This window comes from Bombus bifarius, unplaced genomic scaffold, assembly GCF_011952205.1.
Source record: "Bombus bifarius isolate JDL3187 unplaced genomic scaffold, Bbif_JDL3187 scf7180000008176, whole genome shotgun sequence".
Classification (NCBI taxonomy): Eukaryota; Metazoa; Arthropoda; class Insecta; order Hymenoptera; family Apidae; genus Bombus; species Bombus bifarius.
Genome location: NW_022884493.1, coordinates 2,010,962 through 2,083,050, shown reverse-complemented (window position 1 = coordinate 2,083,050; position 72,089 = coordinate 2,010,962). Strand labels below are relative to the sequence as shown.

Below are 72,089 nucleotides of genomic sequence, written 5' to 3'. Positions count from 1 at the left end.
TTCCTGTCACGTCGTCTGGATCTTATCACGGTCGATGGCACCAACTGATGATACTAGCGATCTAGCAAATAGGCCTGCGATTTAACACACTCCAACTGAGCAAGTGAGGGCCCGGGGAGGGACCGCTGAACAGGATTACAAAGGCAAGGCCCCAACTGAACAGTGGGGTCCACCCCCGCGGGTTCGCCACTTGAACAGAATTACGGAGGACGTGAAAAGCAGGTCTCTGCCCGAGTACCGAAGTACCAATCGGACAGTATTGCGGATCGCAGGCATCACCAGACCGATGACAACTCCCGTGATTCGAGGCAAACGACGAGCAGTCGTCGAGCAGTCACCAGGACAGAGGTGTGCTTGGGGCGACTTACGAATCCAAAGAGTTGGCCAGTGCACGTTGACCCGCACGTACCCGGAATACGCGAGAGCGAGTACGTCACGCTACGGTTAGAAAGAACTGAGCGACCGTGAACCGATAAATCGTGGGAACAATTTTTTCAATGTGGTAAGCGAGGAGATCACGAGAGACGAGATTTTTATTTTTCGTTCCAAGATAGATAAGTATCTTTGTACAGAATGAGCTCACAATGCACATGACATAGGCATCTATCTTATGATTAATTAAGGCTAAAACGCTCGCATCCCACGGTGTCCCGCGATGTCCCACGATGTCCCACGATGTCCCACGGCGCCCCCGCGGGGGGGGTCTTAGTCCGGTCTAGATCACCAAAACTATTTTGGATGATCAAGACCAGACTATATTGAAGTAGTTTTTAGCTTGATATCGTTTCTCAAATAATAATACTAATATTCAAAATAGTACTTGGTGTATTATTATTTGCGAAACGATACCAATTACCGGGACCCACCACGAGGAGGTAACTACGCTCGGGTCCCATTTACATAAACAGATTTTAAGCATTGGAAGCAGAGATGTAAAATTATTTTATAATAAAGCGACATTGTAGCGGCGATATTGTTTTGCCGATTTAATACGTTATCCATTTTTATCATTTTAATAGTTTCTGCAAACTAAGATTAAATTCACACTTCTCTAATACTAGTTTACGACTATCCATTAGTTTGAACAAAATTCTCTTAGAGGCTTTTAGCGATCCAAACTGGACTGTTGCGTAGTTCTTGGCTTGGTATCGTTTTCCAAAGATTAATCAGCTTATTAGTTTTTGGAAAAGGATGCCAATTACCAGGTCTCACCACGAGGAGGTGACTACGCACGAGACCCGCCCATGAGTGATTCAACATTATGCATCGGTCTCGACATTCAACCTATTGGTAAGAATGTCGAGTTCTGACTCTACATCATGGGCCTGCGTAAAGAGATAGTTATTTCGTAGCATAACCGCGAAACACCTATCTCCTACGCAGCAGTTACACGAATCTTTACAAACGTAAAACAACATACATAACACACCATCTATCTCCCACACAACGACTACATCGATCAGTACAATAATTCGCAACCCTACTGACCGCATTCGGTATCAAAGACACATTTGTCTAATTTGGAACGAAAGAAACAATATGAGGCTACTACGGAAAGGGAGCCCCAACAATCAGACGATGGAAGAAAACCCGCGGCGCGCCCGGAACGAACGAAATCACGATCTCTCGAAAGAACTGACAAACCTACGTAACGTACCCCCGTGCACCGGATAACCCTAAGGTTCAGCGGAAAGCCCAAGCATTGACCTTCGCCCGATTCCTGTCACGTCGTCTGGATCTTATCACGGTCGATGGCACCAACTGATGATACTAGCGATCTAGCAAATAGGCCTGCGATTTAACACACTCCAACTGAGCAAGTGAGGGCCCGGGGAGGGACCGCTGAACAGGATTACAAAGGCAAGGCCCCAACTGAACAGTGGGGTCCACCCCCGCGGGTTCGCCACTTGAACGGAATTACGGAGGACGTGAAAAGCAGGTCTCTGCCCGAGTACCGAAGTACCAATCGGACAGTATTGCGGATCGCAGGCATCACCAGACCGATGACAACTCCCGTGATTCGAGGCAAACGACGAGCAGTCGTCGAGCAGTCACCAGGACAGAGGTTTCCTTGAGGCGACTTGCGAATCCAAGGAGTTGTCCAGTGTACGTTGACCCGCACGTACCCGGAATACGCGAGAGCGAGTACGTCACGCTACGGTTAGAAAGAACTGAGCGACCGTGAACCGATAAATCGTGGGAACAATTTTTTCAATGTGGTAAGCGAGGAGATCACGAGAGACGAGATTTTTATTTTTCGTTCCAAGATAGATAAGTATCTTTGTACAGAATGAGCTCACAATGCACATGACATAGGCATCTATCTTATGATTAATTAAGGCTAAAACGCTCGCATCCCACGGTGTCCCGCGATGTCCCACGATGTCCCACGATGTCCCACGGCGCCCCCGCGGGGGGGTCTTAGTCCGGTCTAGATCACCAAAACTATTTTGGATGATCAAGACCAGACTATATTGAAGTAGTTTTTAGCTTGATATCGTTTCTCAAATAATAATACTAATATTCAAAATAGTTCTTGGTGTATTATTATTTGGGAAACGATACCAATTAGCGGGACCCACCACGAGGAGGTAACTACGCTCGGGTCCCATTTACATAAACAGTTTTTAAGCATTGGAAGCAGAGATGTAAAATTATTTTATAATAAAGCGATACTGTAGCGGCGATATTGTTTTGCCGATTTAATACGATATCCATTTTTATCATTTCAATAGTTTCTGCAAACTAAGACTAAATTCGCACTTCTTTAATACTAGTTTCGACTATCACTTAGTTTGAACAGAATTCTCTTAGAGGCTTTTGGTGTTCCAAACGGGACTGGTGCGTAGTTCTTAGCTTGGCATCGTTTTCCAAAGATTAATCAGCTGATTAATTTTTGGAAAAGGATGCCAATTACCAGGTCTCACCACGAGGAGGTGACTACGCACGAGACCCGCCCATGAGTTATTCAACATTATGCATCGGTCTCGACATTCAACCTACTGGCAAGAATGTCGAGTTCCCACTCTACTTCATGGGCCTGCGTAAAGAGATAGTTGTTTCGTAGCCTAACTGCGAAACACATATCTCCAACGCAGCGCTTACATGAATCTTTACAAACGTAGAACAAAGCCTACGTAACGCAACATCCATCTCCCACACAACGATTACATCGATCAGTACAAATATCCTACAATAATTCGCATCCCTACTGGCATCATTCGGTATCAAACACACATTTATCCAACTTGGAATGAAAGGAAGAAAATGTAGCTACTGACACTGTATATACCATTTCGTGTCTCGCAGAAGACACATACGAGTCGCTGTACTAAACTAGTTATCGTTCTATTTGTGCGACACTGTAAGATATTGAAGATACTGAAAAGTTATAAACTCTAACGTGATCTAAATAAGTATCCCTTAAAAATGGGTAAACAAGAAAATGCCCGATGAATCAGATGATAAAGGAAAAAATCGCGCCGCGCCCGAAACGAACGAGATCGCGATCTCTCGAAAGAACTAACAAACCTACGCGACGTACCCCCGTACACGAGATAACCCCGAGGTTCAGCGGAAAGCCCAAGAATTGACCGTAACTCGATTCCTGTTTCGCCGTTCGAAACTTACACGAGTCGCGGTCGATGGCGCCGACCGATGATGCTAGTGATCCACGGGTAATTCAGCCGTGGATCCAGCACATAGGCCAGCAACTTAACACACTCCAACTGAACATGTGGAACCCGGGGATGGACCGCTGATCAGGATTACGAAGGCAAGAGGCCTCAACTGAACAGTGGGGTCCACTCACGGGGAGGGACCGCTGAACAGGATTACGAAGGCATTGACCTCAACTGAACAGTGGGGTCCAGTCCCGCGGGCCCGAACAGAATTACGGAGGACGTGAAATTGCAGGTCCCTGACCGAGTACCAAAGTACCAATCGGACAGGACTGCAGATCCACGACTGAATCCCCAACAGATTCGCAAGCATCACCGGCGCGACGACAACTCCCGCGATCCGATGCGAACGTCGAGCAGTCGTCGAGCAGTCACCCAGACAGAGGTTTCCTTGAGGCGACTTGCGAATCCAAGGAGTTGTCCAGTGTACGTTGACCCGCACGTACCCGGAATACGCACGAGCGAGTACGTCACGCTACGGTTTGAAAGAACTGAGTGATCGCGAACCGATAAATCGCGAGTACAATAAGTACTGTGTGGTAAGCGAGTGAAGGGAGACGAGATTTTTCTTTTTCTTTTTCGTTCTAAGGTGGATAAATGTCGTTGTACAGAATGAGCTCACAATGCACTTAACATAGGTATCTACCTTATGATTAATTAAGGCTAAACCGCTCGCATCCCACGGTGTCCCGCGATGTCCCACGATGTCCCACAATGTCCCACGGCGCCCCCGCGGGGGGGTCTTAGTCCGGTCTAGATCACCAAAACTATTTTGGATGATCATGTCCAGACTATATTGAAGTAGTTTTTAGCTTGATATCGTTTCTCAAATAATAATACTAATATTCAAAATAGTACTTGGTGTATTATTATTTGCGAAACGATACCAATTACCGGGACCCACCACGAGGAGGTAACTACGCTCGGGTCCCATTTACATAAACAGATTTTAAGCATTGGAAGCAGAGATGTAAAATTATTTTATAATAAAGCGACATTGTAGCGGCGATATTGTTTTGCCGATTTAATACGTTATCCATTTTTATCATTTTGATAGTTTCTGCAAACTAAGATTAAATTCACACTTCTCTAATACTAGTTTACGACTATCCATTAGTTTGAACAAAATTCTCTTAGAGGCTTTTAGCGATCCAAACTGGACTGTTGCGTAGTTCTTGGCTTGGTATCGTTTTCCAAAGATTAATCAGCTTATTAGTTTTTGGAAAAGGATGCCAATTACCAGGTCTCACCACGAGGAGGTGACTACGCACGAGACCCGCCCATGAGTGATTCAACATTATGCATCGGTCTCGACATTCAACCTATTGGTAAGAATGTCGAGTTCTGACTCTACATCATGGGCCTGCGTAAAGAGATAGTTATTTCGTAGCATAACCGCGAAACACCTATCTCCTACGCAGCAGTTACACGAATCTTTACAAACGTAAAACAACATACATAACACACCATCTATCTCCCACACAACGACTACATCGATCAGTACAATAATTCGCAACCCTACTGACCGCATTCGGTATCAAAGACACATTTGTCTAATTTGGAACGAAAGAAACAATATGAGGCTACTACGGAAAGGGAGCCCCAACAATCAGACGATGGAAGAAAACCCGCGGCGCGCCCGGAACGAACGAAATCACGATCTCTCGAAAGAACTGACATACCTACGTAACGTACCCCCGTGCACCGGATAACCCTAAGGTTCAGCGGAAAGCCCAAGCATTGACCTTCGCCCGATTCCTGTCACGTCGTCTGGATCTTATCACGGTCGATGGCACCAACTGATGATACTAGCGATCTAGCAAATAGGCCTGCGATTTAACACACTCCAACTGAGCAAGTGAGGGCCCGGAGAGGGACCGCTGAACAGGATTACAAAGGCAAGGCCCCAACTGAACAGTGGGGTCCACCCCCGCGGGTTCGCCACTTGAACAGAATTACGGAGGACGTGAAAAGCAGGTCTCTGCCCGAGTACCGAAGTACCAATCGGACAGTATTGCGGATCGCAGGCATCACCAGACCGATGACAACTCCCGTGATTCGAGGCAAACGACGAGCAGTCGTCGAGCAGTCACCAGGACAGAGGTGTGCTTGGGGCGACTTACGAATCCAAAGAGTTGGCCAGTGCACGTTGACCCGCACGTACCCGGAATACGCGAGAGCGAGTACGTCACGCTACGGTTAGAAAGAACTGAGCGACCGTGAACCGATAAATCGTGGGAACAATTTTTTCAATGTGGTAAGCGAGGAGATCACGAGAGACGAGATTTTTATTTTTCGTTCCAAGATAGATAAGTATCTTTGTACAGAATGAGCTCACAATGCACATGACATAGGCATCTATCTTATGATTAATTAAGGCTAAAACGCTCGCATCCCACGGTGTCCCGCGATGTCCCACGATGTCCCACGATGTCCCACGGCGCCCCCGCGGGGGGGTCTTAGTCCGGTCTAGATCACCAAAACTATTTTGGATGATCAAGACCAGACTATATTGAAGTAGTTTTTAGCTTGATATCGTTTCTCAAATAATAATACTAATATTCAAAATAGTTCTTGGTGTATTATTATTTGGGAAACGATACCAATTACCGGGACCCACCACGAGGAGGTAACTACGCTCGGGTCCCATTTACATAAACAGTTTTTAAGCATTGGAAGCAGAGATGTAAAATTATTTTATAATAAAGCGATACTGTAGCGGCGATATTGTTTTGCCGATTTAATACGATATCCATTTTTATCATTTCAATAGTTTCTGCAAACTAAGACTAAATTCGCACTTCTTTAATACTAGTTTCGACTATCACTTAGTTTGAACAGAATTCTCTTAGAGGCTTTTGGTGTTCCAAACGGGACTGGTGCGTAGTTCTTAGCTTGGCATCGTTTTCCAAAGATTAATCAGCTGATTAATTTTTGGAAAAGGATGCCAATTACCAGGTCTCACCACGAGGAGGTGACTACGCACGAGACCCGCCCATGAGTTATTCAACATTATGCATCGGTCTCGACATTCAACCTACTGGCAAGAATGTCGAGTTCCCACTCTACTTCATGGGCCTGCGTAAAGAGATAGTTGTTTCGTAGCCTAACTGCGAAACACATATCTCCAACGCAGCGCTTACATGAATCTTTACAAACGTAGAACAAAGCCTACGTAACGCAACATCCATCTCCCACACAACGATTACATCGATCAGTACAAATATCCTACAATAATTCGCATCCCTACTGGCATCATTCGGTATCAAACACACATTTATCCAACTTGGAATGAAAGGAAGAAAATGTAGCTACTGACACTGTATATACCATTTCGTGTCTCGCAGAAGACACATACGAGTCGCTGTACTAAACTAGTTATCGTTCTATTTGTGCGACACTGTAAGATATTGAAGATACTGAAAAGTTATAAACTCTAACGTGATCTAAATAAGTATCCCTTAAAAATGGGTAAACAAGAAAATGCCCGATGAATCAGATGATAAAGGAAAAAATCGCGCCGCGCCCGAAACGAACGAGATCGCGATCTCTCGAAAGAACTAACAAACCTACGCGACGTACCCCCGTACACGAGATAACCCCGAGGTTCAGCGGAAAGCCCAAGAATTGACCGTAACTCGATTCCTGTTTCGCCGTTCGAAACTTACACGAGTCGCGGTCGATGGCGCCGACCGATGATGCTAGTGATCCACGGGTAATTCAGCCGTGGATCCAGCACATAGGCCAGCAACTTAACACACTCCAACTGAACATGTGGAACCCGGGGATGGACCGCTGATCAGGATTACGAAGGCAAGAGGCCTCAACTGAACAGTGGGGTCCACTCACGGGGAGGGACCGCTGAACAGGATTACGAAGGCATTGACCTCAACTGAACAGTGGGGTCCAGTCCCGCGGGCCCGAACAGAATTACGGAGGACGTGAAATTGCAGGTCCCTGACCGAGTACCAAAGTACCAATCGGACAGGACTGCAGATCCACGACTGAATCCCCAACAGATTCGCAAGCATCACCGGCGCGACGACAACTCCCGCGATCCGATGCGAACGTCGAGCAGTCGTCGAGCAGTCACCCAGACAGAGGTTTCCTTGAGGCGACTTGCGAATCCAAGGAGTTGTCCAGTGTACGTTGACCCGCACGTACCCGGAATACGCACGAGCGAGTACGTCACGCTACGGTTTGAAAGAACTGAGTGATCGCGAACCGATAAATCGCGAGTACAATAAGTACTGTGTGGTAAGCGAGTGAAGGGAAACGAGATTTTTCTTTTTCTTTTTCGTTCTAAGATGGATAAATGTCGTTGTACAGAATGAGCTCACAATGCACTTGACATATGTATCTATCTTACGATTAATTAAGACAAAAACGTGCGCATCCCACGATGTCCCACGATGTCCCACGATGTCCCACGGCGTCCCACGGCGTCCCAAGGCGTCCCACGGCGTCCAATGTTCTCCAACGGTGTCCAACGGTGTCCAACGGTGTCCATCGGCGTCCAACGTTGTCCAACGGTGTCCAACGGTGTCCAACGGTGTCCAACGGTGTCCAACGGTGTCCAACGGTGTCCAACGGTGTCCAACGGTGTCCAACGGTGTCCAACGGTGTCCAACGGTGTCCAACGGTGTCCAACGGTGTCCAACGGTGTCCAACGGTGTCCAACGGTGTCCAACGGTGTCCATCGATGTCCAACGGTGTCCAGCGGTGTCCAACGATGTCCAACGGTGTCCCACGGTGTCCAACGTTGTCCCACGGTGTCCAACGTTGTCCCACGGCGTCCCACGTTGCAGTCCAGTGTAGATCATCCAAAATTCTTTTCGCGGCATTTGGTGACCCACACTGGACCGACGATGTCCCACGTTGCAGTCCAGTGTAGATCATCCAAAATTCTTTTCGCGGCATTTGGTGACCCACACTGGACCAACGACAATGAAAGTTGAAGTCCAGTGTAGATCATCCAAAATTCTTTTCGCGGCATTTGGTGACCCACACTGGACCGACGATGTCCCACGTTGCAGTCCAGTCTAGATCATCCAAAATTCTTTTCGCGGCATTTGGTGACCCACACTGGACCGACGACGTCCCACGGTGTCCAACGATGTCCCACGGTGCAGTCCAGTCTAGATCATCCAAAATTCTCTTAGAGGCTTTTGGTGATCCAAACTGGACTGTTGCGTAGTTCTTAGCTTGGCATCGTTTTCCAAAGATTAATCAACTGATTAATTTTCGGAAAAGGATGCCAATTACCAGGTCTCACCACGAGGAGGTGACTACGCACGAGACCCGCCCATGGGTATATGTAGCACTACACATCGATCTCGACATTCAACCTGTTGGCAGAATGTAGAGTTTTGACTCTACTTAACCATGGGCCTGCGTATGGAAATAGTTGTTTCGTAGCCTAACTGCGAAACACATATCCCCGACGCAGCGCTTACATGAATCTTTACAGACGTAGAACAAAGCCTACGTAACGCAACATCCATCTCCCACACAACGATTACATCGATCAGTACAAATATCGTACAATAATTCGCATCCCTACTGGCATCATTCGGTATCAAACACACATTTATCTAACTTGGAATGAAAGGAAGAAAACGTAGATACTGACACTGTATATACCATTTCGTGTCTCGCAGAAGGGACATACGAGTCGCTGTACTAAACAAGTTATCGTTCTATTTTTGCGACACTGTAAGATATTGAAGATACTGAAAATTTATAAACTCTAACGTGATCTCAATAAGTATCCCTTAAAAAACGGGAAAACAAGAAAATGCCCGATGAATCAGATGATAAAGGAAAAAATCGCGCCGCACCCGAAACGAACGAGATCGCGATCTCTCGAAAGAACTGACAAACCTACGTAACGTACCCCCGTGCACCGGATAACCCTAAGGTTCAGCGGAAAGCCCAAGCATTGACCTTCGCCCGATTCCTGTCACGTCGTCTGGATCTTATCACGGTCGATGGCACCAACTGATGATACTAGCGATCTAGCAAATAGGCCTGCGATTTAACACACTCCAACTGAGCAAGTGAGGGCCCGGGGAGGGACCGCTGAACAGGATTACAAAGGCAAGGCCCCAACTGAACAGTGGGGTCCACCCCCGCGGGTTGGCCACTTGAACAGAATTACGGAGGACGTGAAAAGCAGGTCTCTGCCCGAGTACCAAAGTACCAATCGGGCAGTATTGCGGATCGCAGGCATCACCAGACCGATGACAACTCCCGTGATTCGAGGCAAACGACGAGCAGTCGTCGAGTAGTCATCAAGACAGAGGTGTGCTTGGGGCGACTTACGAATCCAAAGAGTTGGCCAGTGCACGTTGACCCGCACGTGCCCGGAATACGCGAGAGCGAGTACGTCACGCTACGGTTAGAAAGAACTGAGCGACCGTGAACCGATAAATCGTGGGAACAATTTTTTCAATGTGGTAAGCGAGGAGATCACGAGAGACGAGATTTTTATTTTTCGTTCCAAGATAGATAAGTATCTTTGTACAGAATGAGCTCACAATGCACATGACATACGCATCTATCTTATGATTAATTAAGGCTAAAACGCTCGCATCCCACGGTGTTCCGCGATGTCCCACGATGTCCCACGATGTCCCACGGCGCCCACACGGGGGGGTCTTAGTCCGGTCTAGATCACCAAAACTATTTTGGATGATCAAGACCAGACTATATTGAAGTAGTTTTTAGCTTGGTATCGTTTCTCAAATATTAATACTAATATTCAAAATAGTTCTTGGTGTATTATTATTTGGGAAACGATACCAATTACCGGGACCCACCACGAGGAGGTAACTACGCTCGGGTCCCATTTACATAAACAGTTTTTAAGCATTGGAAGCAGAGATGTAAAATTATTTTATAATAAAGCGATACTGTAGCGGCGATATTGTTTTGCCGATTTAATACGATATCCATTTTTATCATTTCAACAGTTTCTGCAAACTAAGACTAAATTCGCACTTCTTTAATACTAGTTTCGACTATCACTTAGTTTGAACAGAATTCTCTTAGAGGCTTTTGGTGTTCCAAACGGGACTGGTGCGTAGTTCTTAGCTTGGCATCGTTTTCCAAAGATTAATCAGCTGATTAATTTTTGGAAAAGGATGCCAATTACCAGGTCTTACCACGAGGAGGTGACTACGCACGAGACCCGAACATGAGTTATTCAACATTATGCATCGGTCTCGACATTCAACCTACTGGCAAGAATGTCGAGTTCCCACTCTACTTCATGGGCCTGCGTAAAGAGATAGTTGTTTCGTAGCCTAACTGCGAAACACATATCTCCAACGCAGCGCTTACATGAATCTTTACAAACGTAGAACAAAGCCTACGTAACGCAACATCCATCTCCCACACAACGATTACATCGATCAGTACAAATATCCTACAATAATTCGCATCCCTACTGGCATCATTCGGTATCAAACACACATTTATCCAACTTGGAATGAAAGGAAGAAAATGTAGCTACTGACACTGTATATACCATTTCGTGTCTCGCAGAAGACACATACGAGTCGCTGTACTAAACTAGTTATCGTACTATTTGTGCGACACTGTAAGATATTGAAGATACTGAAAAGTTATAAACTCTAACGTGATCTAAATAAGTATCCCTTAAAAATGGGTAAACAAGAAAATGCCCGATGAATCAGATGATAAAGGAAAAAATCGCGCCGCGCCCGAAACGAACGAGATCGCGATCTCTCGAAAGAACTGACAAACCTACGTAACGTACCCCCGTGCACCGGATAACCCTAAGGTTCAGCGGAAAGCCCAAGCATTGACCTTCGCCCGATTCCTGTCACGTCGTCTGGATCTTATCACGGTCGATGGCACCAACTGATGATACTAGCGATCTAGCAAATAGGCCTGCGATTTAACACACTCCAACTGAGCAAGTGAGGGCCCGGGGAGGGACCGCTGAACAGGATTACAAAGGCAAGGCCCCAACTGAACAGTGGGGTCCACCCCCGCGGGTTGGCCACTTGAACAGAATTACGGAGGACGTGAAGCACCAAAGTACCAATCGGACAGTATTGCGGATCGCAGGCATCACCAGACCGATGACAACTCCCGTGATTCGAGGCAAACGACGAGCAGTCGTCGAGTAGTCATCAAGACAGAGGTGTGCTTGGGGCGACTTACGAATCCAAAGAGTTGGCCAGTGCACGTTGACCCGCACGTACCCGGAATACGCGAGAGCGAGTACGTCACGCTACGGTTAGAAAGAACTGAGCGACCGTGAACCGATAAATCGTGGGAACAATTTTTTCAATGTGGTAAGCGAGGAGATCACGAGAGACGAGATTTTTATTTTTCGTTCCAAGATAGATAAGTATCTTTGTACAGAATGAGCTCACAATGCACATGACATAGGCATCTATCTTATGATTAATTAAGGCTAAAACGCTCGCATCCCACGGTGTCCCGCGATGTCCCACGATGTCCCACGATGTCCCACGGCGCCCCCGCGGGGGGGGTCTTAGTCCGGTCTAGATCACCAAAACTATTTTGGATGATCAAGACCAGACTATATTTAATTAGTTTTTAGCTTGATATCGTTTCTCAAATAATAATACTAATATTCAAAATAGTTCTTGGTGTATTATTATTTGGGAAACGATACCAATTACCGGGACCCACCACGAGGAGGTAACTACGCTCGGGTCCCATTTACATAAACAGATTTTAAGCATTGGAAGCAGAGATGTAAAATTATTTTATAATAAAGCGACATTGTAGCGGCGATATTGTTTTGCCGATTTAATACGTTATCCATTTTTATCATTTTAATAGTTTCTGCAAACTAAGATTAAATTCACACTTCTCTAATACTAGTTTACGACTATCCATTAGATTGAACAAAATTCTCTTAGAGGCTTTTAGCGATCCAAATTGGACTGTTGCGTAGTTCTTAGCTTGGCATCGTTTTCCAAAGATTAATCAGCTGATTAATTTTTGGAAAAGGATGCCAATTACCAGGTCTCACCACGAGGAGGTGACTACGCACGAGACCCGCCCATGAGTTATTCAACATTATGCATCGGTCTCGACATTCAACCTACTGGCAAGAATGCCGAGTTCCCACTCTACTTCATGGGCCTGCGTAAAGAGATAGTTGTTTCGTAGCCTAACTGCGAAACACATATCTCCAACGCAGCGCTTACATGAATCTTTACAAACGTAGAACAAAGCCTACGTAACGCAACATCCATCTCCCACACAACGATTACATCGATCAGTACAAATATCCTACAATAATTCGCATCCCTACTGGCATCATTCGGTATCAAACACACATTTATCCAACTTGGAATGAAAGGAAGAAAATGTAGCTACTGACACTGTATATACCATTTCGTGTCTCGCAGAAGACACATACGAGTCGCTGTACTAAACTAGTTATCGTTCTATTTGTGCGACACTGTAAGATATTGAAGATACTGAAAAGTTATAAACTCTAACGTGATCTAAATAAGTATCCCTTAAAAATGGGTAAACAAGAAAATGCCCGATGAATCAGATGATAAAGGAAAAAATCGCGCCGCGCCCGAAACGAACGAGATCGCGATCTCTCGAAAGAACTAACAAACCTACGCGACGTACCCCCGTACACGAGATAACCCCGAGGTTCAGCGGAAAGCCCAAGAATTGACCGTAACTCGATTCCTGTTTCGCCGTTCGAAACTTACACGAGTCGCGGTCGATGGCGCCGACCGATGATGCTAGTGATCCACGGGTAATTCAGCCGTGGATCCAGCACATAGGCCAGCAACTTAACACACTCCAACTGAACATGTGGAACCCGGGGATGGACCGCTGATCAGGATTACGAAGGCAAGAGGCCTCAACTGAACAGTGGGGTCCACTCACGGGGAGGGACCGCTGAACAGGATTACGAAGGCATTGACCTCAACTGAACAGTGGGGTCCAGTCCCGCGGGCCCGAACAGAATTACGGAGGACGTGAAATTGCAGGTCCCTGACCGAGTACCAAAGTACCAATCGGACAGGACTGCAGATCCACGACTGAATCCCCAACAGATTCGCAAGCATCACCGGCGCGACGACAACTCCCGCGATCCGATGCGAACGTCGAGCAGTCGTCGAGCAGTCACCCAGACAGAGGTTTCCTTGAGGCGACTTGCGAATCCAAGGAGTTGTCCAGTGTACGTTGACCCGCACGTACCCGGAATACGCACGAGCGAGTACGTCACGCTACGGTTTGAAAGAACTGAGTGATCGCGAACCGATAAATCGCGAGTACAATAAGTACTGTGTGGTAAGCGAGTGAAGGGAGACGAGATTTTTCTTTTTCTTTTTCGTTCTAAGGTGGATAAATGTCGTTGTACAGAATGAGCTCACAATGCACTTAACATAGGTATCTACCTTATGATTAATTAAGGCTAAACCGCTCGCATCCCACGGTGTCCCGCGATGTCCCACGATGTCCCACAATGTCCCACGGCGCCCCCGCGGGGGGGTCTTAGTCCGGTCTAGATCACCAAAACTATTTTGGATGATCAAGACCAGACTATATTGAAGTAGTTTTTAGCTTGATATCGTTTCTCAAATAATAATACTAATATTCAAAATAGTACTTGGTGTATTATTATTTGCGAAACGATACCAATTACCGGGACCCACCACGAGGAGGTAACTACGCTCGGGTCCCATTTACATAAACAGATTTTAAGCATTGGAAGCAGAGATGTAAAATTATTTTATAATAAAGCGACATTGTAGCGGCGATATTGTTTTGCCGATTTAATACGTTATCCATTTTTATCATTTTAATAGTTTCTGCAAACTAAGATTAAATTCACACTTCTCTAATACTAGTTTACGACTATCCATTAGTTTGAACAAAATTCTCTTAGAGGCTTTTAGCGATCCAAACTGGACTGTTGCGTAGTTCTTGGCTTGGTATCGTTTTCCAAAGATTAATCAGCTTATTAGTTTTTGGAAAAGGATGCCAATTACCAGGTCTCACCACGAGGAGGTGACTACGCACGAGACCCGCCCATGAGTGATTCAACATTATGCATCGGTCTCGACATTCAACCTATTGGTAAGAATGTCGAGTTCTGACTCTACATCATGGGCCTGCGTAAAGAGATAGTTATTTCGTAGCATAACCGCGAAACACCTATCTCCTACGCAGCAGTTACACGAATCTTTACAAACGTAAAACAACATACATAACACACCATCTATCTCCCACACAACGACTACATCGATCAGTACAATAATTCGCAACCCTACTGACCGCATTCGGTATCAAAGACACATTTGTCTAATTTGGAACGAAAGAAACAATATGAGGCTACTACGGAAAGGGAGCCCCAACAATCAGACGATGGAAGAAAACCCGCGGCGCGCCCGGAACGAACGAAATCACGATCTCTCGAAAGAACTGACAAACCTACGTAACGTACCCCCGTGCACCGGATAACCCTAAGGTTCAGCGGAAAGCCCAAGCATTGACCTTCGCCCGATTCCTGTCACGTCGTCTGGATCTTATCACGGTCGATGGCACCAACTGATGATACTAGCGATCTAGCAAATAGGCCTGCGATTTAACACACTCCAACTGAGCAAGTGAGGGCCCGGGGAGGGACCGCTGAACAGGATTACAAAGGCAAGGCCCCAACTGAACAGTGGGGTCCACCCCCGCGGGTTCGCCACTTGAACAGAATTACGGAGGACGTGAAAAGCAGGTCTCTGCCCGAGTACCGAAGTACCAATCGGACAGTATTGCGGATCGCAGGCATCACCAGACCGATGACAACTCCCGTGATTCGAGGCAAACGACGAGCAGTCGTCGAGCAGTCACCAGGACAGAGGTGTGCTTGGGGCGACTTACGAATCCAAAGAGTTGGCCAGTGCACGTTGACCCGCACGTACCCGGAATACGCGAGAGCGAGTACGTCACGCTACGGTTAGAAAGAACTGAGCGACCGTGAACCGATAAATCGTGGGAACAATTTTTTCAATGTGGTAAGCGAGGAGATCACGAGAGACGAGATTTTTATTTTTCGTTCCAAGATAGATAAGTATCTTTGTACAGAATGAGCTCACAATGCACATGACATAGGCATCTATCTTATGATTAATTAAGGCTAAAACGCTCGCATCCCACGGTCTCCCGCGATGTCCCACGATGTCCCACGATGTCCCACGTCGCCCCCGCGGGGGGGTCTTAGTCCGGTCTAGATCACCAAAACTATTTTGGATGATCAAGACCAGACTATATTGAAGTAGTTTTTAGCTTGATATCGTTTCTTAAATAATAATACTAATATTCAAAATAGTACTTGGTGTATTATTATTTGGGAAACGATACCAATTACCGGGACCCACCACGAGGAGGTAACTACGCTCGGGTCCCATTTACATAAACAGATTTTAAGCATTGGAAGCAGAGATGTAAAATTATTTTATAATAAAGCGACATTGTAGCGGCGATATTGTTTTGCCGATTTAATACGTTATACATTTTTATCATTTTAATAGTTTCTGCAAACTAAGATTAAATTCACACTTCTCTAATACTAGTTTACGACTATCCATTAGTTTGAACAAAATTCTCTTAGAGGCTTTTAGCGACCCAAACTGGACTGTTGCGTAGTTCTTGGCTTGGTATCGTTTTCCAAAGATTAATCAGCTTATTAGTTTTTGGAAAAGGATGCCAATTACCAGGTCTCACCACGAGGAGGTGACTACGCACGAGACCCGCCCATGAGTTATTCAACATTATGCATCGGTCTCCACATTCAACCTACTGGCAAGAATGTCGAGTTCCCACTCTACTTCATGGGCCTGCGTAAAGAGATAGTTGTTTCGTAGCCTAACTGCGAAACACATATCTCCAACGCAGCGCTTACATGAATCTTTACAAACGTAGAACAAAGCCTACGTAACGCAACATCCATCTCCCACACAACGATTACATCGATCAGTACAAATATCCTACAATAATTCGCATCAATACTGGCATCATTCGGTATCAAACACACATTTATCCAACTTGGAATGAAAGGAAGAAAATGTAGCTACTGACACTGTATATACCATTTCGTGTCTCGCAGAAGACACATACGAGTCGCTGTACTAAACTAGTTATCGTTCTATTTGTGCGACACTGTAAGATATTGAAGATACTGAAAAGTTATAAACTCTAACGTGATCTAAATAAGTATCCCTTAAAAATGGGTAAACAAGAAAATGCCCGATGAATCAGATGATAAAGGAAAAAATCGCGCCGCGCCCGAAACGAACGAGATCGCGATCTCTCGAAAGAACTAACAAACCTACGCGACGTACCCCCGTACACGAGATAACCCCGAGGTTCAGCGGAAAGCCCAAGAATTGACCGTAACTCGATTCCTGTTTCGCCGTTCGAAACTTACACGAGTCGCGGTCGATGGCGCCGACCGATGATGCTAGTGATCCACGGGTAATTCAGCCGTGGATCCAGCACATAGGCCAGCAACTTAACACACTCCAACTGAACATGTGGAACCCGGGGATGGACCGCTGATCAGGATTACGAAGGCAAGAGGCCTCAACTGAACAGTGGGGTCCACTCACGGGGAGGGACCGCTGAACAGGATTACGAAGGCATTGACCTCAACTGAACAGTGGGGTCCAGTCCCGCGGGCCCGAACAGAATTACGGAGGACGTGAAATTGCAGGTCCCTGACCGAGTACCAAAGTACCAATCGGACAGGACTGCGGATCCACGACTGAATCCCCAACAGATTCGCAAGCATCACAGGCGCGACAACTCCCGCGATCCGATGCGAACGTCGAGCAGTCGTCGAGCAGTCACCCAGACAGAGGTTTCCTTGGGGCGACTTACGAATCCAAGGAGTTGTCCAGTGTAAGTTGACCCGCACGTACCCGGAATACGCACGAGCGAGTACGTCACGCTACGGTTTGAAAGAACTGAGCGACCGTGAACCGATAAATCGCGGAAACAATTTTTCCAGTGTGGTAAGCGAGGGGATCATGAGAGACGAGATTTTTATTTTTCGTTCCAAGATAGATAAGTATCTTTGTACAGAATGAGCTCACAATGCACATAACATAGGTATCTACCTTACGATTAATTAAGACTAAGACGCACGCATCCCACGGTGTCCCACGGTGTCCCACGATGTCCCACGGCGCCCCCGCGGGGGGGTCTTAATCCGGTCTAGATCACCAAAACTATTTTGGATGATCTAGACCAGACTATGTTCAAGTAGTTTTTAGCTTGATATCGTTTCTCAAATAATAATACTAATATTCAAAATAGTACTTGGTGTATTATTATTTGGGAAACGATACCAATTACCGGGACCCACCACGAGGAGGTAACTACGCTCGGGTCCCATTTACATAAACAGTTTTTAAGCATTGGAAGCAGAGATGTAAAATTATTTTATAATAAAGCGACATTGTAGCGGCGATATTGTTTTGCCCGGAGTTTATTTGTTCTTTCATTACTTGTAATCTAACGGTCTCGATACTCCGAGGCAAAACAACAACATGATTTGAAATGTCCTCTGACTCATGTGCAGCTACAGATAAGATGTGGTTGCCTTCGGTTAAATTGCACTCGCTTCCTTGATTCCATGAATATGGTGTGTTGTTTCCTTGGTTTTGAGCAGACATAGAAAATTACATCTTAAAATTACACTCTGTGTTACCACTGGTTTTATACGAAATAGTGAAATGAGAAATTGAATACTGTATTTAAAATTAAAAAATAATGCTATATAGAAATAAAATAGCACTTCGAAGACTTGATAGATTCTGTTAATAAAATGAAACAAAATAAATCATTAATTCACTCACTACGAATTGATGGTATTGATTTAAATCAATGAATGTAGAGTTACAATCGATTAACGGTACAACTGCTATGAATTAAGAGCGTAATTACTTTGAATTAATGGCAGAATGTGGTTATAAATTATTGGTATAACTGTTAAGAATTAATGGAGTAATTGTTTTAGATTAATGGCTTAAATGTTGTAAATTAATGGCTCAGGTGATATAAATTAATGGTTTACATGTTGTAAATTAATGGCTAAATGTATAAAATAACAGTTTAAAAGTTACAAATTAATGGCCTAGACGTTCAAAATTAATAGCTTAAATGTTATAAATTAATAGTTTAATGTTGCAAATTAATAGCTTAAATGTTATAAATTAATAGTTTAAAAGTTACAAATTAATGTCTTAAATGTTATAAATTAATAGCATAAATGTATACAATAACAGTTTAAATGTTGTAAATTAATGGCTTAGATGTTGTAAATTAATAGCCTAAATGATATAAATTAATAGTTTAAATATTGTAAATTAGTAGCTTGGATGTTGTAGATTAATAGCTTAAATGTAATAAATTAATAGCATAAATGTTATAAATTAATAGTTTTGGCGTTATAAATTAATTCCTTAAATGTTATAAATTAATGGCTTAAATGTTATAAATTAATAACTTAAGTGTTGTAAATTAATGGTTTAGACGTTGTAAATTGCTAGTTGCAATGTTGTTATTTGATATTTTTTGTTTTATTTACCTTATATTTAAATTCTTCTTCGATGTTCACTCTCCGGAATTTCAGGCACAAAAGAGCTCGCGCGCGACTTCCGTGTTCCTTATATACCTTGACAAGATGCCGGTTTGTTAATCAAACGGTAACGATATTTTCACATAGCAGGAGACGGTTTTTCCATTATAACAAAATCAAATTGAACGATTTCTTAATTTTTATCGTAAATTGGCATCTTTAAAGATTTAATACGATATCCATTTTTATCATTTTAATAGTTTCTGCAAACTAAGACTGAATTCACACTTCTTTAATACTAGTTTTCGACTATCGATTAGTTTGAACAAAAAGGAGAAAAAAAGCCTAACGGCAGTCGATAACGTTACTGTGAAATTAGTTAAGGTATTAAATAATCAGACGGATAACATTCATATCAAGCGTTATATTGTATTATCGATATTCGTTCATTTACTCGTGCTACTTAAAAACTAAAATGTTCTTTTTTCTTGAATAACACCTACATCACTGTTTGCGATATTTAAAATTCTTATTTAATGCTTATTGAAAAGTCAGGTATCTGTTTAATTCTTCTCAAGTTAAACGAGTAAATTTACTCGTTATAATTGTAACATAAAATGGCTTTATTTCTTCAATACCGCCTGCATCGCTGTACGTGATACAGTTATTAATTATGTAGCGAACAATATGATCTAATTGGCTGTAATCACGGTTAGGTATTTATTATTGATTCCTTGAAGAATGGTGTGATTCTTATAAATTAATGTTTTACATGTTGTCAATTAATGTTCAGTTGCTATAAATTAATAGTTTAATCGTTGCTAATTATTTGCTTAAATGTTATAAATTAATGGCTTGGACGTTATAAATTAATAGCTTAAATGTTAGAAATTGGTAGTTTAAATGTCATAAATTAATAGTTTGAGTGTTATAAATTAATGGCTTAAATGTTACAAATTAATGACCCAGATGATATAGATTAATAGTTTAAATGTTAGAAATTAATGGCTTAAATATTAGAAATTAATAGTTTAAATGTTAGAAATGAATGGCTCAAATGTATAAAATAACAGTTTAAATGTTGTAAATTAATAGCTTAAATGTTATAAATTAATAGCATAAATGTATAAAATAACAGTTCAAATGTTGTAAATTAATGGCTTAGATGTTGTAAATTAATAGCTTAAATCTTATATATTAATAGCATAAATGTTATAAATTAATTGCTTAAATGTTATAAATTAATAGTTTATATGTTATAAATTAATAGCATAAATGTTATAAATTAATAGCTTAAGTGTTGTAAATTAATGGCTTAGACGTTATAAATTATTGGTTGCAATGTTGTTATTTGATTCTTTCTTTATTTACCTTATATTTAAATTCTTCCTCGATGTTCACTCTCCGGAATTTCAGGCACAAAAGAGCTCGCGCGCGACTTCCGTGTTCCTTATATACCTTGACAAGATGCCGGTTTGTTAATCAAACGGTAACGATATTTTCACATAGCAGGGGACGGTTTTTCCATTATAACAAAATCAAATTGAACGATTTCTTAATTTTTATCGTAAATTGGCGCCTTTAACGATTTAATACGATATCCATTTTTATCATTTTAATAGTTTCTACAAGCTAAGACTAAATTCATACCTCCTTGATACTAGTTTTCGACTATCGATTGGTTTGGACAAAAAGGAGAAACAAAGCCTAACGGCAATCGATAACGTTACTGTGAAATAAGTTGAGCTATTAAATAATCAGACGGATAAAATTGATATTAAGCGTTATATTATATTATCGATATTCGTTCATTTACTCGTGCTAATTAAAAAATAAAATGTTCTTGTTTCTTGAATAACACCTACATCACTGCTTGCGATATTTAAAATTCTTATTTAATGCTTATTTAAAAGTCATGTACCTTTTTAATTCCTCTCAAGTTAAACGAGTAAATTTACTCGTCATAGTTGTAACATAAAATGGCTTTATTTCTTCAATGCCGCCTGCATCGCCGTACGTGATACAGTTATTAATTATGTAGCGAATAATATGAACTCATTGGCTGTAATCGCGGTTAGGTATTTCTTCGTTAAATCTATCGATGTATTAGGCTATTAGTGGGAGACTTATTGATTCCTCGAAGAAATATCAAATTCTATGAAAGTTAACTAAATGATTTTATTCAATTAGTATTCGTCAATGTTTGTCATATTCAGCAAGCTTCTTTTATAATAGATTATGCCACTGTATATTATGTTTGCCTATAGCTTTTTTTTTCTAATTCATTGATTTTATTATTAGTCTCGTTGGTTTTTCCCGTGAGTATCTGTTGTACGTACATCTCCATTATGCTCAGGTTTTTAACATCATCGGATAACTATCTTCTTTATAAAATAGTTCGTACAACCGTAAACTCGTACTGTTTTTAAAATCATCCGGTAAGTAATCATTACAGGAGTGAACTTGTCGAAGATTTCATAGGTGTGAATTTTCGTAGGAAGGTATAAAGTGATTCGATTTATTGTAGCTGGTCTTTTTTTTAATAAAAATTTATTTCATGTTGTTCCTGGCAAATGACATGGCGCGATTAATAACTATGATACACGTTCAGTATGGACTCCAGCTTGCTGCGATTAGGCCACTGAGAAATTAAACGAAAGACGAAGAAAGAGTAACGATCATTCTCGAATCTGGCGAAAGTCTGACGAAAGTCATCTTTATCTTCATCTCAAATTGACTAGTTTCCATTCTCATTCTAAGACGAGTATCGCAGAGAGGTTCGAAAAATGATTTTTCGTTGGAAAGTCAGATTTTATTCAATTTTCATTTCTCCAATTTCTACGGAGATTTTCGTTCTTTCAGAATTTTCTTCTTATTTAACGAGTGCCTTGACGAAGGATTTCTACAGTACCAGCCATAATAGAGAGAACTCGTTTGAAACAGTTTATCGCTAGAAAGCAAACACATCATTGGGCTTTTGCACGCTTAGACTTGATATAACAGATTTTAGCTTATTTTTTTGTAATAATAAGTTACAGGTACTTGGATAGATCTCTTTCTCAATCGAAGTCCTTTAATGTCTCGATGAAAGAAATTTTATATTTTAACGTTTCAATATTTTAATGATGCAATAGTATAATATTTTAATAAGAAGGGAGAAATGGTTCGTATACGATTCTATATTTTTAATCGGCAAAAATGAAGTTGAAAGGGTAGAAAAGCTATTGAAAAAAATTTGGATATCATCGAAGCATCTGCAGGTCGATCTTAATTCGATCTATCGAACGATGGCCCGCGCTCGGTTCGATCGTAACGTCGATTAACATTTATGAACGGCTGGAGCTGCTAGTAACTTCAAAATACAATTTCTTTTGCCAAGAGGAAACATTGAATTATAGGCTCGCCCTACCAACTCAAGATCAACTTCAATTGACGACTAATTAGACTCTTTGAAAAGTTTCACATCCCTCACGATCACGACAGACATTGCGCGCGACGATTAATTCGTTTCGAAGTTTTTCTTTATACAGAACCAAACACGCGACCGATGAATTCACGGTAGGAAACGGTAACAAGGAGGGCTCGCCGCAGGAAATCCCCGACTCTAAACCCGCGAGCAAGGAGGTTGGAGCGGAGGAAGCGATGGAAGCCATGAACTTAGGGGATTAAGAAGATGCTCATCCTCCAGACCAATCTGGGACGGTCAAGACGGGCACAAGACCTGCTCTTTCAAACCATCCTGGAGAGCACGATGGCCCTAGCGGTGGTGGCCGAGCCATACAGAGTCCTGGACGCTCCGGACTGGGCCGGAGATACGGATGGCTGTCACCTGGACATCAGCGCCGGGGGCGTCCGCCCACGGGGATCCACTGGAACGCGGCAACGGATACGTAGCGGTCGAATGGGCAGGAATGGTGGTAATGGACGTGTATGTGTCACCCAACAGCGTATCGATTATTAATTTAATTTTCATGGAAATTTGATAACGTTTAATATATCTTAACAAAGACAGCCGTGTATAAACGATTCTATCGTTCTTTCTACTCGAACATGGATAACATTTGATATACGATTTATATGTCGGGTTTACATTAGAATTAGGGTTAGGGGCGTAAAGCGAATCTTCGTTTGGATTACACGTCGTCGTTATGCAACAGAGAAGACATTGGCTAGTGCAAATACGATTACCATAGAACCGGACAAGTAACCGTGGTGATTAGATACTAGAGAAACTAATGACAATGATCCTAGGTTCAATAACGAATCCGAAGAATGACTTTCCGTCCCGACGATGCCACAGAGGAAAACTATGATGGGATGTGTCTAAGGACACGAGATCATCGGATTCGTCGGGAATAGCCTTCGTTCGGAAAGTAAGGGAAATTGACGTTGCTGCTAATCGGTCAATCTCCATATGGGTAGTTAGAAAAAGAAAGCCGCCCTCGAGGGAAAGTTGCTAGTGGGAGACGTCGTGCGTTGAAAAAAAATAGATCTCCCCTATCTTCCCATAGTTGGGACAAAGACTGTTTGTCTGTTTGAAGGACTTTAGGTAACTAGATCTTAGTGTTTATAACGGCCCTCGGGCTAGCTGATCACGTACTGTGGAGACACGTCGGCATCTGGTAACCATCATACCCGAAGAATAGGATCTGCGTGTGGCGAGCCACGGGACAGAAACCGTTGGAATGTTTACTGTCGCGTGCCGTTACAAATATTTCTTTTAAGGAGAGCGTCTCCGCAGTACATGTTCAGCTAGCCTGAGGGCCCGTCATAAATCTTAGGATTTAGTTGACTAAAGTCCTTCAAACAAACAGTCTTTGTCCCAGCTACGGGAAAATAGGAGAGACCTATTTTTCAACGAACGGCGTCTCCCACTAGCAACTTTCCCTCGAGGGCGGCTAGCATCTTTTTCTAACCACCGATATGGAGATTGACCAATTAGCAGCAACGCCAAATTCCCTCACCTTCTGAACGAAGGCTATCCTCGACGAATCCGATGATCTCGTGTCCTCAGACACACCCCATATAGTTTCCCTCTGTGGCATCATCGGGACGGGAAATTCATTCTCTCTCGCGATCTCATCGACGAAAAGAGTAACCCCTTACGACCAGTGAATATTACGAGTCCGACTTAGATTTTCTGAGCACGTTCATCTATCATCCCGTCGACCGCGGATTCGTTATTGAACCTAAGATCATTGTCATTAGTTTCTCGAGTATCTAATTACCACGGTTACTTGTCCAGTTCTATGATAATCGTATTTGCATTAGTCGAAGTCTTCTCTATTGCATAACGACACGTGTAATCCAAACGAAGATTCGTTTCACGCCCCTAACCCTGATTCTAATGTAAACCCGACATATAATTAATCCATTTTTTCCGCAATCACGGCTCTTTTTTTCTTCTATCTTTTCATCAAAAAAATATTTTAGACACATCCTATTATCCTACACTGTTATTTCCATTCACCAGCCATTTTCCACTTAATGAATTACATTTCATTCTTCTTCAGCCCCAACTTTCCTTTCTCAAATAACATTAAGCTTTTTAATAATTTCCTTTTTCCATTCCCTCCCGCTCAACCTTCTTCCAACGGATACATTTTTCTTCCCTGTCTCTGTCTGTAATGCGTCAATTCTCATCCACCCTTATAACTCACCATAGAATGATATTATTAAAGCTAGTAATTCTATATAATTCTATATAATTACTAACTTTAATAATACCATTCCATATTATTACTAATAAGTTTCATTCCTTTAAATAGAATTCATTTAACGTTAATCACTTTCCACATAGCATCCATGTAATTAGAAGATTCCAACGGTGTTCTTCCGTACTAATATATTTCCAGATCATAATTACTACCTTTCATAATGGTGTTCCATTACCCAATTCTATTCTATCTGTCATCTATATTTTTCAAGCCTAATTTCACAATTTATGGTCAATGGACAAATAAACAACGCACACATATATCTCCTAAATGTATCTTTATTTGTTCTTTAGTCTCCTAGAATTCAAACAAATCTATTCTTCTACCATCCACAAAATTATATTGCCTTACGTATTACCTATTATCTATTCTATTTGCATTTCGCAAACAAACCTCAATTTCTTCTCTCTTTTTGTTCCTTTCTTACTTGTTTCAAATTTCACGCGTCTAACCTACAACAATGGTTTTACATATCTGACATATTCACGTGCTTCTTCTTCCTGTTCTTCTTTATTTCACCCTTCTGCTACTGCTTGTTGTTATTCGTCACAGTTCATTTCGCCTGTGCTGCACCACATTTTTTTACAATTTTTATTTTTTTTACAATTTATACAAAGGAAAACAAATCGGTATAGCCTATAACCGTATGTATGACAACTAGAATTTCCCTTAGCGTAATATTTACCTGAATTTTCGATCAATATACCTTTATGTTGGAAACTTCCGAATACAAAAATATCTTACACAGATTCGACCACGTGACGTCCGTCTGCAACTATGGAACATGCGCTCGTCAGATGGCCGAATCACCGCGGACAAGATGTCCGGTCATGAACTACATAGAGTTCAGATCAACCACTCCGTCCAATAAATTATTCTAGTACTTTCGAATAAATTTAACCCGTATGAAAGACCCAATCAACCTTATTGCCTTTGTTACGTTATCGTGTCGACGTTATTAATCTTATTTCTTTGTCTTCCATGTTGTTTTAGTATCGTCTTACTTAGTCTAACTCTACTCATTATCCGTTTCTTTCCTTCTAGTTATTTTCTGTTTCTTCATTTTCCGTTCCCTTTGGTACAAAGTAGCGAATATAAAATTATAAAATTGTTAAGTATAAACTATGTCACATATCTTGCGTGTTCGTCGTTACATTCTCCGTTAAAACACTAGCCTAATAAAACTACACTGATAACCATTTGCGTGTAGATTGGCAGCAGAGCGTAACAGGCTCTGCGTAGCATAATCAGACGGCAGAAAGGCAGCAGAAATCCAGCAGATCCTGCGCAACTTCGACAATTTAAAGCGCGCACATACTTTTATTTATTTAAATAAGGCCACTAAATTACTCTTATTACTATTATTGTAGTAGGCAAATGAATAATTTTCATAATACATTTTTTATTATTAATAAATACATATTTATTGTTTTATAGCATATAGTTTTATGTATAAACATAAATTAACGTTAAGCACCCAGTGCAATCCTCGATTTCCGGAATGTCCAAATACAGTATGTCCGTTTTAAATGTCCACGCATTAACATATCTCCAAGTATCAGAAATGCGAAAAGAATGTTTCGTATAAAAGTTGCTTGACACTTGACGGGGAAAAGTTAATAAGATATTACCATTTCTTTCTACGTTCTTATCTAAAGAGATTTCAATGCCAATGTATAGCTTTTTCTAATGGTATTGTATATTTTTTTGTACACCGCTAGATACATATTTTTATTCTCTACGAAGAATGTATGAAGATATTGGGGCTGAGAAACGGTTGATTTAAAAAATATAGCAACTTTAATCTTCCAAAGTTTATCGTATGAAAGACAAAGAAAGACAACGCAATGTCTTACATTTCCGCAGCAGTAAGGCGACCAAGGTACTAACGCGTGCGCTGCACGTCACATGAACGCACAACATATATATAGACAGAATACACTGTCATAGTGTACACACTGAATAGACAGAATACATACAGGGAAAAGTTGTTCAAAATGTCCTATATTCGAAATATCGAACGTATCCAAAATTCATTGAAATCTAAGAATAAGTAACTTTATTTATAATTAATACTATATTTATAATTAATTTGTTATTATTTTATAGTCAAGGGTCGTCGGTCGCCGGATTGAAAAAACTTATCTCGAAACACAAATCCAATACACTGATGATATTCGTTTCTAATTGAATTATAACAGATATTTCTTACAATCTTGCATACGTAGTTATGATCGGATTTTGGTAATTATTTATATTAAGGAACACGTATGTCGTTAAGTACTTGATTCTGAGTAAATTTTTGCTGATAACTTCATCGGTGGTCTAATTATTGCTTTATTAGCAATTTATTGCTTAATTATTATATTTGTTTAAAAAAAAAACTGTTCCTCTTAGTACATTGAATTTTGCCTATACGCTTGTATGCTTATTTACTGTTCCTAGATTCAAGTTTCTCTTCAAGATTCTTTTCTATTCCTGTAGAGACTGCCGATGAATGTTAGACGTGAAAAAGGATAATGCGAGTGAAAAAGAAAGAGGGACTAGGAGTCGAAACGTTTGGCTTCCATATGAAATAATAGGAAGGAAATCTTTAACTGAAATATCAAACTTTTTTATTTTTCATTTGTGATGAATAGAACCTTTATCAACATGTTTTCTACGCGTTTCTGTTTGCTATAATTTGCGAACATATTCGCTTACTTCATAAATAATAATTAAATACATATCAGTAAGTAAATACAAAATTCAAGTTGTACCGTATTTGGTCTCATTTTAATTAAAATGTTCTTACAAATGACAAAGTTCTGACAAAGTTTCATTGAAAAAAAGCCAAAGATAAGAAAATTTCACTCTTCGATTAGTACTGACATACATACGTACATCATCTGAACGATATCTGACACTGGATCGTGTTACACTACTCGACCGCGGCTGGCTCTGGAACTTACCGGCGCGTTATGTAGATTTCACATGATTGCCTACCTGTAATTTGATCCCCACCCTCCCATCCCTATGATGGGGATGACATCCGTGCGATTACCAAGAATAAGAGTAGATTCTTTTCCTGCAATTGTTATAGAAGTTTTCCTTTCCAGTATTCACTTCCATCCAGGTTCGTGCATGTCTCACGGTCAAAGTATCAGTGACATGCTACATATATGTATGTACTTTAAGCGAAAAGTGAAAAGGAAAAGTTCCAAAGGAGGAATAAGCAACTAAATAACTAAAGCGAAAAGATGGAAAAAGAATAATATCTTCGACAAAGTCAGATTTTAAGTTGGATCTGAGGGTTCAACGAAGTCAGAGAAAGCGTTCCGTTGATCAACGCGTTACTAATTTTTGTTTTTATTGCGTTTATTGACAAAGGTTATTAAATATTACAACGAATCCAATGTTGGTTCTTACTTTAGGGCATTCGCAGATTATAATTTTTATCGTTTTTGAATAGCGATCACGACATTTGTTTTTTTTTTTTTTTTTTTTTTGTAATTTAATTACGATCAAGTTATTAGATATTATATGCCTTGTCATACCATATTGAAATAAATAGTTGAAATAATAAAATAGTGAATAAAACGGATAATAAATAAAGTAGGCCACAATAAGAAGAGAGTACAACTAATGGAAACTGAGTAATGTACATATGTACATTAGTACAACATTAGTACATACATGTACAGACTGTATATAACTAATAAATTTAGGAAGTGTACTTTTTAAACTTGTATTACAGGCTCAGATGAAGAAGTTGTAAGAAGTGTAGCCTTTACTGTTTTTTTCGCGATTGCGATCAACTGCAATTTATTATGTAGTAAACTAATCCTCCTAATTTGTTTTAAATAAATTCAAATCGTTTGGCCTGATTTTAAAAAAGTTATTCTGTTTTCAAGAGTGTACCAACACTTTTGTTCGTGACTACATATGTTTAAACACTTGAACGTTATTAATTCATAACGCTACTTAATTCTGAATATGAATGTTTCCTGTTCTTTCCAAAACATTATAGTATCGATCGCAAACTGTGTGAAGGATAAAAACTGACTGATTTGTATTTTTTCCAAATATGAAATATGCGTTGCATTTCTCACTGTCAATGTATTACAATAGCTAATTTTAATAGAAAATTATAATTTTCATTTATATTATACGTGAAGTATGGAATTTATTTCGTATATTGTAAATAATTGAAATTTCATTAACTTTTATATATATATATATATATATATATATATATATATATATATAGCGCACACTGAATACGTACATATTTTTTACATTTTTTGTATGTATAATTTAAACAGTGATAATGAAAAACAATCGTACGGCCTGGTCACATCATATAGCTTTTCTTTATAAAAGCCACGTGTTACTGCGAAAGCGTGATTATCAAATCTATTTGCCAGAGAAGCTGATTGGTTAACTCAAGGTCACGAAATCTGATCGTCCATGCTTCAAAGGAGCAGGCAGCAGTGCCGCTTCTGTTCTCTCGGTGTATAGTTGCGAAGTTCTGAGGAAAGCGCGGCAACCAGACTGCGTTCTTTTTTTATTGTTAAAGTTGCTATTATTGCATGCTTCTTAACTTGTTCCAAAGGTTAATTAGGAGAATGACTGTGGAAATCGATAAAGAAGAATTAAAAAAACGTTTGACACCGCTACAGTGGCACGTCACGCAGGAAAAGGGTACAGAGAGGTACGTATATCGGGAATTTAATTCACTTGCTATGAAATTAAAAATTGAATCGTGTCGATCTTTATATCGGTATATGTTATTTCTCGATTTCATTAGAAAATTAGTTGTAGCTGTAGTAAAGTTTCGTGTAAAATATAAATGTACGCCGCTATATCGTTACATACGAGTCTATACATGTAAACAATATTTTACAAAATTCTGAATTTTTTTATACAAACTTGAATAACGATGCTTTTAAATCCTGCAACGTGTAACCTATTAATAATATACGTTTTATACATCTTGTAATTTCCCAAGGATTAATGTTATAATCGACGAGTTCGATTTTTTGTTACGTATAATTATCAACTAACAATGTCGCATTATTGAACCTTTAGTCACTTAGGTTTAAGTAAATTGCAACAGTCGCATGATACAATTTTCCAAAAATATTGTCGTACGATCGAAACTGGTTTACTTTTAGGTGATGTGAGACTAAAATAACTTTTTCAAGAGCATGTATTGGCTTGACTTTGCGTCATGACCGAGTGGTTTAAAAATAAAGTATAGGTCCTCACAATTAACTTCCTAGTGTACATGCATCTTCATGCTTCTAATTGTTCTTTGTTTCTCCATGCAGACCTTTTTCTGGTTGCTACAATAAATTCTATGAGAAAGGCACGTACACCTGCATAATCTGTGATCAAGAATTATTTTCTTCTGACACAAAGTACGATAGTGGTTGTGGTTGGCCTGCATTCAATGAAGTATTGGAACAGGGACGAGTCAAGTTAACCAAAGATACTTCACATGGTAAGCGGATATATGAATTTTGATTTACTGACAACACTTTCAGAATTATGCTCGGATTCTTAATACAATAACATAGTATTCATCATGCGTATCATTTTACATTAATTACATATATCTATTTAAATGGTACATAGATAAACTCCTTATTATCAAATTTGACTTATATGACAGATTGAGATATAACACAATATCATATCATATCACAAACATTAGAGTTTTATCTGTTTACCATTCTTGTACATTCTTCATTTTTTCTTACAATTACTCTATCACAAAACCTTTCCTAAACTTTTAGTTCTGCTACTGTCTCGTAGTCTCCTAAGTCTTCTGTAATTTGTTTATCATTTTATTTGGTCAAGTCTTTGCAATATTTTACATATAGTACAGACATACATACACAAAGTATTATAATATCAATTAGTAAAATATATTGGTACAGTATATTATATGCTTTATGCGTGATAAGTTTATCAACATAATTCAATTTTTGTCACAGATATATACATGTTTTTAATGTATAAGAACAAAATGACTTGTACACATTTATACTATTTGTATAATTTATTTATATTAAAATTATAATACTTGGGAGGCAATATTCCTTGTATCCTTTACCTCGCATGTTAATGCTTAGAGTGTGATTTGTGTTAGACTTACATCGCCTATTGTACAAACTAAGGTCATAATTATCCATTAAAAATAATCCTTTCTATATCTTATTTCTGTATATATGAAAAATATAGAATTAATCTTTTTTTTTTTTTTTTTAGTATTTAATCATGTAATAATTCTTTACATATAGCTTTGCTTTATGTAACATTAAGATTTTAATAAAATTATTATAATTATTAAATACTTTGCTTATATGAAGACTAAATAATAAAATTACAAGTTTAAGTTTGCATTAGAAGAGAGTATGCGTTTTGTTATATTGATTACTAAATAATTCATACGTTTGTTGGTACTAGTTACGTTGAATCTTACTTATACATGTAGAAATACATTGGCAAATAATGATGTATAACATGTAATATTAACCAGGTTGTGACTAGAATATTTGATTAGTTATTTGAATGTTACTCTATATGCCACTTACAGATAACAATATTGTAGTAATTTATTCATAAAAGTAGGTTTGGCAATATGTTTAAATCATGTTAATTAAATGAAAATGTTTCTTTCAAATAGTACCATAAAAATATTTGACTAAAGAGGCAAATATTGCTCTGAACTATTTTAATATATCTTTTAATTTTGTCATACAATATCAAGACAATTAGATATCAAAGGAAAATTTGGACAGAGCTTCGATGGATGAGTAAAGCAAGGGACAAGATTACGGGTATTGATTAGAATGTGTAGCTATTTCTTACTTTACGCATTATTTTAAGGATATAATTAATAATCACAGATATATCTTTATTTTTACTTAAAACTTCTATTTCTTGTGAATACTTATTTAGGTAATTGATTTTAATTTTCGTTACTATCAGTCTATAGCTTTTATTAATATTAGTTTACTGTTTTTGGTGCTGCTATAACTGGAAAATATTTAGAGTGAACAAACAAAGGTGTTGGTCTGCGTTTAATCACACTCTATTATTCTATTTCCTTTGTCTTCCTATTGCTCCGCTACCACCACTTCACTTTCACCATTGACACACGAAAACTGCGTCGACAATTGACGTACAGTTGGTGGAAATCTACTACTGCTGATCGCAAACCCAGATATGGTGCGGACCGAGGTGACCTGTTCAAAGTGTGGTGCACATTTGGGACATGTATTTAATGACGGGCCAAAACCTACAAGGAAGCGATTTTGCATCAACTCGGCATCCATAAACTTTCATTCAGCGGGAGAAGAGAAAAAGATGACATCATAAAACTAAGGAGGGCATAAGTTTTTAATAAAATTTTTGAAAATGTTTAAAATATCTAACTTATCTTATTGACAGAAAGAATTTATATTTCTTAATAAAATGTGACTCTATTTGATATTTTGTAATTTGCTGTTACTGTTTTGTTACTCTTCGGAATTATAAAGTTCCTTTAATGACAAAAGCAATCATGTTGTTAAGAAACAATAAATATTTTTATGTTAAATCTTAGCATACATATTCCATAGTTGCTATGAATATATGTCTTGTCTATGCGTCGTAAACTCTGAGATTAATAACATTTATTAGAAAGCATAGATTATAATACACAGATGTACATCCATAGCGACAAATCTATTAATGGGATACTAGTGAATAATAGTGAATATCTGCATTATTATAATCTTAGAATAAATTCGATTCTGTACATACACTCTAAATGACTGTAAAATAATACATTTAGTGTGTATAAAATATAAAAAATTAATGTAAAACACTTGTCAACTAACTTATAAAAACATTCTATTATTTTTTCATGTTACACATTTCATGGACAGAACGTGTAAATAATAAGTACTATTTATTTGTCTGAATATATATGCTAATAATATAAAAAGTTTGTTATACTTTGTAATTATTTGTGGTGCACAGTCTTTTATATCCAAAAAGAAAATCTAACTACATTTGAGTTTCATAAATTTACTCTACTCTTACTGTATCTATAGAAGAAATACTTTATCGTTCAATATTATAAAATAGAAGGAAGGATGATTTCATTCAAAGAACTAGGACGTTTTGTTATAAAATGTTTCCTTATATTTTAACGTTTCAAAACAAACTAAAAGATGTTACAGTACAATATATACGCAAATTCTAGGCATAATTTTTACAATAATTCATTATCCATTTGCTGCTTTCTTTCATTTTTAAATTCGACACTGTTAAGTATTAGTTTTCCTGAGAAACCAGAATTTTACCAAATATTTTCATTAGATAATAAAAGCCAATTTTATACAAATAGAGGTACAGTTGAAGTGGGAAATTTTATTAAAAATTTGAAGCCAAAACGTTTACTGTGACATGTATAAATGAACTAGCGGCTTCAGTATCAGTAGGCCTGATTTATTTTATAATTGAGATCTCGAAGCATTTTCAAAAACATCATAAAAAAAGGTATTGAAAACATGCATATACGTACTTAACTTGATTTGTGTATAGGAACCTATTTCATAGTTCTAAACTGACAATAATACATTCCTTATGAGGATACATAAATGCACTTGTAACGGTAATCAAGATGAAGATGCAAAAACATTTACACTTGTCCACATTTTTATTATGTGTTTTATACGTAATTTTGTATTGTTCATCAATATTAAAATAATGACGATTGCTTGCTAATTTTATAAATAATGTTTACTTTTATTACAGTAAGGCATATTAATACAACTTTTGTACTTTTGTTTATTCTCTATACATAAGCAACAGGATTCATTCAAAATATTCATATTTCTAATTATTATTTGCATACGTTTCTATACAAATTTTTCAAAATATGGACAAGTAAAATTTTGCATCTAACTTGCCTCGATTTACGAATAAAAATGAATCTTATAGATAGCTACTACTTGTAGCTGAAATATGCTTAATAACTGTCGCAGTAATATAATAGACATAAAATGGACGTTACTTCTTTTTTCTAAAGATATTTGTGAAAATGCAGGACCTCGTTCAGTATTTCTGATCGAGTTGTTAACGTCAATTTTGACCCTGAATCTCATTTTCTTTTCTTCTTTTTTTCTTTTTTTTTTTTTTACAGAAATGTATATTTATTAATACTAGACGTGCACAATTATTTCGTTTTCTATACCTCCTATAATTGCTTACAATTCCTAGAAAATTTGAAGTTGATGCTGAAACAAAATAATGCAAGAGCTCGTTCTTACAGAATACTGAAACAAATTCCATGCGATTATATATTATAATCCCTGATTCTTTACAGGTAAGTAGATTTACCCTTCAGCATACAACTCCAAATTTAGGCGTAAGCGCACAATACAAACTGAGCTGCTTCGTCTGTCAAGTATAATTAGACATTATCGATTATTATAAAAAACTAATCAGGCTTTTTAATATTACGAAAGTAATAAACTCAGTAAATAATGAATATATTATTACATATACGATTGTTCATTACCAAATAACGTATGCATTTTCCTTTTTTTTTCCTTTTTTTCTTTTTCTTTTTTTGTTTCATATGTAATATGTTAATTTCTTCAATATCTATTATAATTTTACGTGGCGTTCTTTAGCTTTAGTTTACGATAAACTCCTATACGTAACGAAGATGCAAAGAATAAAAGTAACAAATTCGAAAGTTCGTATTCCTTAAACTAAAAGTATCCAAGGTTTCATTCTCAGTAATATAGTATGTTTAAGATATAATATAATTAGGAAAGACATTAATTATTACGTTTAATGTAGTACAACCATACGTAGAAACCTTGTCTTATATAATCATCGTCAACATAAATTTATATATTTTTTCTCAATCTGTATCTGTATTAAACAAAATATGAAATTATTCTGTTGATGGTTCAAGATCATAAGGAATCTAGCGCGAGTTTTTCACGTCTCTAAACATGACAAGACAGGCACTTTATAGTGTCACAAAATGTTCCTATATCTGAACCTTGTTTTAAAATTTCGTCCATCATCCGTTCACTTCTTAATAAGACACGTTAAAGACAACTTATGTTTGACCTGTATCGAAGAACACACGTAACTAGACATTCGTCTATAGAAAGATGTTCTCACATCATAATATACTTTAGCAACAGGGTCGATATTTTAACGTGTCCCGTCAGCGATGCAAATGAGAAAAAGTACTTATATTTTATCCTACAACTATAAATGAACAGCTTTAAATAAGAATCGCGTGTATGAAATTCATCATAAATTTCATTATGTATGAAATTAATTGCCTATACTATATACAAATTAACATAATAATGCGAAAGTTGCAGTGTCCAAATACTTAAAAGATTCATTAAAACTTCAGTTTAATATAATAACATAATGAAGTTTACTAACATCCAATTGACAAGAACGTGATTCTTGAGAACGTTTAAAACAAGTTAGGCTATCGCTTATACATCTACGTCATACTGACAGACCAAAGACTGAAAACATATTGCTCTGCTCTCCATATCTTCATTCAAAAAATATAAGTCTGACACGAAGATCAATTTTCTTCTTCTACGATTTTTTTTTTTGTTAAACCATAATAATATATTAGAATAGGTCCTATGTACTTGTTCACATTTGTTTTGTGGTATTATCTAATAAGGTTTTTGCTATAAATAATGTATGTTTGTAGCTAACTCTGATCTTCAATTTTAGAGTCAGTAATACTAGCTTTATATTTTTAGAAAATAACTGACAGTCGCTTGAGAATCCTCGATGACAGTTCGGTATTAGTACAAGAGCTCTTCAGGCAACAACCCACTCGTACAGTTTATCTTTTACTTTGAAGACTATTTAAATAAAATGTTGAACTCTTAGTAACTAATATATACCCATCGAGGAATACAAGATTTCTGCCGTCAGATCGTTCACAGTTCTTCTGATTTAACTTGATTTCCTCGCAACATGCGAGAATCGAGCAATTTAAAAACTTTGAAACCATTTCTCGATACTTTTCAAGGTATCGGATAAGTTCTATCTATCTATCTATGACCTATATATATATATATATATATATATATATATATATATATATATATATATATATATATATATATATATACATATATATGTATATATGTTTATAAATATATATATATATATTTATATACGTACATACATACATACATACATACATACATACATATATATATATTTATTTATTTATTTATATATGTTTATTCATTATTTATTATATATTATTGAATTATTGTGCCGTTCCATTTTGGGAGGGTGATTCATTATTTTTCTGCAAAATTATATTTTTATGATCATATCATAATACCACTCTTCTAATTACCTTTAGCAGCTTCCTTTGCTGCCATTATTAAAGGTGTTAGGGAAGCAAGTGGCCTTGCTAATTTCAGAAAAGGATGCTGCAATTTGCCATAAAAGTACAAATTTTATTAAAAGTTTATTCCATTTACGTAAATTTAAATATAAAACATATATTAATTGTACTTTAGGTTAGTATAAAATATTGTTAGAATTACCTTGAGTAATTCTGAAGCCGCTGATCGTTTCTCCACTTCGACCTCCAAACACTGATCCAAAAAGTCTTGAAAAATTCCTGACAGTTTATCCTTTTCTTTGATTTCAGGTTTACCATTTGTTGCGATCAAATATAATGCTCTTAATGGATTTTCATTTAAATATGGTGGTTCTCCTTCTATCATTTCAATAGCCATTATACCCAACGACCAGATATCAACCTATAAGATTTAAATAATTTATAAATATTATAGTACAATAGTTATATAGTAATTACTATATAGACATTGCAATGTAATAGTTGTAGAGTATCATTCTTTTCATTCACCTTTGGACCATACTGTTTTCTTGTAACTACTTCTGGCGCCATCCAATATGGTGTACCAACCATTGTAGTTCGTTTGCTTTGCTCTGGTGAAATTTGTGCACAAAATCCAAAATCTGTTAATTTTACTCCACCGTCTAGTCCAAGCAGGATATTATCAGACTTAATATCCCTGTGTATAACTTGATTACAATGAAGGAACTCCAAAGCTTGTAGGACCTCTCTACACACTGCTGCTATTTGACCCTCATCCATACAAGTCTCAGTTACAACATCTGTCAAACTACCACCAGGCAGATATTCCATAACTACCCATAATTCTTCTCCTACGAGGTAACTATCCAAGTAATTTACAACATTTGGGTGCTTATTCTCCCGCATAACCAATATTTCATTTATTATTAACTCCTTCTTTGGTTGTTGTGAAAGATTCATTTGTTTTATTGCAACTTCCATACCTGTTGATGTTTCAATTGCTGTGTACACCGTTCCCGAAGCACTGGAAGATAACATTAAAAATATATAAAAATGCAAAAAAATTCCATAAGAGAATATTTACATTTTATATTATTTTATATTATATAACTTACCCCTGTCCTATTTTTTCCATTTTCGTATATTTCCTATTTGGGTCACCTACACTTACAATTGTTCTTAATTTTTCTAATATTTCATCATCTGACATTTTTTTCTTTCTAGCTTTATCACTTTGCGCTGGTCTTGTTTGATCGGTTGTCGTTGATGTAGGAGTCGCTTGATTTTTATTTCTATCCAGTTGTGATTGATGTGGCTGTTGCGGCGTTCCGTTTCGTTGGGGTGATCCTAACGTGGTAGTTAATGGAGGCGGTGGTTCTTCTTCTATTGGCTTTGTATACTATTGCAAAGTATTTAATTTTTTAGTTTAGTACTTACAACACTCAAATATAGAAAAATAATTCTAATTTTTGACAATTTGCAGACAGTTATTACTTACGATCGATTTCGTACGTTCGGGCCTAGCAGAAATCGGTGGTGGTGGCGGTTCATCTTCCTGTTCGGAACTAGTCGCGCAAGCATCCGTTGGTGTACTACTTGGACTACTGCTGCTTACTCTATAATTTTATATACAGAATAAGTACAAAAATAGGAAGAGAAAGAGATTTGGAAGCATATGAGGCTTACCTGCTGAGCGAATGTTGAGAATGAGAACTTCCAGAAGCTTGTGACATTGCTTGACCACGAATATTTCCTCCTCCTCCTCCTGTCCCAACACCTATACCCACCATGCTTCTAGGACTACTGGCTCTCTCAATAGGAGCTGCACATAAAATTTCCTGTGCTTCATTCGTTAATGTATATATAACTGGCATATGATAATAAGAACATTATAGATTAATCTTTATGTAAATGTTATTAACTTACCAACCACCCCAACCATTTTTGTAGTTGTCATGTATTTGGAACCTTTTGTTTCTTTACTGCTACTGTCATACCAATTCAGAACATCCAATACAGCCTGTGGATTTTTCTTCTGTTCTTGTTTACTAATATTACTAGACATAAGCAACCTTGCCCATGCTTCTGGCATCCCCTAAGAACAAAAGTTATATTTCAAAGTAATCATTAATAGTCTTACATGTACAAAACTTTAAAGAAGATGTAACTGATAGGTTAGGATATAATATTTACAAAAGTATAATTCTCAAAGTTCTGAAAACTAAGAGAACACCGTGCAAATATAAAATATTTAAGACTCCAATTGTTACAGTTGTTGAATAAATAGTAAGATTGTAAGCACTCAAACCAATGTTAAAATTCATTCTGCAAGAAAGCAATAATATTAAATGCAACGTTGACTAAAGCATCTATAAATCTACTAAAGCAGCTATATGCTTCTAATCTATGATAAACTCTAAATTTTGAAATAAAATATAACAACTTAATCCTGTTAATTGCAACAAAAACAAACAGTTAAATTAAGTGTATGTATAATAAGAAGGATTATAAACAAACTACTTTTGTGGTCATTTTAAATTACTTACTTTTAATGGCAGCTTGAAAGAAATACGTGTCTAGTTAGTTTTTCATGTGAAAAAATAATAGGTATAAGAAGCATCAGACAAATTACCAAATTACTTTTCCACAATGTCCATACACATGTGAACAAGTGATGAAAATTTATTTTTTTTTTTTTTCGGTACGAAAGATCCATTTGAGATATACTTTTTAGACAAAGAAAATTGTTTGCATTAATATTTAATAATACATTACTAGTTGCTCTTACGATGACACACGTTTCACAAATGAATTATTCTTCACATACATATATATATTCATTTATCACAAACACACTCGCACACGCACACATACATACACGCACGCACGCACGTACGCACAATTTTAATTTATTGAAATATAATAAAAATTGCACTACAAAGTAAATTAAATTCTATCCGGGTTATAGTACTGTAACTTACTTTATTTCCACATATTTTTATTATCATTTATTATGCAATATATTAATACATGAATAAGCCAATGAAAATTGCAAAGCGATTGCTAAATATTACCTATTAATAAATATCAATTTAATAATGTTCCATTGGTGAAAACAACAAATAAAAATTCAATCAGAGATGTTTCATATCTAAGAATTAGTTCTTTTTTTCTTGCATTGTCAGAAGGGATCTTGAAGAATTTATGTAACCAGTAATGTAATGCAATAAAGAATTACTATGTAATGTCTATTTGGATACTCCGTACCATCGTATAGTAGCAAAGCGGAAAGCGAGTGCATCTTGAACAATAGTAACAAATTGCAAATAGTGAATTGACTTACCGTAAATTCACCAGTAACAGCGTCAAATCCAACATGTACAGTATGTTCAAAGTTGGTGGGATAACTGATGTTGGGTTTATCCTTATTTTCTTTTACCTTCATTTTGCTTTTCAATGTTTTCTTCTTACGTTCATCAGAATCAGGTTCCTTAGGTAGTGGACGCATATCCACTGGTAAATTAGGTGTTGATTCACCTCTGAAACATGTTTAATCTATCATTATCTAACTAGTGATATCAAATGAGACAAAATAATCTTACAGTTATACATTCATTTCTATATACATAAATTATACATAAATGGAATTTGTAGATTAAATGTTATATTGGATACTTTAGTATATATTTTATTATTTATATATTTAAGTAGTAAGCTATTATTTATAGAACATACAAATATATAACTAACTTTTACATTCGTTATAATAGCTTTTATGTCTAATACATTCAAAATATGTACAAAATTAATATAAAAATTATATGTTTCACATGTATAATACATATACACACACACACACACACACACACACGTTTGTTAGTAAGACTGCATATAAAGACTTAAAAGGATGGTCTCCCACATCAGAATGTCATCGTGTCTGAACTGTAGGATTTTATTTTTAGCAACCACTAGATTAGTGTCTGTTATCCTATTTTAGGAAGATGTAGACATTTACTTATTGTAAAGAAAATAATAAAAATGTAATGTGTAACAAACTTATCAGCTTTTAGTGTTACAGAACAGTGTTCTGATATTACATCTATTATATTACATAGAAATGTATAGAACTAGAGAATGAAACATCAGACATATCTGTTACTGAATATATATTAAAATATCTAATATTAAATGATATATTCTTTCATTGAGAAATTTTTCGGTACTAGTAAATTATAACAACATAATAATATAGCATAGAATATATAGTTACCTATTTGATGTAAGTCGTACAGGAGGTGCAGGGGGTTTGTCTTCTTCATCTGACATGTTGTTTCTACTTTTGTCCCTTTGTTGCCAATCTACCTTACGTTGCTGCGTTTCTATAATTTTGTTCAAAGATTTGTTTAATACTATTAGCCCCTGCCTCAGAGATCCTAGTCGTTCTTACGTTATATAAATCCTAAAAGACTAAAGGTTTGAATCACAGTATACAGAGAATTCTTTATGTTGACAAAAACACCAAGTTGTTTGTTGAAAACATGAGACTTGAAGATCCATTCACTTTCGTTATAGATAAAAGAATTTGCTTTCTTGAATTTAGCAAACGTTATCGAAATGATGTTTGAAATTACCGGTTCTATATCACAGATATGGATATAGTCTTGGTGACCGGTAAAGAACAGGAGACAAAACGAAAGAAAAATGCCTCTCCTCGTGAGTGACAGTTTCGGGTACTTGTGAAAGGTGTTCGATTTTGAAGAATAGCGGCGTCTTCGAACGGGTCAATGTCGTGAGTATAGGGTGTGCTCGAAGACGAGGGATAGACAGGCACCTCCAAAGCGTGATTCACGCACGCACGGGAGCAGACACCGCGCCGCATCCACGGATCTCTAGTTCTCTCTCCCTCTCGCCCTCCCTCTTCCTCTGTCTCTCTCTCTCTCTCTCTCTCTCCCTCCCTCCTTCTCTTGTTCTCACTTTCCACCGTTCTCCGTGTCTGGGATGTTCTTTAGTGTCGCGATTGCTCTTTCGTTCTCGGAGTGTTTTCACTCCTCCCTTTTTCTGTCGTCTCGCACTCGCGAAAGAAAAAATACGATTGTATATCGTGTATATATGGCGCCGCTTTATCCACACGTCCGTGATGTGCCGTGTTTGGGCACGGCGGAGGCGGAACCACGCGGCGCTCTGAGTCTTATCAATGGTATCTCATTTCGTACGTATAATCGACGCCCAATGACGACGAATCTCTTCCTGTTCTTCTCCACACTTTTTTCAAGGTTGATAAGAAGTCTGAATCACCACCGCTGCCACAGTCCTCTACCACTGTACAGCGCCTCTACTACTGGAACACCGTTCACTCCCTCTCTTTCTGTACCTCCCTCCTTTCCTTTCCCTTTCTTTCCCTCTTTTCCACTTTTTCATTTGCTTCTTTCTCTCTCCTTTTCACCATGTATTCCTCTGTTCATACACTTACAAGGTTTGATCGTTAGTACTTAGTATGTACACGCATATACTTACTTTCACCCGCAACCTATTGTCGGTTAACACGAGTAAGTCCGTATATGTACATATATGTATATATGCGTGCGTGCGGGTGCCTGTGTATATATATATATATATATATATATATACACACACATATATGTATATGTATATGATTTAAAAAGAAATTTAGAACAATATAGGTTGGAACGGTGGTAAGACTGCAAGTGAATCAATTACAGGTTAGCCAACATGGAAACAAATACATATTGTTGTAAACTTCAATATGGTTTTACTCGTTAAAATGAAAGCTTTCAGTGGATTATTATATACTTTTTAAAGATAAATTAGAAATTTGTATGTTCAAAGAGAGTGTGCTGAAATATCTTAAGATTTCGTATGTGTATAAATCGTAGTTTAGTAATTATAAAACTGCATATTTGCTATTTTCGTGTAGGTACCTATTCATATTTTTATTTTTATTTATACTAGAGTTTGTACATAATGAATTAAATATGCTTTTACAAATTAATTTTATATTCGTATTCGAAACTATTCAATCTTTACCTTTCGAAAATAGATGTAATATATATTTTTATAATTTATGTATCATAATTACATGTTTAAATCTCTTCAAAATATTTGTCACTAAAAAGTGTGCTTGTTAAAAATGTATTATCTCGGTTTATATTTCTGACAAATGAGTATCTTACTTATCTGTAAGAAGCATATATGGGGGTTAACTATATACTATAAATAAAGTAAATAATAATTTAAAAAATATGAACTTAAATTCTTAAGACATGGAGTATAATAATAATAACAATAATAAATACATATATATATACAGGACTATTTATAATTATATGCATAACAAAGACTATATAAAGAATATAATGTTCAGATATCATAAGCATTATTAATATGTATGAAATTGCATCTTAATAACTTGTATATTTCTAAGTCCATAATAAAATTAACTGATTTTTTTTCTTTTTTTGGCAAATATAAATATTTATCGTTATCCATTACAGGTAGTTTGTTAACGTGTGTCCAGAAATGAATCCTTTGATTATATTATACCTGTCTATGTAATATATTTTTGTAACTTAAGAAAAGAAGGAACAAATATATAAAAAATCATATTATGACATATTTGAGGAAGTTCTTACATGTTTTACATTCCAAAACATTTGTAAGAACATTGCTCTATCATATGTAAATTTATCATATGTAAGTTTTGTTTTGTAATATAAAATGCTTGTTTGAAAATCAAAATTCTCTTAAAAGTACTTTTTATTATTTTCTCTGTTATTCTTGATACTTTGAATACATAATACTATGACATTTTAATCTTGCAGATTTTTATCGTTTGACATATTCATATTTATAAGAATTATCATTCTGTATTTATGCATAGAATCATCATTTAGTATGGTTATAAGCCTTCCGCATGATTAAGTTGTATTTATAATGTATATTAATATAAGTAAAATGATATCAATTCTTTTATAAATGATTTTTTACCGCAATTATATTAAAGAAAATAATAGTTTCAGAAGTGTATAATGTTAGATTAATTACATTTCTATTCGATATAAGTGCTTTCCAGTGCTGCATAGTCTAAAAGCTTAAAAATTTAGAATTTATTTATTTGTGTGTGTGTGTGCGCGCGTGTGTATATATATACACGTAACATCAAAATAATTTAGAAACTTAGAAAAGATAAAGATTGGTTAAATTTGCGAAATGTTACAGAAATATTAAGTAATACTTGATAATATTAAAGGTATTAATATGCATTAATGATAAATACATTGTTTGTCATACATTTTATTAAGTACAGTTGGCTCAATTATCTTATCTTTCAATGATACGTGAATAATGACAACATGTGTGAAGTTAGCTACATACTTAGCTTAAAAGTTAATCACATTGGAAGAAGGTAGAGAGTAATCACAATTATTATAATTCATAACATAAGACTGTTTACTATTAAGGAGATCGTTATTTTCATTCTGAACAACCCATGTTTTTGATATTATGAAGTATCTGTAAATGATATTTAATGCCATTTGTTAACTGACAAGAAAATTGGTGTGCGTTTATTATAGGTTATAGAGTTGTACTATGTGATTCATCGAACAGTGTGAAATAACCTATGAATTTAACATCTGACCACGTATTTGACGTATGTTCGGAATGTACTCCTGTCATAAGTGTAATGGAAACTGTTTAACTGTGTAACTGTATCATACTATTCAATAATTTGTTGCAGGACACAACAATTGATCAACTGTCGCATATGATTTTTAACTAATTCTTAGATATAACATTATCAATTCAAGATGAAGAAGAAGGTATTCAAATTTTGTACTTATCTAAAATCATAACCGTTTAAATTAATTTGTACCGTTTATTAATAGATGTTCGTGCGTGCGCGCGCGTGTGTGTAAGTTTTACATATAATGAATATTCTATATTTTTTAGGTTCTGTTGATGGGTAAGAGCGGTTCAGGAAAGACTAGTATGCGCAGCATAATTTTTGCCAATTATATTGCTCGTGATACACGTCGTTTGGGAGCAACAAGTGTGTAATAGTTGGCTTATACCAGTTTTATCAAATATTTGTACCTTATGCATTATTTATTAATTTACTGGTATGTTTAATAGTTGATGTAGAACATAGTCATGTTCGATTCCTTGGTAATTTGGTGTTAAATCTTTGGGATTGCGGTGGTCAAGAAGCATTCATGGAAAATTATTTTGCATCGCAACGTGACAATATATTTAGGAACGTGGAGGTTTTGATCTATGTTTTCGACGTAGAATCCAGAGAATTAGATAAAGACATGCATTATTATCAAAGTTGCTTAGAAGCAATATTACAAAATAGTCCAGAAGCAAAGATATTCTGTTTAGTACATAAGATGGATTTAGTACAAGAGGATCAGCGAGATTTGATATTTAGAGAAAGAGAAGAAGATCTGAAAAGACTTAGTTTGCCACTCGAATGTACTTGTTTTAGAACTAGCATATGGGATGAAACATTATATAGGTATATCTTTGTAACTGTACAATGATTTCAATCTTTATTTTATAATTCCATGCAAGCTATTATGTTTAGGGCATGGTCTTCGATCGTATATATGTTGATTCCAAATGTGAAAGAGCTTGAACAGAGTTTGAAACAATTTACAAATATTATTGATGCCGATGAAGTACTCTTATTTGAAAGGGCAACATTTTTAGTAATTAGTTATTGTCAAAGGCAACATCATAGAGATATACATCGATTTGAAAAAGTTTCTAATATAATAAAACAGTTCAAACTTAGTTGCAGGTAACTTGCTTATAAAAAGTATATATATAAGCTAGTTTGAACATATATTTATAAATTACATATTTTTAGCAAACTAGCGGCACAATTTCAAAGTATGGAAGTTAGAAATACAAATTTTGCAGCTTTTATTGATGTGTTTACATCAAATACATATGTAATGGTTATTATGTCGGATCCTGCTATCCGTAAGTATTTAGTATCTTAATTCGTTTTTTAATAAATACTGAAATAATTATTCCTACTGTTTCAGCATCAGCAGCAACATTAATCAATATTCGTAATGCACGAAAACATTTTGAGAAATTAGAGCGTGCTAGTCAGAGCTCGGCATTAAGTAGATAGAAATCAGCTCGACCCAGGCGCGTTGTCACCCGGGTCCAGGCTGTTAATCGCTATTGAATCTAAGAGTCACTTTAAAAGAGAATCATCACAATGAAGGTGCATGAGAACTTTCCTCTTTTATTAATTAAAGTAAATCGATAATTTTGCTAATGAATGAATAATTTCAATATGTAATTTGTGACAAAACTATTATTAATACTGTCATTTTCAAAGAATTATATTGTATTTCAGAATTTTTAGTTTATTCTATACAAAATTTGAAAGAATATTTAAAAATTTTGCTACGCATGTACGTGTTAATAAATGAATACAACATATATATATATACAAAATATATATATATATATATATATATATATATATATATATATATATATATATATATATATATTTATACTTGTTAGTATGAAATTGTACGCTATTAGTATCATGTTAAGTGGACATATATATCGTTGTTCGCTTATAGTAAATACTGTCTTGGCTCTTAGAGATAATACATGGTTTTCTGGGTTAAGCTTTTTCCTGGTTCTATGATGTTATGTATTTTATTTCTGTATAGCAATTATTCTCTCTGGCCTGTTACAAAGATATATATATTTTCTTAAATTATATTTACTTGATATAATAGTGTACATATATACTTATTATATAAACCGTGCTATTGCAACAATCAAGCTAACCGTAATTGTATCTTTCGATTTAGATAACGATAATGTTAAATTATACGTTATATTTTGTATAAAATTTTGATTGGTACCTTTTGACATACGGAAAGAAGAACAAATATTAAACATGTATGAATTTATTTACAGCTGTATTTATGAAGAAGTAATAAAAGGAACATGGAATAATAAAAGCTTATGCTTTCACGTGTATCACTAGACTGTATTTTTTAATTATGCGAATAAATAAAGTCATCGAATTGAATCTAAATTTAATGTCGTATTTAAATGAAAAGTAGAATAAGTTAAGTAATCTTTGAACTAATCTTTATACTCATTTTTTAGTTGTGTGATACATTTAAAATTGCCGCCTTCTGCTCGGCTATGGCGAAATCGTGTGTTGTCACCATTTTAGGTTGATAGAACGTGACAAAGTGTGTATTGTATCCACCATGGATAGAATAATCAAAGGAATTACGAAATATAGGAATTGCCATAGGGAAGAAATGGTGAAACAGTTTCAAAGAGTTCGAGATCATCCCGAAGTACGTTACAATTTTTTTTCTCTAAGTCACTGTTGATAACTTGTGGACATATTTCTCTTTTTATGACGTTTCACGTTTCGTCTGATATTAATATTTAAATTGCGAAAGACGGTGGTAATTATTTTTGATATTCGCGATAAAAGGTATACATGTTGAGAAAGTATAATCAAATTTAAGTAAAATATGTATTTATTTCATATATGTTTTTATTAGATTTGGAAAAGAACAAGTTTGTTTTCATATGTCCTTGAACTAAAGAATCATCCATAGGAATCATACATACATGCATGTGGATAAAATTTTATCTGTGTAAGCATGTGTCAGACATTACTTTGATATAACGCGACCTATAAAGATTAATTTAATAATAGATTGAAATATTTGAAAGTTGAAGTTATTAAATCAAATATTAAAATCCGCGTTGTTATTAATATGCTTTATTGTTGTTTTAAGTGTTTATTGCATTTATTCTTTCTCAAACTGTTGCTATGCATGAAAACTATATACATATACGTAAGATATGTATGTACGTATGTGTATATAATTTAACGTGTAAAAAAGCTATTAGAATATGAAAGTATAAAAAGTATTATAAATAATATACTGCATAAATTACATAACTAATGTAAGGTGGGATATTAACATTTATTGGCATGACTGATTTTTGTCGTTACTTATCTTACACAGCCAAAGGCAGTATTCTTTACTTGCATGGACTCCCGGATGATTCCAACTAGATTTACGGAAACAAACGTTGGGGACATGTTTGTCGGTACGAGACCTTATCATGACATTGATCTTCTCGAATATGAAACTTGTTGCTTCTTTTTTTTTCCGGACAATTTCACTTTGCAGTTTAATACAATGGAACATTACTGTAACGTTTCTAATGTTTTTAATGTATTAATTTGAAAGATATTTTTTCTTTGAATGTGTCGTTGATTTTGCTGAAGAAACATGGTGTGAAATATTCCAAAGAACAAGTATTTGACAAATTTTTTTTTTTTTTTAAGTTTTTGAAGAATTTAAAGTTTTGTCAAATTTTATGTTTTTTCAGTAAGAAATGCCGGTAATCTTATTCCTCATTCTCAGCATTTCGTAGACGAGTTAACAATGTGTGAGCCAGCGGCCTTAGAACTTGGTTGTGTAGTAAACAATATAAAACACATTATAGTTTGTGGCCATAGCGATTGCAAAGCTATGAATTTGCTGTATGCTTTGCGGGACGAAGAATTCGCATCGAAAGTGTGTACTTTGTTAGTTTTACTATTTTTACACATATTTATTTAATCTATAATAATTGTTACCTCTTAGGTGAACAGAAGGATATCACCGTTAAGAGCATGGTTGTGTGCACACGCTAGCAACAGTTTAGCGAAATTTCAACAGCTTGAAGTTGCTGGCTTCCACGAGCCGATATTATTTCAAGCTGAAACGCCTTTACGGAAGTTTGTGGCCTATATCGACTCAGACAATAAATTTGCTATAGAGGATAAGTTATCTCAAGTTAGTATAGATGCATTTATTATCGCATAATTGGCCAAACACCTTTTAAAACAGAATAAATCGGATAAAATTTTCAGTGTATATACAGGGTGGTTGGTAACTGGTGGTACAAGCGGAAAGGGGGTGATTCTACGCGAAAAAAGAAGTCGAAAATATAGAATAAAAATTTTCTTTTTAATTTTTTTTTTTTCTAATTTTTCCATCGAGACAACGATCTACAGTTTTTTATTATTATTTATTTATTTACATTTTACAATTTGTCCAGTAGGACATTTGGTAAAATATTATAGCTTAGTGATGTAGCAATATAGCATGTGGATGGCTACCCTCAGTGGGATACCATCTTCGAGCGATCTACAGTGAGATCCGTTATAACGTACCGCACGCGTACCGAGCGAAAATTCAAAGTCGATTTTTTCGAAAACAAAGCCTCAAACGAAAAATTTTTATTCTATATTTTCGACTTCTTTTTTCGCGTAAAATCACCCCCTTTCCGCTTGTACCACCAGTTACCAACCACCCTGTATATATATATATATTAATATATTTTTATTAATTCCCTTAACTTAAAAAAAAAAAAGAAAGAGAAGAAGAAGAAGAAGAAGAAAGAAAGATAGAAAGAAAAGAAACGCAAGTTGTTTGGTCCAATTTGGTTATACTATAATAAAGTATATATATATATATATATATATATATAGTCGGTTACGATCATCTCTGTAATTAATAAATTTAAATTGAAGTCTATTTTAAAGAAATACGTGTATTTTAATTTCAGATAAATACTCTACAGCAGTTACAAAACATAGCTTCTTATGGGTTTTTAAAGAAACGGCTTGAGAGGCATGATTTGCACATTCATGCTTTGTGGTTTGATATTTACACTGGTGATATTTATTACTTTAGCAGGGCAAATAAAAGATTCGTAGAAATAAACGAATCGACCGAAGCGTCTTTGCTTGCAGAAATTAAGAAATATTATTCTTAAATTGCTTAATGCTAAAACGGTAACTTTTACTTATATAGGTGGGAAATCGTTTCGTCGTTGAGATTGAATAATTACGATTCGTTGAACCTCCCTAGAATGTTTAAACGTGGAGTGGGTGCGAGTTAGATACTCGCTCAATCGAAGACCGTGTAATGTACCTGAATGTGAAAGTAGTGAATTCTCTTCTATTTTTTTCTTTTTTTTTTTTTCTTATTAAGATTCATATTACAAACTCGTTTGCACAAAATAGATCGCCATGACAGTGTTGAAGGAATTTATAATAAGGATATTTGATATAGATTTATTTCTAATAATTCGCGGGGTATAGTTTAATTGTATATTATTATTAGTTTCACTGTATATTATAGGGAGATTTTTTTTTATGTAGCACGTGCTCGTTAACATGTAAGGTGTAAAGGAAAAATTATTTATTTATCGATGAGATCTGCACTCAGCAGAAAAATGAAACGTTATTTTTGGAATAAATGATATAATATTTTTGAAATGGTTATACGATATATACAAGGTTTTTCCACTGTGTATTTATAACAATTTATACATGTGATAGTAAATATTTCTACAATTTATGTAACTTGATATAATTACTTGTAATTTGATATAATCACTGTGATAGGTATACAAAATATAATTATTGTTTTCGATATGTTCGGTTTGATTCATTTAACGATCCGCTTGACTTGTCACCGATTTGGTTCAGTATACTTTGCGCTTGAATCACGTGAAATAAAACTGAAGTCGAGCAATAAGAGCTGGAGGACGTACCGTATTGACGGATGGACGATTTCGTGGCCAGGCGAACTAGAGCATGCCACTCCCGAAAGAGAAAGCAAAACAACGAACCAAGGTGTAGAATTAGGATGATTATAAGTATCAATATCAGATGTTCGAGTCTTATTAACGCAATGTACAATAGTTATTTGCACTTACCGCAAATATTTAAAAATCGTTGTTTACTTTTATTATTTTCGTAAATTTAAAAACGTAAAACGTGCAAATTTACATGGAAATGTTTATACGTAGTAACGAATGGTATCACAGTGCTCTGCAATATCATAGGCATCTTCTGTTAACGAACGTTTGTTAACGACGAAACGTCGTCGCTTCATAGACAGGTATTAGACGCGTCGATGCCAACAGTAGGTTTCCATGCAGCGGGCGTTATAAAGTAAAGTGCAATTGTCCACGAAACAGTGGCGAACCATTTTCGTCGCTACGCGTTTTCGTCGTGAGTCATGACGACAGGCGTCAACATTGCCAGTAGCGAGACGTGCAGTTATATTTAATAATAGGCAATAGGTAATAACGAGGCAAAATGCAAAATATTTTACTGTACGCTTTGTAGACAGAATCGAATAACATTGCGAATAAATTATTGCTGGAATAAAAATTGCGGATAAACGAAGTTGTTCGAGAATAACGGATAGAGACTTGTTCGAATATGTTTTCGAATATTGTACGTAGAGAGTAGAGAGTAGAGAGTAAAGAGTAGTAGCAATGCATGGAAATCATCGTTAGAACGTTTAATTAAATACAAAGACAAAGCGGTCGCTTGCAGATCGTCAATCGTATCACGCCGGGAAACAGAGTGCCACGGGGGCGTTTTGGCTTCGAGTCGGCGCCTGACTGGCTGTGCAACTATTTAGTTTGCCGTTTTGCCATTTTATTTGCAGTTAGTGCTGAAATCGAAAGACGATTTATTTGCGACTAACGAATAATTTTTCGTCTAATAAAGTCGCTATTTCTTATTCGCGAGTTTATTCGTTATTCGAATAAAACTTGCCCAATTTTGCTAATAGAGAACGCTTACGCTACTACGAAGCGACGCTTCGTGGACAGTGGGGTTTAGCGTGCGAGGCGCGCGTACACGTTCTGTTGGCTGTTTCAGATGAGAAAAATGGTTCGAGCGGCTCGCGCTTTTCAGCGTGTTTCGCGGCAAAGTAAAAGCGAAGGGGATTCGCTGCTATGTTTAGGCGAATCGTCGAGTTGGTCCGGTTAGGCCGGTCTACGGAGTGTGACGAGCTCTGACACGGTTGCCACTTGCCACTTACCACCAACCGGAAGGTGGAAGCAAGATCAAAGAATCTCCGCGATCTTCGGTCTCCACGAACGATACGCGCGTCCCTCTTGCCCATCTTCCTTCTCTTTTTCCTCTTTTTTCTCCTTTTCCCCTCTTTTTCCTCTTCTTTCTCCTTTGCCCCTTTTTCCTCTTTTCCTCTTTTTCCTCTTTTTCCTTCGCATTCGATACTCGCACCCCACGAATCGTTCCGCGGCATCTATCACGGCGCTGAAAGCACGCGTGTACCGTAAATAATAAATATAACACACGTTGTACGTTAAAAAGTAAAATCATGTGATCTTTTGTCTTTATATATATATATTAATATATATATATATATATATATGTATCCCAAGGTCTAGTCTAAAGACTCGTAACAAAGTTCCAGACTTTTCTCGCCTTCTGACTTGCCGTTGTTACAATCATCATTAGAAAAGTAAAGTGTTAAGCGTCGTACCTCGACGCTTTCCCCATTTATGCTCGAAAATATTTCCTTGGTCATAGAGCAATTTAGTAGCGCTTATAAAACAGCTATATTAAGACAAGTAATTTAGTATGTACAGTTGGTTGGAAGTTGTCGAACATTTCGTTGTGCTGTTTGGTTACGGCTACATCGTCGACACAGCTATTTTCCAACTAGCTATGCAGTTGCCGGAGTTACCGGGGTTACGTCGGAATCGTAAGAAGGTTTTTAAAGCGTGCACACTACCGAACTTCCGTGAAGGGTGACACCTTTAAATTAGACTCGGTTACGAAATTCAGGTGCACCGGTAGTTTCGTGGTTCGTTTACCTGGCCTTACCTGGATAGCCGAAGAATACATATTGTTTATTGCCACTGCGCTACGCTGGACAGTTTGCGTAGTTTTAGTTTTGTGGCGAGGGACAGAATTGCGGGGTTAGCCGAATCTACCCGAGCTACGGGGGTTCTTCTTGAACCAGGAAGTCAAAGAAGGAACGATTGACAGCCTTTCAACCCTCTGTTGACCGCAATTGTTCGATGCGCTGCTTCCGCGTTCGCCTCGGTCTTTGTTCCGCAATTAGCGGAACGAGTTTCACCGAAATATCGCTCGACAGTTTCTTTGCAAAGATTGAAAGATGCTCTGAGAGGTGCTTCGGCAATTTAATCCCGCAGATTTAACGACTAGCACGATTTGTTACAAGAAATTTACAATAAGAAATTTTCCAAAATTTCTTGTTAAGCTAAATTTATTTCATCGACACGCAATCGATATACAATATTTAACATATTTTACAAAACTCAGCTTTATAAAAACCTGTAGCTATTCTATCGCTCGCGTTTTAGAAATTTCTTCAACGTTACCAAGCACAGAAACGTTTGTTTTTCAACGTTGAACTTGTACTACTGTATTTAAGTAGTTTAAATAGCCAAATACCTGTAGTTAACCTATAGTTCTATATATATATATATATATATATATATATATATAGTATGAGATTTTGATAAAGACGGGATTCATCTATACGTGCATCCAATCCTATAGAGAATGCTTTAGACATTTATTTTGAATTCACTTTTTTCTTATCAATCCCGTGTCTATTTATATGAACAATATGTCTATACGAGCTTTTTGTCTCGCCCCAAACCCAAATCGTTTAAAACCAACTGTATAGGATTTTCACAGCACCTGCAAACGGGGCGAAAGAGCGGCAAAAGAACGGCGAAAAATCGGCGAAAGAGTAAAAGAACGTTCATATCTTTTGTTTCGTCTTGCCAGAATGCATTCGTCATATCGTTTTTTTTTTTTTTAGGTGGGATTGGATAACGTCCCTTGCACAAATTTACTCGGTACGTTAATTAATTACGCGGATACGACATTGTTAATTTTTCTACGGTCGACGAGCGTTCCTCGCCGCGAGCCAACGACGCTCCTACAAGAATAAGGTTTCGGAAAAATACACGAGCGGAACGGAATAGTAAATGTATTGTAGTAATGCTACCGGGGACTGCAGTGTGTTATGCCTCGGCACACACCACTGGCCACGCGCTCTTTTTCTTCGGCCAGTCTAAAGCGAAAGAAAGAAAAAAAGGAGATCGTGCGAAATCGTGACATCGTTACTATCTCCTATGCTTCAATGGCGAATCTATTCGACTTTTCGACTCGCTGAGTTATACTCGAAGCTGGTCAACTATAACGTTTCGACATTCTCGTTATTTACTCGAACGAGATAGAAAGTCAACGTGGAAATAAAAGATGAAATATACTCGGCCAAAAGTTTGGGTACGGTTGTTTCATTTGAAGATTAGGAAGAACCGAAGAAAGGAAGGTTAAGAAGGAACGGAAGAACTTACTAAGTACATCGTTGTTCATTTCTTCCTTTTAAAATATGACTTTACTACTGCAAACGAGTATATTATTTTAATATGACATATTTGAAAGAAGAGGGGGTTTTCTGGAACGGAGAGGAGAGGAGAGGAACAAGCGAGATTTTCAAAAGTAGCAAAAGTAAGGAAATAGCCATAGCTAATAGCCAACTATGGATTTAAGGAAGTAATATTTTAATTTACTAATTATCATATGACAGTCAATATCTTTAAAATCACAGCAGGCAACGGGAAAATACATGTATAATTTTGAAACCAAGGATTCAATTGCAATAGGAAGAATTATATAGGTGGAGTTTAAAGCTTGCCGCTGCTAAAATGATAAATGTGATTTATCATGTTTCTCCATAGTTATAATACAAACGGTAAACGGTATGTAGGTTTATTAACGTCGCATCTCGATTCTTTTGTGCATATCTTTCGTCTGATTTTACATAGTTTCACCTTAACCGCAGATTGGTAGTACATTAGAGGTTCAGTTTTCCCTTTGTTGATTATAGTTTGCCAATGATTGTATATAAATATAGAAAAATGATAACTGTAATCGAGGGAAAGGTTTCTCGGTCTTTTTTCTTTTTTAGATAGGTTTCAACGCCTATACCATTTATAGGAAACCTTTATGAATATGTTACGCGAGTTGTACGAAGCTTCGTTAGCGCTGTAATAAGATGCAATACTCGCGATTACGTTTGATACGGATCGGGAAATAATAATATTCGGCATATGTGATAATATAACTGTACAAGTTGCGACTGATTCATCGCAAATATTTACATACCTAGTTACAACAAATTCGTAAAGTATGCTATTGTAATTTTACATATTTGCGTGTTCGAGTTGAGTGTGCTTCCGTAATGATTTACGTTTGTAATCTATGTAAAACGAATTTCAATTTCTAGACCATCGGGCTGAAACGAATTTTAATATTATCGCTAGAAATATGATGAAGATTTTGGAAAGGATAAAAAAACATATGTTTGGCTGCGAAAGTAAGTAAAAAGGCAATCTTCCTAACATTGGATTGCATTTCGACAACGTGTTAAATTAAAAAATTGCCTGTAAAAAGTACAAAAATCCGCTTTATGCGTTCTTGGCCTGTAACCTTCGTACACGCACATACGTATGTACGCACGTATGTAGCGTGAAAAGTGGACTTGCGCTGTTTTGGAATTCATGACTCAATCGTTTCGTGTACAATAACCGCTATCAACTTTTCATTTCTCGCTTCGTTCGGAGCTTACTAATCGGCCGTCGTTGGATTTAGGTCGAGGAAGTGACGAGTGGTGCGAGTTTGACACAATTTTCTCTATGAGTCGGCCGAATGTCAAGGTGTAAAAGTCTTGAGTGTGACGCGTGCGTGTCTATTCGCCGTCTCGAAATGCCCGAAATTCTAAGCACGACCGTTAGCTTAACGTTTAACTGTATAATCGTGGCGCAACCCGTACGAAAAACCTCTCTCTTTCTCTTGCCCTCTCACTTCTCGCCCTTTCTCTGACGCTTCGTGAATTAATGCGCGCAGGTTCATCCAGCCGTAATGTCAGATGTTGCTGTACTCCTTACGAATGCGCCGTACCGCTACGGACAATAGACCTCGTTAATGAGATCTATGTTGACGAGGATGTCTCCTCTATGGATACCAGGTATCGATGATAGTATTTTGTATAGATGGAAAGGCAATAAAATACATGGTACATGTTATGATCGGGGTCAACGTCTCGGATTTGAACTCTTAATTGGTAGTTGTAGGTAGGATACCGATGGCTTGCCAAGGTATTCGAACACTCTTAGAAACTCGTACGATGAGCTGGTATCCACGACGATGGCGAAAGTCGTTTATCGATTCTCAAGTCTTCTCTCGTATATTGACTCCTGGTTAGCAAACTGGTTCCCTAACGCTTTACCCGAATCTATATAATCTATATAATCGTTCTTCATTGAAATCGACCAACAAGACAACACGCGCTGTCTCGTTTACCTGTTTCCTAGTACGATCGTTTCTTCTTCTTCTTCTTCTTCTTCCGCGAGATAACACGATTTTCAATCGACATTGAAACATTGAAACATTGAAACATTGAAACTGACATCGTAGCATCTTTATCATCACGATAGAAGAGAATCACGTAGAACGCCCTTGATAAATGTGCAAGTCCTTGCAGTGCGGCACGTTGCAAGTTGCGAGTCGTTTCGCATCGGTTCGCAGCGAGAAAAATGATCGTGTTTGCGCAGATCGACGATTGGCCAATTCTCGGCAGCACAGTGTGTCGAATGTCCCCCAATGGTATCGTCTATTTTTGCCAGGTACTTACTCGCAGAACGGTAACGCTGGCGTAGCTACGGCGTAATTATAAAATGTTGCAACAACAGCCTAGCCGGTGCAATGAACTCACGAATGTACTGTGCCATGACTCTCCGCCGGCCAACAGTCCAATTGTTATGAAACATCTTTCCATACGTTTCGTGAACGGCTACCTCGTCCAGCAATTTTGTACTTCGCCCCAAAACGAGCGCGTGCCTTACGCCTACGTTTATCTTTATCCTCTGCGGATTTCCTAATAAAATTGTTGCTTACAAAACGACGCAGATCTTGACAGAGTAGTACAAAATTTGTTCCAGTGGTTCTTATCGTGTTTCTTAACGTTTTTTAATGGTGCAGCAAAAATACCCGCTGCATAATCCTCCATCCCTCCTCCATTCCACCTGCCCACCACGTAAATTCAATATCCGTATTGGCTTGTATAACAATTTACCGATTAATTATACCGATTATAGTATAGGCTTTCGTCGCATATACATGATACGTATTTAGATATTAGCCAATTTTGTATCTCGTTCATACATTCAGTATTATATTACCGTATCAAATATAGATTCCGTGAAACTGAATTTGAATTATAGAATATAATTCCGTCTTATACTAAAGGTAAATATCGTTAAATTGTATATCTTATTATAATATTTTTATAATCTTATTATAACACCTGCATAATGTCAATTGTATTTTTAATGTCAATTATATTTTTTATATCAGTGTGAAATTTTACTGTATCAAGTAGATATAGTAAAATATAGTGGATTAATTAACTAAATTATCGTTTAATTTAAAACGCGACATTTGTTATATCTACAGTAAACAGGCGGCCGACTGTCTTGAGATTTGGAAAATAACAGCACCTCACTGTTATCAATCTTCGAAATATCTAGCCTTCGTACAATTCCAGTACACGAGAAAGCGATAAACTCGTATTAGTTAGTAGGCTCGTATTAGTTCTTTATTATTCGTTACTGATTAACTATATGTAACTATATAACAACTGATATAGTTATATTTCGGAATATTTATATATGGAATTCTTCTTCTAGTCGGATATACACGTTTCTCAATAGCATTTTCTGGCATAATGAAATATCGCGTATAAATAATTTTTAGAAAGTTTTCCGTCCCGTTCAGCTTGATGGAGAACTACGATAAAATACAACACCGAAACCGACTTTAGGTATTGCGAACGTTTAATCCTTCAAGTACCAAGGTCATTTTGGCAATATTTTTCATTCGATAATATTTTAGATGACAAATCTAGTATACCGCTATAGTAGTAGACAAAGTATAGTGGTAGACAAAGCAAGTATATAGAATTCTAATAAACGACACATCCTACTGTGCATTACTTTAGGCACGTTGAAATTACTTTAACTAGACTCCTGCGATATCAGAGTAACGTCCGATACAAACGACGAATACCTACGTAGAAAGGATTTTCCTGTTACTTGCAAATGCACAAAGCAAAGAGTTAGCGATTCTTTTTTTATTTCTATAAAGATTCAATTTCTTAAATTCTCCGTGATGTATTATATAATTTTTTGTTAGAAAATGAAGGATATTACTTTCTCTCTGTCTCTCTCTTTCTCTCTTTTTGTATCTCTCTCTCTCTTTATTTGTATTTATCTTTTTGTATGCATATCATCTATTGGAAATAGCAATAATTCATAAAATAAAGATAAAAATAAAGATAATAAAGACAGCATAAAAATAAAGATAATTCATTTTATATGCTGTTCTATTTCGCCCTGTAAATTTATTTGTTTATTATATTTTTTATTCCTTATTTATATTACATTGTGATATTTCGTTAATGACTGCTAAATGCAAAGGATACCTAGTCGTGACGATCGCTTTATCATTTTCATTTTCATCCGATTGAAACTTTACGTTTCAACCTGAGTTTCCCTAAAGAAACTTACGTTTCCTAGAAAAGTATGAAATTTTCCACCGATACAATTGGGGTTTATTCAAGTAAAATGAGAGTAAAATATATATTTTATCTATTTATTAGCTAATAACATTAGCGAATTGACAAGCGATAGATTATTAGATAGATTGTTAGACAATGTTCACTTTTAGAAAACTTGGAAGCGTTTTTTATTATGTTCCATGTATGTTGTATTTCCGTACGTCCGCGGTATTTATTATAAATTTGAAAAATTGAAAGAAAAAATTGAAATTTATTATAGCAGAGTCCGATCGATCAATAATACAAGTACGATAATAAACGCAGCGACGTAGAAATACTTTTTGTAACCACTGTAAATGTAGCATAGGCAGGTGAATAAATAAAAACGGTACGGTCACAGAGCGAGAGTATTTTACGCAGGGCCATGGCGCAACGCGCGGCGGCCACGGGAACGATGTTATGTAAAATCGAAGCAAAAATTTCAGCCACGTAGAAAAACCGCGTTCTACAGTTGCTGGGAACCTCGAGGATACCTACTTGCCTACGCTACCGAGGAATTGGCCACCACGACCTGGCCGATTGGTCACGATCGTTGGTGTTGGTTCGTACCTTTTCGAATCGTCGCTTCTTTTTTCCATCCTCGATTTATTTTTCCGATATCGCGACATTGGCGTTATACGATAATTAATTAATCGATTAAATTAATTTCGAAATTGTCCTCTCTCGGTGCTATTTGATTTTTGCTTAGGTTGTTAATTCGGCTCGACCACGCTCTCCTCTTAGCAGACAAAAAGATATTTAATATTTTTGCAAAATCTGTGGGAAAGAGTCGACTCGGTCTCTACAAAGTCAATCTCACGCGTCAAGAATAATTATCTCGTTTCGTTCTTCGAGCTTAACAAATTTGGTAACCATCGAAAAATACGATTGGATGGGAAAATAAGTCAAAGCCTTAAGTCGATCTATTTAGCTTGTGAAAGGCTGATATCGCAAAGTTATCGTATCGTTATAACTTGTAACCGCAGCCTTTCTTGTTAGGGAACGATATTCATTCGGTAAATCTAAAATTTCATCGATACTTGAATTTAGTAACGTTTAGTTTAGTTTAGTTCAGTTTAGTTTAGTTTAGTTTAGTTTAGTTTAGTTTAGTTTAGTTTAGTTTAGTTTAGTTTAGTTTAGTTTAGTTTAGTTTAATTTAGTCTAGTCTGGTTTAGCTTAGTTTAGTTTAGTTTAATTTAGTCTAGTCTGGTTTAGCTTAGTTTAGTTTAGTAGAGCCTGGGATCGCGACGAATCAGCTAAAATATGTAAGATCGTAGAAGCGTAAGGGCGCAGCGTAAATCATTGGTCAGGATATAGCGATCGATCACGAGTACGACAAAAAAAAAAAAAAAGAGAAAAAGAGGGCGGTTGCAGAAGTTGTAATAGGGCCAATTTCACCTTATGAAGGATCGCTGCGGTTTTCTCCGTGCAGCTGTCGCGTCTGTGAGTATAGGTATAAGTAGTATAAAACGTACATCGCGGTCGGTGGACGCGTGGCGGTGCGTAGGTCGCCGGTGCGTGAGCGTGCAAGTTCAAGAACAATGGCGCTTCACGATCTGTATAATGTAGGTACAATAGGATTTTGCGAGGCGGCGGTGCCGGCTGATTGTGATTGTGATGGTGCGGCGGTGGCGGTGGCGGTGGCGGTGGCGGTGGCGGTGGCGGTGGCGCTGGCGGTGGCGGTGGCAGCGACCAGCTCTCGTGCCACTGACCCACAAACACACTTACCTATGTTATAGGTACTATGCTGCTATATACACTGTTCTGCTATGCCGTGCCGCGCCATTGTCGCTATACCTTAATGCCCGTACACACCGCGTTTCCGTCTCTCGGAACGTGTTTGTGTATGTCGTCCTTGGAAGATTTACTCGCGGACCTGATCGTACTGTCGATGCCGAGCTTCTTGAATTTTTCATCGGAACCTGCACTACCGTGAACCGAAAGTAACTTCGTATCGAGCAACCAGGGCAGTAATTTTACGGTAAACGTTTCACAATCAGAATATGTATCGTTATTCGTTTCTATAAGGACATGCATAACCGGTAAAATCAGTCTCGCTGTTTTTTCATTTTCGCACTTTGAGCACTTGCGCTTAAAAGTCTTTGCACACCTCCTACTGTCGATAAATCTTTGCTACTTTGTATAAATCGTGTATCTGAAATTGTATAAACGACAAATTGATCTTTCAATCATATCGTATAACTGTATATATTCGTTATCGTATAAGCCATCGAACGACTATCAAACGAATAATTCAGTCTTGTTGTCTTGTAATTTTTCAGTCTTGTAGAATATGTAATAGCGATGCCGAGAGTGCTTTTCCCCTTTAGAGGGCCTTTGTCTACGTTCACAAATATGACAATCGCTGCATTCGTAACCTTATAAGTTGGTAAGACGATAGAACGACTATTCGACTTTTATCGAATGCCTGATTAAAGTCACACGTAATACAAAGATATTAAAAATTCAAACTTTTTTACTACCGATGATAATACCGATCTCGTAACGTTCTTCGTTCTTTCTCTTGAAATTCGAATTCAGATGGAGCGAAATTAGCGCGAAAAACACGAATCCGCGCAACTGTGTCTGCAGGAACGTAGCCTCGTGTAATCCGCCGCGTCTACGTACTCCCGCGTTTTACTCTCCATCTCGATTGTCCCACTTGGTAAACAGGACAAAACTGGAAGAGCAAGGCTGGGGTCCTGTCGGTGGCGGAGAGCGGCAAAAGCGGAAAGAGGTGGTCGATCCGCTCGACTTTTTACCATCGCATCGTCACGAATCCGAGACGAGAGTCGCCGCGTTTGGAAGGAGGCAGTAAAGTAAGCAACAGGACGGAAGAGGAAACCGAAGCAGCCGCGTTAAGATCGCGAACAGTTCGTTATCGCCGTTACAACTTTGAACGCCTCGACCCACTCTTGGTTTCCGATGCCAAACAAAATGGAAACAATCTGATCCCCCCTCCTCCGTTGTTTCCTGCTTCTTCTTCGTTCTCTAACTTTTTCATACCTCTTCGACCAGATTTGACTTTGCGCTGCGATCGATTCGACCGTGGAGTCGCCAAATATACATATGTATTAGGTTGTCGGAAAAGTTTCTTTCGTTTTATGATGTTTTCCGTCTATTATACGATAGACGCACAACGTTTTTTCTTTTATATTATTTTGTCATATTACGTGCGATCCATTTTGTTACGTGGAGATAAACACCGCGACGTTTCACAGACTTGGTTTCGCCTGGTTTGTATGAAGGCACCGTTACTGTTGTAAATAAGAAACACGTTTGCGAAAGAAAGACACTTTTCGGACAACCTAACGTATCGTCGATTATATATGGTCGATTTAGCGAAGCAGAGGTGCAGTTAAAAAAACTAAATTTCGATGAAAGTCGATTTTAGATAGGATAATTATATTAAATTATAGAATAATTATAAAAAATTACGAATAACCCGTTCATTCATAACCCGATGAGACATGTTCTTTTTTCTAATTTAGATAACTCTGAGTTTTCAGGCTATTGGTAATTATTGTGGTTAAAATTAGTTAGTTTAGTAGTAGTAGTAGTAGTAGTAGTAGTAGTAGTAGTAGTAATTCCTTACGGGATAACGTCGCGTTAACGAGGAAACATTTTACAATTAATTATTTACAATTCTTCTTCCTCTTTTAGTTCATTTACGCTATCGAGTTCCATTGTTGAACACCGTGATCGAGAGAGGAAGCTTAAAGAATATTTTAAAATATCTTTTTGTCGCTATTTCTTGCTTCGCTTAATTAGTTAGATTTTGTCATATAACAGCGTAACCCTAAGCCTAACGTCTCTTATAATACGATCGTTGTACGCAATTTACGATTATACACAACGAACACAATGGCCATGTATTCGATGATACGTACGTACGTTTAAATGGTTCGTAACTATATTTCGAAGAATCTATCGCCGTCTATTATATATTCTTCATAATGGAAAACTCTCGATTCTCGTCAATTGTTAATTCTCCTTCGAACGAGTCGTTCCACTTCCAGTTAGGATGATAATTAATGAAGAATGGCCTCCTGGTAATCTCCTTCTTTTATCTTGGAATTTAGGACATTTTTTGCCGGTTCTTGATAAAAAGATTTTACGAGAAGCCGCGATCTGTTATTTTTATGAGATCGGGCTTATTTTTACGATCGTGCCGACCAACCGCGCATACCAGAACCAACACAACCTAGTCATCGATTCCTTTCTACGCTTCTTTTTTCTTTCTTTTCGTTCGTCCGACGAATCGAACCGGGTCACATTTCCTTCGCGATGCCACGACAATAGATAGCGAGCAACCTTTACCTAGCTACGCTTAACGCAGAATTCGGATGACACCGGAGTTCCGTTGCCCAAATTTCTCCCTCTCTCGTTGATTCTGCATACCCAAATCCGGAACCTGGTTTAGTCGTACAGGGGACCGTCGCCCCCCCCGTTCCCCCATACACACTTGACAGAATGTCCTCATTTTTTTTGGGGCCTCGAGGGCCGCGTGACTTCCACAACGTAAAACAACTGGGAGCCACGACGCGACATAGGCTTGCGTGAACTTCCAATTCGTCCCTTCGAATTCCGTGAACGTGATATCTCTCTGGCGGTTAATTTTACCGTTCTTTGCTGCTTCGATTCATTGATATCCGGACAGCAGCTCCTATCGCGTGAACGAAAAATAATAGATACGTAGCGAGCGTACGTAGCGTTAAATAGCATAAAAGTTTCACGTGACAACGTGTCTTCTGATCATTTTCGTTAGCTGTTTATGCTTTGATACACGTATGTAGTAATAATGTTTCTAACAGAAAGAAAGTATCTATTATCGGTAGGGATTCTGCTCCGGATAACAGAATAATACGTATTCGGCATTCGGATAATAGATAATAGAACGTTCAAACATTAGACGTATTCGAACAATTCGGGATTTCGAATACACGAAGCTCTATTATTTTGTAACGCGTTTGATACGTATTACGTACAAAAGCTAGTTGTTAATATGCTATATCGTTAAACAAATTTCTTCGCTTTCCTTCACAGAAACATGATTATGTGCGATGTCTTGTTTCAGTTTTCTACTACACTCTGGTACAGTCATTATTTTCATATGTGCGATTAATGAACGAAATGTGCGATTTTACCTAACTGGATTTGACGATCGCCGGCTTCTCCTCTGTTAATTTCACACGCATCGTCTCGGATCGTAGGAGACCTTTTTCTTCCTCGAATTTTTCAAACAATCGCCATTTTCTCTTTCGAATTTTCTCTCTTTCTTTCTTTCTTTTGAATCGCATGTACGGTTTGTTTGTTGTTAAATTTTAAGTAGCGTTTAAAATAATGTTGGTAGCTATCTCTATTCGTCAAACTTTCTGTAAATATGTCGCATAACCAATGCGGAAGGCATTGGTTGGTTCATTTTCTTTACTCATCTTATTTGAGCCTAGTGACGACTAATGATGGAATAGCTTACTTTTACTTGAACTGATATTTCTCTTACTGTTCTTCAGCGGATTATTCTCGGTAATATAATTCAAATATTCCGCCTTCCTTCGGATTTATGCATTTGCCAGATATTATAACGTTATAATGTTTAGAAATTATTATAATACTTATAAATACATATAAATTACTTGGGTATTGGTTTAATCACCTAATACCTAATACGACATTTATACGTTACCTGGATATACTATATTTGTACGCGCAATCCACCGATGAGAAGTCGTACGAATATTTGACTTATTCCACCATAATGGATAATATTATGAGCTTTTTCAACGTTTTATTTGTACACACATTTGTGCACAACTGTGCGCTAGCTTCTTTTCGATCGAACGTTGTCGCCATGTCTCATCGGTCAAGATAGGAAAAGAATATCGTATAAACGTGTGTCATTGGAGGCATTGTTAAAGAGTTGTACCTAATACAAAAACGATATACTATATAAACGATATTTATGTAGTATGTATATAGTGGTATGTATATAGTGTATGGATATATAGTGGTATGGTGGATGACGATGATATGGTCGATAACGCGGAATGCGACGTGTTTGTCGAAATTGTGGCGGATCGATTGCCGATATTGGTGCAGAGCGAAGAAGAACAGTCGAGGTTGCTTGGACGCGTTAGGCGGTGAAAGTGTTTGTACTGTAGAATTTCTTTCGTTTCAAGATCACCGACGATGGAGGATATTTGTGATTTTGCAATTCTTTGGTAGTATCGTGAAAAATTGTTTACCGTTGTTGCGATACTCGAGAAAAATGATTTCAGCTTGGTAATTGTTCGTCTATCCGTATTCAACTACTTTCGTTAGACTAGCGACTGTACAATCGAGCGATTCAACATTTTTGGCTGGTTTCATAACCGTGGAACGTTGCTAAATGAACTCAGCCTACAAATATTGACTTGGAAGACAGAAATAAATACGGTGAACTATTAAATACGTAAAATTACTTAAATAAGCTTAAATAGGTAGAAAATGGTTTTGTATTGGAGAAACGCTGTTATTCAGAGTAAGTGCACGTTTGAATCGTGCATTACGGGGCGTCAGCCTCGAAACAACGAGTTGGCCGTTCACCGGCGATCAGAGCGGCGCAGCGGTTCGTCTCGGCGCGATAAACAATTACGAAACGGATTGTTAAAAAAGGAAGTAATACGGCTTGCGCATATTTATGTAACGGCTGTACAGGCTTAGCGACCACGAGCGTGTAACGGCAACGCGAGTAAGTTTCCTCGTGAGCTAGTGTAAAACATCCGCATCGACAGCCTATGTGTGCACGCGCCACCCAGGCTACAGGCTACAGGCTACAGGCTTCTTGCCTTGTACACCTGTGCACCAGCACGTATGCCTGCCACGTGTGTGTCCGCGTCTGCGTTACACTTAACGCCTATCTCTAGTCATCGGCCAATGTGTATGGTAGGGGTAGGATCCTCCATGCTCCAGTATACCACCAAGAAATTTCACTTGGTGCTCATCACGACTTTACGATTCTTTCCCACATATACATATACGTATACGTATACGTATATGTATACGTACAAGAAAACTCGAGCGTTCCAATTACGTCTACGTATGGGTATATGTGTATTATGCGTTAGCCGTATAAGCATGTAAGCGAGTTTTCGTGTTCCCATTATGTGTACGTAGGTAAACGCATACGTGTGTGCGTGAACGGCGAATTCGCGTGTTCCTTATTGCGTCTATCGCGTTTACGTGTATGCACGGGCTATTTGTTAGCTGTATGTGTTACCTGCAGGCAAGTTCGATTACGTGTATAGGTAAACGTACGTTGCAAATTGCGTGTATCTGTCTCTGCAAGCACACGTACGTTGAAGCTCGTACGCGTGCTACCGGCCGTTTAATCGGAGAATGGCCAGCCAAGTCCTTGGCAAGGCCGATCGAGACATCATCCAGCCACCTTTTTCCAATTAGCGGACGTCTGGTAATCGGCTACCGACTTCCTACGAACAAATGCACGCGTCTCCGACCGCGCCGTGTGTTTGCGAATTGCCTCGTTCTTTCGAATCTCTTTTTATCCTATAGGTTTTTCTTTTGCGCGAATTTGTATTCCGACTGATTTCGGCTTGGTTAAATATTTGTATGTATCGTTGATCGTGACGAGAAGAAGTAGGAGAAGTACCTGAGAAGTACTGAATTATTTATCGAATAAAATATTTCGATTAATTACTTTTAAACTAGATTCAATGAAATTAAACGTTGTTCGTTTCGGACTAACCCGTATTTTTGAAAAGAAAATTCGTACGTAGTGTTTATACTTTATCGCAGTTGATAGAAGTGAAAATTTTAATTTGCTATTAAATGTAATTCCTTACGTTTTGTCAAAATTAATAGTAACGCCAATTTAATTCTCGGACTGCGGACTACAGACTGTGGTAAAAACGGAATTACACATTTACAGCGTTATTATTTCCACTGCATCGACGCGTAGAAAGCAAAGAAGGTATAGAATCTTAGACGTTTGCAATTTATGACAAAATTGTTTATAGGTATATAAACGGATGAAAGATACATTAAGATTAAGATTAAGATTAAGATTAAGAAAACTTTCCTATAAATACCGATGTTGGTATTATCTACGTGGAAGTTGGTGCGTCAGGGTTCATTGGTAGAAGGAACGAATTTTTCTATCATTATCGAGTAAGTAAACGAATCAAGCTACGCAATTCATCTAATTAATAAATAATTATTTAGAAAATTACGCGGCCCCCTCCCTTTACCTAATCTTTCCATGAAATATTCATAGAAATTTACGTTATCGGCGATCATTAACCCCAATACAGATCCAATCGGCTATCCATTTGCGTATTTATTTTAGCAACTTTTCAATTTTCTAGCGAGGATATAAAGCGAATTACTTTGTATCTATAGATAATTTTACATTGAAAGTTATGGAAAAATGTAAAGTATTAAAGCGATTGAAACTTGTATATTGACACCTGTACACTTGCTGGATAAGCATAAAATTTTCTGATCGTTCGTACAAGGATTAATTAATCGATGGTAGGTAGAATAATTTGATTGTTCGTTTCGTTTCGGTAGCTCGATTCCTTCGAAGGAGATATCGTGCGATATCTCTTGACCTTGCAGAACGGCGAACAATAAAATTTCCCAACAGTTAACAGCAACGAAGGTAAGGATGTTGCGATTTGCAAAATTTACAGCATCGGGCCACCGGATTCTTCGCCGTTGTAGTAGACGCCGTTCAACATTGAATTGGTTAGGTGTACAGTTTTCCGAGTGTTGTAAAACACAAAAAAAGGATGTTCGGTGGCCACATCTAGACCCACAGGTTGTTTTTGGCCGATTTACTACGGTAAGATTTTAGTACACGGGTGTCGCGCCGTTTGACGCAGGCAGCGAGATACGATCTTCCCGATTTTGTACAGTTTTGGAATTGGCGGTGGCAACTATGGCGGTGACTACCCATGAAAGAGGCATAACTATCGCGCGAATGACCAGCCTACGCTGATTACAGCGCTGGTTACAGCGTTGATTACTACGCTGTTTACTACGCTGTTTACTACGCTGATTACTACGCTGATTACTACGCTGATAGAGATAAATTTCAATATGCGGTAAGGAGGAAAGATTTTGGTTTATTGAATATTTTATTGAATATTACGTCGTCAGAGAAACAAAGCGTTGTGATTCATTATACCTTTTCATGTTTAAAACGATGCTGCAAGTTACGTATAGATCTAACTCCTAGTTTCTGTAGCCTCTGGATAAATCACTTTATCGAACTTGTGAGAATCGATAAATAAAAACGTCAGACGTAAAATTGCGATGCCTGCCACGGTAAACTGTCAAATCTCTGAACAACGTCATTTACTATTTTTTACTACAATTGTTACAAGTAGCACATCCCTTCTTGGTCAAGGTCTCGAGATTCATCTACTCAGGTGCAGCAATAATGGCAGAGCGAAATGGTTTTCGGTGGCCACATCGGGTGCCACAAACCGTTCCTTCTTTCATCTCGCTCTTTCGCAAAACCACCGTAAATTTTCAGGCGTATTTGCGGAAGGACCGTCGTCCAAATTTTAAATTGTCAAAAAGCAAAACCGTCGTGCCGTGCCTACCAACAATCGCCGTACAATTTCAGCGTCATTGAAACCTGTTAAATTATTATTTACGGCTTCTTGTTGGGAACGTGGCCATGAACTTTGTTCCTCGATCAAATCGATCTTGACTGGAAATAGAGAAACACGTGGAGTCTATTCATTTAAACAAAAGGCTTTTATTTTTGGCATCGTTTGTATAAAATCGAACATTTTCATTTTTACTTTTCAGTTATGTATAGACATGTATTTTTCTCTTTACCGAAGGTTTCCAAAGTGCTGTCAGAGCCGATCCAGCTTTTGCTAAAAGAACGATCGAGAAGCTAATAAATTTTAACCTCCGTTCGCTAAACTTGCGGTAGACTACTACTTCGGTTTGAGTGACGTTTACTTGGGGATCTCTATCCTTGCAGTATTCTCATAGCGTGTTCAGTTCAGGCTGCGTGTCTATTACGTCTGGCGAGGTTATTATCGTGCGATCCGTAAACATTAGCGGTTCCGCGATTAAACAGAGTCGATAGAGTTTGATGTAACGTTTGGATCGAGATTTCGATTTCGTGTCCTTAAATATATCTAATAGTCGTTAATAATGTGTAGAAGAAAGTTAAATTTGCATAATATTATCGGTGGACGAAGAGTATAGATTTTAAAGACAATCAGTTTGAAATTTTAATAACTTTCTCTTGTTAATTATCGACGTTGGAAATATCTTTCTTGCGAATACCATTCGCGCGTGAATTTCGCAGAAGCGAAACTGAATCTATTTGTCATAAAGGAATATATAAGAGGAATAGTATTTCAAATTCTCCGACTTGTTTTTCATTGTTGCCTTTTTGGTTTCAAAAGAAAATAAGTAAAGATAAGAACGAGTAATTGTAAAAGATCTTTTGAACGAATATTTTAACAAATTGTAAAACGACAGAGTCGCGGTATTACGAATTTCAACGAATAAAACGATACAAAAATGTTCTTCTTGTCTTTTGTTCGACGTTTTGACGTATTTGACGTATTATCAACTAATAAGTGTCTGTTATCCGTTAGGATATTATAGGTAATTTTTCTTACGCAATATGGAAAGCAATTTTCAGACAGCAACAGTTTTTGCCAATTGCCGATTCTATTTAGAAGAAAGAGTAAACCAATTTCAAGAATATCGGGATCGCTATGCCACATTGAGGGACTGTTTTTGACTTTTAGAAGAGCGATCCGCTGTAACAAGCATATCAAATCTCGCGTGGCAAAATATTTTTGGTTGGGAAGCATGGAGATGGGAAAACTCGGCGGGCAAGCTAGGCAAGCAGCCGGGTGGGCAGGCAGGCAGGCAGGCAGGTAATCGACCGACCGACCGTAAGAAATCACGCCTCGCAATATTTAGACTCATACTACTTAACCGTGTAGAAGCGTACTGTCGTCGGAAATGACCGATTATTCACGGCCCTTTTCTTCTCCCTACTTTTCCGCCTACGCAAGAAGATCCTCTTCTTTTCGGAAGAAGATCCTCTTCTTTTCGGAAGAAGATCCTTTCGGGTTCGTTGTACCGACAATAAGGAAGCCTCGGTAAGTTTCGCAGGTAGTCTTTTCCCTTTTGGAAAACTTCCGTGTAGTCCACTGCTTCGTACAAGAATACTCGTTCCTTACTTTTCGAAAATTAGATCAGATTTCGACCTACTAGGATAGTCTACTAGTATAGGAAAGTAAAATTTTCTTTCTGTCTCGAATTATGCTATTTGAATTTTATACAATAAAATTAACAAAGCAGTGAAACGATATAGAAAACAGTATTATACCGTGGTCCACTAGCATATACATATAACTCGTATCAACGTTGTAGATAATTCAGTTTTATTATTATGTATTGAATAAAAAGGATTGTAATTAAATTACAAAGCGTAATAAATATATTAATAACTCTTAGGTAATAAATAATTTAAATACCGTACAATAAAATGTTATTTCTTTCTATTTCTTTCTATTTCTTTCTATTTCTTCCTATTTCTTTCTATTTCTTTCTATTTCTTTCTATTTCTTTCTATTTCTTTCTATTTCTTCCTATTTCTTTCTATTTCTTTCTATTTCTTTCTATTTCTTTCTATTTCTTTCTATTTCTTTCTATTTCTTTCTATTTCTTTCTATTTCTTTCTATTTCTTTCTATTTCTTTCTATTTCTTTCTATTTCTTCCTATTTCTTTCTATTTCTTTCTATTTCTTCCTATTTCTTTCTATTTCTTTCTATTTCTTCCTATTTCTTTCTATTTCTTTCTATTTCTTCCTATTTCTTTCTATTTCTTTCTATTTCTTCCTTCGTAATATTCGTGTAAATGATACGTAAATTATAATATTTCCATCTTTGTTCACATTAGCCGACATTGTGCACACATCGTTATAATTTAATTGCATTATTTGTCATAATGTATATGTACAAATATTTCAGTTAATGTGTAACACACAGCGTGTATGTGTACGAGTATTTAACTTTCGAGTGGTAGAAATGTGGTAACGCGACAGATAGTTTGATTAAATTAATTAATAAATGTGTAAACGAAACTAGTGGGAAAGTGTTTCGTTCGCGGAGAGTATATTTCCCCTTCAAAACGAGACGAATGCGACGAAAGAAAAGGAGATTTTCAAATTGAATCACTCTGTTGCCAACGATATACGTAATTGCTTCTTCAACGATTCGTTTCAACCACGTTTATTAATGAAAATCAAATGATCGTTAAAAGGGCGCAAGATACGTAATTGGCAAATCAAGGAAACGCTTTTGACGAGTAATTTGCTTGACCTCAGCGAGTTTTATTAGCTGTACCTCGAGGCGCGTGTGAATCGTTGTCTAATCGCTTCGTCGACTATCCGAGCCGCCTCGGTTTATTTAATCGTCTCCTTGGGAGAACCTTGCTGCGTTGCACGAGCAATGACACGAGGACAACTTGTCTATCCTTCGTTGGTTTTTCTGCCTTATTCTTTGTCTTATGGCTTACGCTTACGTTATTATTAATGCAGAGAAATCCCGGTTTCCCTTGTTATGCGGCGGTAAGCGCAAAATCACTTACTCGTTGCAATTCGATCGAGATCGCTCGAAAGAATATTTAGCCGTAACGTTTATAAATTATTGGAGAAAGAAGTTTTGTTACTTTATCAGGGGGTGTGCGTGGTTTTCAACTGTTCAACATTTCCCTCGAATTTTAATGTAATTTTAATGTTTAGGTTTTAATGTTTAGGTAATGTTTAGGTGTAAGTTTTATGTAATGATACGAGCAAATAATATACGATAACTATTTCTGCACTTTTAGTTAAACACGGGGAGATAACGTGAAAATGACGGTTGTAAATTATCATTGAAGCCACATTGAGAAAACAGAAGGAATCGCGTTAGAACTTTGTAACACGTGGAAGGAAGGATATTTGGGCAATTTTTTCCAAGGACCCGAGGTATAGAACGTAAGTATTTAAAATAGTCGTCACGCGTGTCGTATTTTCGACACGTGACCATTGTAAATTTTCAACAATTCGTAACAAATACTCTCACCGTCTGTGACACACGTGTCTTGTTCGCGTTGCCACGTTCCTGGTCGTGCTTCGTCCTTACGGTCCACGTGTCTTTGGCCGACACCTTGTGCCTAAATGAATTCCAGGATAATACATGCAATTCATCGTGTCATCGGCACGAGCAAGTATCGAACGAGTACTTTGGTCATTTCAATTTCGAATGTGACTTTTTCAATAAAACGAGATTATTTAACGGAGCAAGATTAAGGAATTGAAATAATTGTGTTAAATGCGAATATTCTGTTCTATGCTTTCGAACAAAATAAGTGGCTTATATCGATGGAAATAAAGAGATTGGACGATGAAACGAGTAACGATGAAAATTGATTATAAATATTCGACTAATTTGACTAATTATTCGACTAATTATTCTATATTTGTTATTCGATAAAAGAAAGATTAATTATACTATGAATTATACGAACATAGCTTTTCAGTCTTTTCAACTATGTATGTATGAAGGGTATTCGATTCTTTCTGACAAATTGCAGTATAATGTACGTGTATGAATTAGAATTGGGTATTCGATAATAATTAATTGCACGATAACGTAATCTCGAATTAATATCGTAGATTAACAAATATCTCTGCCTTGTTTCACGTTGCCTTATCTGTAAAGCGATGTAAGGTATTAATTAGAAATAATTAGAAATATCTTTATATAACATTTGTCACAAAGTCCAATTATTTGGATATTTACTGTTATTACAACCTTGTTACTCTACGCTGAAAATAGAAAATAGAAAATAGAAAATAGAAAATAGAAAATAGAAAATAGAAAATAGAAAATAGAAAATAGAAAATAGAAAATAGAAAATAGAAAATAGATAGAGAATTTACTTATTATTTAAGTATTATTACTACCCTTGTAGTTGTAGTCCTGAGCTGTAGTCAAAATATTAAAAATATTCGATTATATACATTTATATAGGATTATATGATAGAAAATCGATATAGATATTTCTAGGTTCTAGATATTTCTAGGCAGGGGGATGCC

The 72,089-nt window shown here is 37.1% G+C and overlaps 4 protein-coding genes and 1 long non-coding RNA gene across 11 annotated transcripts; 3 read left to right on the top strand and 2 right to left on the bottom strand.

The window, feature by feature from the left end:
* Positions 1-25,270: 25,270 nt before the first annotated feature.
* Positions 25,271-26,020, bottom strand: LOC117209386. Its single transcript, XR_004487911.1, has 2 exons — positions 25,696-26,020; positions 25,271-25,577 (listed from the first exon to the last, which is right to left on the bottom strand). It is a non-coding gene; the product is annotated as an uncharacterized LOC117209386 (long non-coding RNA).
* Positions 26,021-29,438: 3,418 nt separating this feature from the next.
* LOC117209464 (methionine-R-sulfoxide reductase B1) lies at positions 29,439-33,157 on the top strand. Of its 2 annotated transcripts, none has more exons than XM_033451551.1 (3): positions 29,439-29,703; positions 30,323-30,495; positions 32,188-33,157. In XM_033451551.1, exons 1-3 carry the CDS (start codon positions 29,582-29,584, stop codon positions 32,376-32,378), a joined length of 486 nt encoding a protein of 161 aa, XP_033307442.1. In that variant the 5' UTR covers positions 29,439-29,581; the 3' UTR covers positions 32,379-33,157. The 2 variants fall into 2 exon arrangements, with proteins under 2 accessions (XP_033307442.1, XP_033307443.1); XM_033451552.1 differs by having other exon boundaries at positions 29,446-29,703; positions 32,224-33,157.
* A 3,159-nt stretch (positions 33,158-36,316) lies between these two features.
* On the bottom strand, positions 36,317-41,178 carry LOC117209460 (serine/threonine-protein kinase PAK 3). 2 transcript variants are annotated; one of them, XM_033451544.1, is made up of 11 exons: positions 41,040-41,178; positions 40,679-40,867; positions 39,752-39,947; positions 38,955-38,966; positions 38,335-38,503; positions 38,095-38,230; positions 37,907-38,024; positions 37,524-37,807; positions 36,937-37,432; positions 36,611-36,829; positions 36,317-36,493 (listed from the first exon to the last, which is right to left on the bottom strand). In XM_033451544.1, the coding sequence occupies exons 2-11, from the start codon at positions 40,732-40,734 to the stop codon at positions 36,410-36,412; spliced, it is 1,770 nt and encodes a 589-aa protein (XP_033307435.1). In that variant the 5' UTR covers positions 40,735-40,867; positions 41,040-41,178; the 3' UTR covers positions 36,317-36,409. The 2 variants fall into 2 exon arrangements, with proteins under 2 accessions (XP_033307435.1, XP_033307436.1); XM_033451545.1 differs by lacking the exon at positions 38,955-38,966 and having other exon boundaries at positions 40,679-41,141.
* Positions 41,179-41,479: 301 nt separating this feature from the next.
* LOC117209461 (ras-related GTP-binding protein A) lies at positions 41,480-46,493 on the top strand. Of its 5 annotated transcripts, none has more exons than XM_033451546.1 (8): positions 43,813-43,831; positions 44,001-44,077; positions 44,165-44,246; positions 44,377-44,476; positions 44,560-44,944; positions 45,014-45,229; positions 45,299-45,414; positions 45,480-45,803. In XM_033451546.1, the coding sequence occupies exons 3-8, from the start codon at positions 44,235-44,237 to the stop codon at positions 45,569-45,571; spliced, it is 921 nt and encodes a 306-aa protein (XP_033307437.1). In that variant the 5' UTR covers positions 43,813-43,831; positions 44,001-44,077; positions 44,165-44,234; the 3' UTR covers positions 45,572-45,803. The 5 variants fall into 5 exon arrangements, 4 of the variants coding, with proteins under 4 accessions (XP_033307439.1, XP_033307438.1, XP_033307437.1 ...); XR_004487921.1 differs by lacking the exon at positions 43,813-43,831 and adding an exon at positions 46,384-46,493 and having other exon boundaries at positions 43,838-44,077; positions 45,480-45,667; XM_033451548.1 differs by lacking the exons at positions 43,813-43,831; positions 44,001-44,077 and adding an exon at positions 41,480-41,617.
* Positions 46,494-46,586: 93 nt separating this feature from the next.
* LOC117209462 (beta carbonic anhydrase 1) lies at positions 46,587-49,719 on the top strand. Its single transcript, XM_033451550.1, has 5 exons — positions 46,587-46,778; positions 47,466-47,550; positions 47,836-48,023; positions 48,093-48,284; positions 49,060-49,719. Exons 1-5 carry the CDS (start codon positions 46,686-46,688, stop codon positions 49,267-49,269), a joined length of 768 nt encoding a protein of 255 aa, XP_033307441.1. The 5' UTR covers positions 46,587-46,685; the 3' UTR covers positions 49,270-49,719.
* Positions 49,720-72,089: the final 22,370 nt, after the last annotated feature.

What these genes read in the sequence shown, in the direction of transcription:
- LOC117209461 (XM_033451548.1), top strand. An exon ending in TGGGATGAAACATTATATAG is followed by an intron (nt 44,945 to 45,013) that starts GTATATCTTTGT and finishes TATTATGTTTAG; the next exon opens with GGCATGGTCTTCGATCGTAT. An exon ending in TATGTCGGATCCTGCTATCC is followed by an intron (nt 45,415 to 45,479) that starts GTAAGTATTTAG and finishes CTACTGTTTCAG; the next exon opens with CATCAGCAGCAACATTAATC.
- LOC117209462 (XM_033451550.1), top strand. Translation starts at nt 46,686, where the DNA reads ATGGATAGAATAATCAAAGGAATTACGAAATATAGGAATTGCCATAGG. An exon ending in CGTTGGGGACATGTTTGTCG is followed by an intron (nt 47,551 to 47,835) that starts GTACGAGACCTT and finishes ATGTTTTTTCAG; the next exon opens with TAAGAAATGCCGGTAATCTT. An exon ending in ACGAAGAATTCGCATCGAAA is followed by an intron (nt 48,024 to 48,092) that starts GTGTGTACTTTG and finishes GTTACCTCTTAG; the next exon opens with GTGAACAGAAGGATATCACC.
- LOC117209460 (XM_033451544.1), bottom strand. Translation starts at nt 40,734, where the DNA reads ATGTCAGATGAAGAAGACAAACCCCCTGCACCTCCTGTACGACTTACA. An exon ending in ATGGAAAAAATAGGACAGGG is followed by an intron (nt 37,433 to 37,523) that starts GTAAGTTATATA and finishes GTTATCTTCCAG; the next exon opens with TGCTTCGGGAACGGTGTACA. An exon ending in GAAAACAGTATGGTCCAAAG is followed by an intron (nt 36,830 to 36,936) that starts GTGAATGAAAAG and finishes TAAATCTTATAG; the next exon opens with GTTGATATCTGGTCGTTGGG.
- LOC117209464 (XM_033451551.1), top strand. Translation starts at nt 29,582, where the DNA reads ATGCTTCTTAACTTGTTCCAAAGGTTAATTAGGAGAATGACTGTGGAA. An exon ending in CAGGAAAAGGGTACAGAGAG is followed by an intron (nt 29,704 to 30,322) that starts GTACGTATATCG and finishes TTCTCCATGCAG; the next exon opens with ACCTTTTTCTGGTTGCTACA. An exon ending in AACCAAAGATACTTCACATG is followed by an intron (nt 30,496 to 32,187) that starts GTAAGCGGATAT and finishes ATTGACGTACAG; the next exon opens with TTGGTGGAAATCTACTACTG.